Source organism: Folsomia candida, unplaced genomic scaffold, assembly GCF_002217175.1.
Source record: "Folsomia candida strain VU population unplaced genomic scaffold, ASM221717v1 Fcan01_Sc032, whole genome shotgun sequence".
In the NCBI taxonomy this organism is placed as follows: Eukaryota; Metazoa; Arthropoda; class Collembola; order Entomobryomorpha; family Isotomidae; genus Folsomia; species Folsomia candida.
The window spans coordinates 47,316-119,404 of record NW_019091224.1 but is presented as its reverse complement, the minus strand read 5'-3'; the positions used below and the strand labels follow the sequence as shown (position 1 = coordinate 119,404).

The 72,089-nt window shown below is 36.8% G+C and overlaps 4 protein-coding genes, 3 long non-coding RNA genes and 1 pseudogene across 9 annotated transcripts; 3 read left to right on the top strand and 5 right to left on the bottom strand.

Annotated features, from left to right (window-relative positions):
* Positions 1–8,290: 8,290 nt before the first annotated feature.
* Positions 8,291–10,998, bottom strand: LOC110860458 (DNA polymerase eta). The gene is made up of 4 exons (XM_035860403.1): positions 10,430–10,998; positions 9,355–9,863; positions 8,945–9,292; positions 8,291–8,855 (listed from the first exon to the last, which is right to left on the bottom strand). The coding sequence occupies exons 1-4, from the start codon at positions 10,681–10,683 to the stop codon at positions 8,650–8,652; spliced, it is 1,317 nt and encodes a 438-aa protein (XP_035716296.1). The 5' UTR covers positions 10,684–10,998; the 3' UTR covers positions 8,291–8,649.
* A 16,103-nt stretch (positions 10,999–27,101) lies between these two features.
* On the bottom strand, positions 27,102–28,044 carry LOC110860455. The gene is made up of 2 exons (XR_002548963.2): positions 27,918–28,044; positions 27,102–27,566 (listed from the first exon to the last, which is right to left on the bottom strand). It is a non-coding gene; the product is annotated as an uncharacterized LOC110860455 (long non-coding RNA).
* Positions 28,045–32,056: 4,012 nt separating this feature from the next.
* LOC110860387 lies at positions 32,057–39,348 on the top strand. Of its 2 annotated transcripts, XM_035860410.1 has the most exons (8): positions 32,057–32,256; positions 32,319–32,381; positions 34,606–35,189; positions 36,720–38,195; positions 38,252–38,405; positions 38,483–38,567; positions 38,633–38,785; positions 38,851–39,348. In XM_035860410.1, the coding sequence occupies exons 1-4, from the start codon at positions 32,227–32,229 to the stop codon at positions 37,339–37,341; spliced, it is 1,299 nt and encodes a 432-aa protein (XP_035716303.1). In that variant the 5' UTR covers positions 32,057–32,226; the 3' UTR covers positions 37,342–38,195; positions 38,252–38,405; positions 38,483–38,567; positions 38,633–38,785; positions 38,851–39,348. The 2 variants fall into 2 exon arrangements, with proteins under 2 accessions (XP_035716303.1, XP_021965111.1); XM_022109419.2 differs by having other exon boundaries at positions 38,252–38,567.
* LOC110860386 (putative nuclease HARBI1) lies at positions 37,751–38,565 on the top strand. The gene is made up of 2 exons (XM_022109418.1): positions 37,751–38,195; positions 38,252–38,565. Exons 1-2 carry the CDS (start codon positions 37,751–37,753, stop codon positions 38,563–38,565), a joined length of 759 nt encoding a protein of 252 aa, XP_021965110.1.
* A 683-nt stretch (positions 39,349–40,031) lies between the features above and the next one.
* On the bottom strand, positions 40,032–42,016 carry LOC118439211. 2 transcript variants are annotated; one of them, XR_004837286.1, is made up of 4 exons: positions 41,151–42,016; positions 40,779–41,094; positions 40,561–40,713; positions 40,032–40,495 (listed from the first exon to the last, which is right to left on the bottom strand). It is a non-coding gene; the product is annotated as an uncharacterized LOC118439211 (long non-coding RNA). The 2 variants fall into 2 exon arrangements; XR_004837285.1 differs by having other exon boundaries at positions 40,037–40,495; positions 40,779–42,016.
* A 4,379-nt stretch (positions 42,017–46,395) lies between these two features.
* LOC118439238 lies at positions 46,396–48,770 on the top strand. Its single transcript, XR_004837299.1, has 2 exons — positions 46,396–46,739; positions 48,306–48,770. It is a non-coding gene; the product is annotated as an uncharacterized LOC118439238 (long non-coding RNA).
* Positions 48,771–55,518: 6,748 nt separating this feature from the next.
* Positions 55,519–61,385, bottom strand: LOC110860385 (annotated as a pseudogene).
* Positions 61,386–64,031: 2,646 nt separating this feature from the next.
* LOC110860476 lies at positions 64,032–64,936 on the bottom strand. The gene is made up of 3 exons (XM_022109523.2): positions 64,832–64,936; positions 64,568–64,707; positions 64,032–64,474 (listed from the first exon to the last, which is right to left on the bottom strand). Exons 2-3 carry the CDS (start codon positions 64,665–64,667, stop codon positions 64,179–64,181), a joined length of 396 nt encoding a protein of 131 aa, XP_021965215.2. The 5' UTR covers positions 64,668–64,707; positions 64,832–64,936; the 3' UTR covers positions 64,032–64,178.
* Between the last annotated feature and the right edge of the window lie 7,153 nt (positions 64,937–72,089).

Here is a 72,089-nt window from a genome sequence, read left to right as displayed (position 1 = left end):
TAGCTACTAAAGTATTACGACCTAATGTATAGTAACGATTTTATAATGGCTTTCTGCATATTCGTGAAAACCACAGCTTACAAGTTCCACCCAAGTAACACAATCCTCTCCAAACTATTTTCTTTAATGAATGCAACCTTTGCAAACAAAAAACAACGCCGAACAGATTGAAAGTTGGAGGCATTTGGTCTACCGAAACAGGGTGCTCTTCATGAAGGGTTATAGGCTCCTTGACGTTTCCAAATGCTCGCTGTAGCGCCTGAACCTGCTTTTTTTTCTATTAGAACATTCCTGTCCCACAACTGGACAGGAAGGACCCTGTCGTGGGACAGGATAGCAGGAGCTATTTTGTTAAGCATTAGTCCACAACTTGCTAATAACCGCTTCGTCTAAACGGCGGCATTCCTTGGCAAAAGATTGGGAGAGAAGGCTTCCTCCACTGCACCATTCTAAATTGAGAGTCCAAAAGATTTATAAATACACGAAATACCAAATTATGTAACATGAAGGGGGAACTGATAAGACTATGCAGTTGCTTAGAAACAAACGTTATCGCAGAATGCTGTGTCAAATACATTTATTTAATTGCCTCGAACGTTCTAATAAAATTTCGTATCTACACTCGGCATGTATCTTGTATGAAACACGAAATGATCAATACTTGACCTTGTAAATGTTGGCAAATTGCCTTCGTCCATTAAGTATTTAGCTCGCAACCGGGAGATTTATGTACACAGCAACGATTGGTAATCAGTATTCTACCTGAACTTAGACTACAACAACTTCCTTACATACAGTTACAAGACGGGTTACAGTGCTACATAACTGGATCAAGAACAGGGCAAACATAAATTGGGAAATGGAAATGGATAGTTATATAACAATTCCACCATAAGGACCAACGTAGTTTGCCAATTAATTTATAAACTACATTCCCAACGACCCCTTACAGATGGATATTTTCTTAACCACTACGACGACAATATTTGATATTTTAATAAAACAATATATGTTATGCAGTCGTCATTATTTCCGGACACATCAATAGATATCAAGCCGTCAAATCAATTTAGATTCTTGGCAAAAGGTTATTACGTAAAATAAAAGGCAAAATAAAAGGTTAAAAGGAAATTACGAAATAATTCTACTTTCTACCCGATGTACTGACAATAAGTTACATGCCCTGTATGTTATCTCACAAATCGAGGAAAGTTGGTCCGGTATAAAATGGATGCACTGAAATGTTCTCAATTTCCACTATACTTCTGGATTTTGCTTTGGCATAAGTCTTGTAGTGGCTTATTTTTTTGCAAACTTTCTAAGCCATGCATTTTTATTTCAAAATGGATACAATGGATAGGATAATCTCATTTGTCACAGACCTCTTCGGGGATTGGATATCCTACACGAAGACGTTATATCTTGTCACCCATAAAGAAGCCCGATATTCATCAAGCTATATAGAGTAAGTTGGTCACAATTTTAACATGACGGAGAAAATTAAATATTTCCTAGGTACTAATTTATGCACAGATCTTGCCTCCAAAGCTACCGAATGGCTTTGACATGTTCACTTCTACCATTCCGATATGACGAAAATGCCAAAAGTATTTCTTTAAAACCTTTCCCCAAATGGGCTGCTAACCTCCACTTTGCCCTTCAAATCGTCATTTTAGTTCTTCACTTGGCAATGGGTTTCCATTGGAATAATACCATCGGAAAAGGGGTCGGTTTAGACAAGGCGGGAAGAAAGGAACTGACCTGGAAGAAGATTGTCCAGTTTTACTACTACACCTTGTCCGGATTTACTCTAGTAATTATCATCTTGTTCAGATTGCGAGCTGACAGGGTGAAGCCGCTGCTCACCATTCCGTTCCATATGGAAATAAAGTGGTGCCAGGGACGAGAAGGTTACGTGACCAATGTCCTCCTCGGCTTGACCGCATGCGTAACGGGGACCTGTCTCCTCTTACCGTTCATGTATTTGGCTGCGTCTCTCCTGCGTCCGTGTCTGCCATTCTTATCGGTATCCTTGGTGACGAAGAGCTGTCCGACTTGGGCTTCGCTAGGAGAGGTTAATTTAGGTGCTCAAATCTTCTTCGCGTTGGTTGAGTACTACTACTGGATATTTATACTTGGGTTAGCCCTTGGGATTGGATGGATTGCCCTAGTGTATCCTGGAATCGCGGCAAAACTCAGGATTGATGCGATTATGAGGTAATAATAAGCTTGAGTTAGCAGGTAATGATCCAGGGTTTCGATTTACCCGTCCAAAATACATTTATATAAGGACAAGTGAGAAAAGGCGGGAAAAATGGGAAAAGTGGTATTTAAAGTCTAAAATTTTGAAATATTGTGGTCCATGTATTTGTTTATGGAGAAAGCTAACGGAGTTCAACATTTTCAGAAGTTATCTTCATATTCGTCATATCCATGAAACTGTTATGATTTTTATATGCAATTCGACCACTTTTGGCAGCTTATTCCAATTTTCCGCAAAATTATGTAGCATGCGTTCATATAGATAATGGACAAAGTAATCAAAACTATTCAAAAGTGGTCGTATGACGCATCGTAATCTTCTGAATTTCTTGCAGATTTTGGATATGAGGTTATATTTTTAAAATGTTGAGTTCTTCCCATTTCCGACCTTTTTTATGTGAAATTTTGGCCAAAATGGGGAAAATGCAATTTTTCCCACTGCCCTGGTCAATTTGACCTTTACCAATCGCAACCCTGAATGATCCTACTTGTATTGTAAGTCAATAATGACATATTAAACTGAGATTATTTTATAAAATAGAGAACTGAAGATAGGAATTGAAAATGGGATCGTGGGATTTCGTGAAATTCAAGTCCTTCAAGGTTTGACTAACTCATTTTGGAAGTTTCCCCTGATGCAGATAATGCTCGGGGCATGGTTGGTTTGCGAGGTGATCGCGCTCTACAGCGTCGTTCGACTAGCAGGGACCCTTCCACTTCCAATATTTATCTATTTTAGTCTCATTAGCATCGATGGAGCAGCGCTAATTCACGTCCATTTTAAACTGTTAGCTGTTCCATGCATTGCCTCTATCGAGATGTTTGAATACAGGAAAAAGATGCCAAGAGGCGGCAGTCGATGGTTCCGGCGAGTGGTCAAATCATGCTCGCCGTACCAGCTAAAAATGGCGGATGGGCGTTTTTTTGATAAGAAGACGGCATTAGTTATCTGGCAGTTCGTGGTGGATCGAGTCGTCATGTGTTTGATCATGTAGATAGAATTATAAAAAAGGGCTTCTGTTAAACAGGAGGACTCTAAATTCAAAATATTGAGCGTATGCACATGTTTGAACAATAACATTAGTGTAAGCTTACTCTTAAAAGTCTCCACTCCTACCGTTTTGAAACTACTATTCGAAAAGCAGCGCAACTCCAAATTATGGTTCTCAACTGCCACACAAACTACAATTCAAACTCCCTCAAACTGATTTGTATCTCCAAAAAGTAAAATAATTATAAAATAAATAAAGATGAGTAATAGAAATATATATTTGTAAGGCCCATAATAAGTGTACAATTTAAAAATTGCGTCGCTGACGGGGTAAATCACAAAATCGTTCTTAGCCCATCAGAAATATGTATAGCTACATTCCAGCTACCGGACTACATTCCAGCTTGGAGACGTTTGTACTTAATATGACCAAGAGGTTGAAACAATCAGCTGGTGGAGAGTCAAGTCGGTATCATGCTTCAGAATGTTCCATTCCTATTGAGGATACCTCACGTACTATATATTATGTTAAGTAATTTGTGACCCAACACTGAGGGTGTGACCATATAAGGGTATACCTCAGGTGAATTAGCTAACTTTACGCTAAGGGAAGGAAGGGGGATGGAATTCCTTTCCCTTGGTGTAAAAATGAATGGACCGGAATCCGTTCCCTTCCAAGTTCGTTAATTCACCTGAGGTATTCCTTATGTATGCCTTATGTATTCCTTATGTATTATTCCTTATTCCTTCCGAAAGGAAGGCATGCGGATCTGTTCCTTCCATGCGTAGCCTAGATTTAATGTTTAAGGGAATTCCATTCCCTTCATGTGTAGGCTACCTAAACCAAATATGTGGCTGGACTCACATGAAGGAAATTTCAAATGATAGATTTGGTTTAGGCATGTTCTATGTTCCAATATCCAAACCATAAACGAAATTAATTCCTTCCGGTGCATGACCCGAGCAAGAAGCCAGCCAAACCCAACACTGGAGGTATGACCAAGTAAGGGTTACCTCAGGTGAATTAGCGAACTTTCCTTTGCTCCCTCCCCTTCCCCCAGCAGAACGATAACCACCTACCAGTGGGACACACCCATTCGCTCCCTCATGCGGTTGGATACGCACAACTAAATAAATTACTTTAAGTTCCCTTTCTATGATTAAGAATAATAAACAGCAAATCATGGATAACTAACTTGTCGACTTTCATATGTAAATCACTTTCTCCACTTTCACTTCCGTTGCACGAAAAATGCTTTCACTTTCGTTGTGAACAGACATTTCCAGCTTATAATATAGATTATTATTGAATATTCAGTATTCTAATGCATTTCTACCGTATGGGAATGTTTAATATCGTTTTCCTGTCTTACGCAAATATGCGTATATGTATGTTGTTTTTTATCTTTTTGTGAAGGATACTTATTACTAATTAATTCACTTAATATCCTGAAAAGTTGTTCAAGATATTAGAAAATTTTATCAAATATTTTTTCGACATAAATCATATTAAAAATAAATTTAATAGCGATGCACAAGTCGTCCAGTGTTTATTTATTTAAAACTGATCCGAATAACGTTAGGTTATCGTTATTATAGATTTAGTGGGTTCGATTACTTTAAAATATTTGGTATGAGCGAATCTGAAAGGAGGTCGCAAACCAAGACATCCTCGACCCGTAATTTTATTACATTATAGAATTTTATCTAGATACTTGTGGGAATTTAGCATTCAGACCCACCAGCAAAGTGTAGCAAAATTACCACTTTTCAGCCAGGCCGGGTAAGTTCCGACTACCCCTTGAGTTTAAAAATATTAACTTAAACAATTGACTTTGAATGATTTGATTTAAATGATTAAGCTCAAAACCTTCATCGATTTATTTAAGTAGGGAGTCATTCCATACTTTGCCAGCACAAGCTAAAAATTGTCATTGCATTTTAAATCCTGATCCGAAATGACCAGAGTATATTCTACCCAAATACTGAACGAGTTTTTTGGGCTACCTCAAATTTACTCTAGAATGATAGAAAGTTCCCCCATTTATGGAAAATGTCCAATAACTTTGGACCCTAAAAAGGCACGATTGGTTCTAGATTTGCGATTTCGGGCATATTCTACATTTTGGTGTAAAATTGTATTCATTTATGTGACGGTCTTAGCGCCGATGAATACGATTTTGGTTGGATACGTCATAAATTGGTTAAAGTACGCAGAAGTATCTGTCGCCGAGAATTTTCCCTTCTTCTTAATTTGTTCTTACATTTTTGCGTTAATACTCGAGTACGGGATGATTTTTATGTATCTCCCAATTGTATTTGGCTGGAAATCGTATCTCGCTCCTGAATTAGAGAATTCGCTGTATATGTTTAAAAAACTATTAGAGGGTAAGTTACATAAGATATAAACTTATATCATTATTAGAAATTTGCGAATTATGTGATTTTACTTCCTTAATGGAAAAGTAAGTAAAGTTATGTCGCATAACTTATGTGACGGCTGAATGTATATTGACTAGCCTATAAGCCCGTCTTAAAGACGGGTCTTATTTAAAATCAAAATCATAAAGCCAGTGCACAACTAATTTGTACTCCATAAACATTTTGAAACACAAGAAACACAAGGAGGTCATCATCATCTCATGGAACAAAATTACGCGGGTGCATTTACCCAGGAATTTAAAAAGCTGCACAACTTTGAACCAGTCTAACATCCCGGGCATATTCTGATCCCGCTCAACCAACTGCCCCCTCGCGCCTTGAGTGAGTACAATGACGCCGGGAGGGGCAAAGTGGCCTATGAGGAGGGCCATTCAAGACCCGAGAGCGATCAGTGACCCACATTCTGTTTCAATTTGGACGGAAACGCATTTCTCTAAATTGGTAATGTACCTGGACCCCGGCAGAATCGAGTTGGCCCCGTACAGGGAATTATTTGGGCTGCGGGGGAGAAATCAAGGGGATTATTTCATCGTGGATTTAACCGGGAGTGCAAGCAATCCCGCTAAGAAAATCGGATAACGCGGTGCTCTGCTCGTGCGTCGTTCTTTTAAAACGTTCTTCTCCCAAAAAACTTGAATTGGTTGCCATCGCGATGGAAAATTTAGTCGAGATGGGATAATCGAAAAATTCGAAAGATTTAAACATGCCTCCATTCCCCGCCGTCTTGAGGAAATTTCGTCTCGTCTTTCCTTCAGATGGAATGGCCTGGGAACTCTGCAAGCTGCACGGTGCCCTTAACGCTAACTATATTTCTGGGATGGGCCTTCACACCGTGTTGCATGCGTCACTAGCTACCCCAATGGCTCTCACGTTTGAATATTTGGCGGCAAAAAAGACGTCTCAAAATTCCGTGGTTAGACGGATTCTCCTGGTCCACTCGTACGTTTAGTGTGGCGTGGATTCTAACGCGTTCGACTTTAAGGAAAGCGTCGTCTATTCCGAAGGCTCGCCATACTATTATTGGCCGGTGGACACGTCAAACGGCGGGATTTATAATTTGGCGCGACTAATTTTCGACGGGTGGGGGCATCCTGACACGAAACATCCTATCTATAACGGATACAATAATTCAAGGAAGGAGGAAATCATTACTTATACGGAAAATGAAGATGTTTTCCCGCTTAGAAAATTTGTGAATAGATTCCTCCCGCCGATTGAGGACTTTGTGGAGAATGTGGTCACCCTTGTGGGGCAGGGTGAGACTGAAATGGCATACATTTCAGAGTTCCTTCTTAACCTGAGGGACAAATTACCCTTGGAATCCTGGGTGAGGACCGAACTGGAAAATTGTTTCGATCTAAATGGCAATTTCTAGTGTGGGGCAATGTATCAAATCACCGCGAAACTTTTGAACTTTTTTGTCTTCAACGCCTTCCTCCATTCGGTAGAGCACGTTCTCCTGGAAAGTAAGCAAATGAAAGACTTTCAGGGCATTATCAGGATCGGGGTAGATTTTGAAAATACGAAAACCAACCGCGAAGATATTTCCGATTGTTTAAGGAAAATTAACAGTGTTTCCGACAGCTGGAAAATGTACCTCATGGCCAACATGGTCTCGTACCCGCATCTCAGTTTGAACTTTGCCGGTTTTTTTGCCAAAGAAGGCGGATATTTTGGAAGTCAGGTGTTCTCCAAAAAATTCGCTCCAGATTGGCTAAAACTTGTGAAATGTTATGAAGAAGAGTTTGCCTCCGGGTTGGAACATATTTTTCAAGATAAGCGTGACACACGGGTTTGGGCGAATATGACCTTGTCCGACTTGGGGGTTAGTGTTCAAAGTAAGAAATAATAAAGTATTTAACACTCTACAATATACAAGAATAACTTAGAAAATAGCTTTAATTAATAGGTTAAGTTTGGTTCATTCGTGTACAAATGAGTTCCAAGACATGTCTGAAATAATGCATTTCAAATTTTGATAACTGGTCTATTTTATCCAGAAATTTATCTATCTCATCACTTACACTATTCGCTAAATCGTAGTTGATTATTAACAATATTATTGATTATGGATGCATAAATTGGTATAAATTTGCATGAATAAATATATTTACTTTTTATGATCACCTAATTTAAATAATTTTCATAGTCCAACGGTCTATTAAATCCACCGGGACAATTCACATATTGCAACTATACATATAGTTGGTCCACGTCATAAAACGTGGACCAACTCGCAAAATTTTGGACTAATTTTGACCAGTTGGAGAGTAAGAAATACATGTCTGAGTCAACTTCTATAAATCTCTTGCACCACGTTTTTAACATTTTTTCGTTCAAAACTCCATGCTAAACGTGCCCACTTTTCATGGAAATGCATTCCTGTGTGACACAGGCTGTGTCCTACATGAAAACATTCGGGTAATGATTCCAGAATTATTGAATTAAAGAAGACATTTACCTTGATATTTACAACTTGTATGGGTCTGCGTATACTTTATTTATTTCCGCAAATTTACATACCTATACATGTACATATGCACATCGCACATGAGCACATATTTAGCACAGAGCCCGACAATGCGAAGGAGTATATGAAAAATTGACATTTTTGCGTGCCACACTAAATTTATTGACGTTCCATTAGTACAGCATTGCAATTATCATAGTCTAAATTTTAATAAGGATTGTAATTTTACAAAACGGTAAAACTTTATATGATGAGTAACCTAAAATTCTATTATCTGGTGCAAATTAAATATATATAATTATTAAAATAGGTGTCAGTTTATGGATATGAAGGGTTTTGATTAATACTCCACGTTTTGATTTTCTACAATCCCAGTTGCTTTGAAATTCATCCAATCAATTATCAGAGCACAGTCATTTTGAAAATCTGGATTATTTGATATTGATTGGAACACTGCAAGGTCAAAGAGGCTTTTCTCACTCCGTTAAAATACCCCCTTCTGATCTGGAGCAAACGCCACGGCATTTAAGTCAATCGGAAAGCTCCTTGTACGACACCGGTCGTAACGGTATTGAATCTTAAGTTCAGTATGGTTTCTTTTGTTTGCTGTATTGTCGAGCTGCATCTTGGCCAGCATATTTTGGACACGATGGTTCAGTTCTGCTTTGAATTCTGATTCGGAACGAATATCTACAAAACATGGGCAAAACAAGTACCTCTATAAATAGCGTGACAGTAGTAAGATATTTAAAGTACTTATTAAATCTAATCATATTTACCTAGATTTCCTTTCCCACAGTTTAAACCTACATTCATAAGTTTGGGAGTTATGGGATCGTGACATATCCCAAATAGCAGTCTTCCTGCTTTCTCAGCTCTCTCGATGCCCACATAACTTTTCACATTGTTAAAATTTTTAATCCAACATTTCCACATTTTGTGTACACTTAAATTCCCAAAGAGGGTATGTAATTGCAGGCCAAGCATATTTCCAAAGCCGGAAACATCTCTGAATGGAATACGGTAAGAGATGCGATAAAATCCACGTCGAGTTAATGCCGTTATGGCGTTGGGTTTATGAATACTGCACGCTAATTTAGAGAGCACTTTATTTGAACCAACGCCACCTGTTTATGTGGTAAAAAATTGTATAACTATAACTGTCATAAGTTAATAAAATAAAACCAACCTGAACAAACGATCTTCGTCTCTTTGAGTATATGTTGGCATAACTTATCCACAATTTGGAGTCCATACGCCAACCTCACTTCCTCATAATATTTATGGTGACGAATCGAATAATAGTAAACATTTCGATTGGTAAGCCCATCTCCATTATACGTGGAGCGGCGTCCCTCCATGAAAATCCTGTGGGTCGCATCAATTTGAAGAGGATAATCATGGTCAATTAGTAGTGTGACGAGTTGGGTGAGGTCAATGAGGAATTCGTCACAGCCAGTTCGATGAATTGGAATGTCCACCTCGTCCAGATAAGTTGAATCTATCAGGTCTTCCCTGAATGAAAGAGCAGCCTCACGGATTTTGTCACTGATTGCATCCTTTTCGGTGGTGTCATGCTTTCCAAATTTTTTCTTTCCATAAATAACGTGAAGGTCGGGACAAATTTGTTTAGCCTGGTGGACTTTTAGATTTCTAGATATTCCGAGATCTTTAGCCTCGTGGGATCTTGATACGATTCTACACAAGAAATATTTGCATTTAATTAATTACTTTATAAAAAAACTTGTAAAAACATTACTAAAAATAATGTAATATTCGACAGTTCATATTAAAGCCCGTAATACGAAATTGTCAGGGCAACCATTCTGCATAACTTTCTCTTTTTCACTCGTGTATCATATTCGGTGTCATAACATACATATCTATATTATAAGCTGGAAATGTCTGTCTGCAACGGAATTGAAAGCATTTTTTGTGCGACGGAAGTGAAAATGGCGAAAGTGATTTGCACATTAACTGCCCTAGAAAGTCTATAAGTCACTTCAGGCTAATCAATTTTAACAGGTTTTGAACGCTGGACACGAATTTTATGTTAAATTTGAGCGTCGACGCCCCAGTTACCGTCTCGGCCCAGCAAAAAGTCACAGATGTCCTAACAGTTGTTTTATTTCACCCCACAGATTGATTCAGCTTATAAGGCAAAAGAAAATTTAACCTTGTAAAATTATTTTCACATTCAAATCAAGTACCGCCCAGTGGGAGATGGGCTTATCCGCTAGTATATATATATATATAGCAATTACCTTCCCGTCTCTAATGCCAAGACTGTAGGAAATCCTTTCGTGTGTTGGTATTGAGGATATTGCTGGTAGATTTGGACCTCAAAGCAGTCGGCGTCGACGGCGCCAACCACTCTGCACAAATTACTAGACAAATTATTTCGCCTCTTCACTAACAACTTTGTTTTTAGGACGGGATTAAATAAATTTATATAATCCTTTTTACGTGGTGGTTCCAAAAACTTGGAACTAGATAGAACAGGAATTGGGGATATCATCTTAAAATTGTTAATTATTATTAACACAAAATTTGGGCGAACAAATGTTCCTATATAATTTCGTTACAAAACTTATCTTATAATTCTTGCAGCAGCGAAATTATATAATTTTGAACCTCGAATTAATGGGGGATATGGATGCCAAGCACAATTTTGTGTTGTTGTATTATCACTTACTCAAATCCAAATTACCCAGTTTGCTTAATAAACTGGAAAAGGTTTTGTCCTTGCACAACAAATCCTGCGGTATTTGCTACTATACAGGTGCACGTTAAAAGATTGCACACGGAGTTTACATCTTGACTCTGGGTCAGCTCGAGTGGATTGGCCTGTTGTAAAATGCTGTGTAGGACAACGTATATAAAAGTGCATGCTGGTAAAATTCTCCTCCACTTTCTCACTCTTTAAGTAAGGCATAAGCACATATCTCTTAATGATATGATTGTGTAGAACCGTGCCATACTTTATAACTGAGTTTTATTACTTGTAATATTTATTTATTTTATAAGGGTCAATAAAATTTCAAGGGCATAATAACCCCTGTATGATAATAAAGGATACGTCTTCTAAAATGCATTTATAAATATGCCCTGGAAAGAATGTTGGACCGTCTGTCATCTCATTTTCAAAGTTGTCTATTTAATTTTTTTCACTCGTCACAGAATTTTACCACAACTATGTGAAGATTTTCGATGCATATAACAATTTGGTAATGTGATAAAGTATTTGCGTTTACCTTGACTTTAGACAACGCTCATTAAACTTTCAAATTAGGTAAATGAAAAACCCATGAAAAGAGTTTTAGTAAAATTGAACATGTTCGAACTGCATATATTAGGGAGTTGGGGTATCTTAATATAATTGATGTTTATATAAGATTTCCCTGCATTATGTACATATTTACAGTATGGTCAGTATGCACAATATTTGATTGAGTACCTTTCCAATATACACATCAAAAGTCGTGGAAAAGATAAGCATCCTACATACATATGTAATATCGCTATCTGAAGATGGATATATATGTATTGCAGGGTCCCAGTATAAATTTGATAAAATCTAAAAAGTCACAAGCTGTCGAACTTACAAATCAACAACTCTAAGATTTTTTGTGTTTTTATTTTTAAATAGTTTTATTGGGGCAAGCCATCGTTTGGATTATGGTATATATGCTCTTCCATGTTTTTCACGCACACAGTGATTTTTTGAAAAGTGCAGCTTTGAAGACTTCCTTGATAAGCGAATTAGTAAATTGATGCGCTAGAATGGCTTCCTATTAGGGGCTATCCATAAATCACGTAACGCGAGAGGGGTGCAGGGGGGTAAATTAGTTAAACACCCATAAACGCTTCAATAATTATGGAGAAAAAACCTATTATAACGACCTGTAGAATTCCATTTCGTCGTTTTTTATGCATATACTGAAGCTCTGGTCCGATCCTAGGCCTGTAAAAAGTCGTGCTGTGTTTACCGAATGGAGCGTGCAAGCGCTCTTAGCTACTTTTGCATGGTTTCATGTGAAATTTTAAACTTTGTCCTAGAGAAGCGAAATTTGGCATGTGCATGCACCAACATATGCTGCATTATAATATAACATCAATTCCCGTTCCGTTCGCTATGAATTTTTCAGGAAAAATCGAAAACCAAATGTCATCCCTATCATTCTACATGTTAAATCCAATTAAAGTGCGGTTTAAAAAAAATTATACCTCCGCACTGGGAAATATTTTAGAAATTCTGCTTTCGTAGATGCATTCCATATGAGCACGGGGAGTTTTTAAAAGGTCAAAAGAACTCCTCCCTCTTCACACTGCAAGGGGGTGTGGTCCGAAAAGTGGCGAGTTTTTTATCCGTTTTTTTTCACGTTTTTTGAACCACAAAATTCATCACACCTTATTAACTAAGTGTCACACTCAAACCACACCCACCACCCTCAGGGGGAGGAGGTGGAAATTTGGGGAAATTGAGATTCATGCATATTTCATCATGTATTACAATATTGTAATACATGAGCACATAATACATAATACAATATTGTAATACATTGTATTGTAATACATAGCTTGCACGCTCCATTCGGTAAACACAGCACGACTTTTTACAGGCCTAGGATCGGACCAGAGCTTCAGTAAGCTTTATTTAAAGAATTTTATTTTTTTAACATTACCAATGTCCGGATAGTAAATATGTCAATATTCTAAATACGCGACATGAAACAGACAGATTTTTCGTGAGGTCTTACTAGGAACACTAGGAAGGTGTGACCCCGGCTAACAATCCCACCACACGTATTCGATGCATTTTTCAATTGTTTTCCAACGATGTAACAAAATTTCCGTGTAAAAATTGGATTTGGTCACCCTGTGACCATTTTGGTGACGCGAGGAAGACAACTAGTTTGCTGCTGGTGGGGTGTGGTTGACGATGCGCTCTCTCTCACTATGTAAGCAAAAGCAAAATTAAAGTTATTTGAAAATTTTTTCAGCCATTTTTTTCTACAATATTCAACACTGTTAAACAATTTTCAGTTGTAAAATATTTTTAAAAAATTTCAGAATCTTAAATTTTCGGAAATTTAGAATTTTCAGAAATTTTTAATTTTAAGTAGTTTTCGACTTGAAAAAATTTGTAATTTTCTTCCTGCTTACACTGTGAGAGGGAGCGCACCGTCAACCTAACCCCACCACCAGCAAAATACTTAGCTGCCTTCCGCGCGAGACCAAAATGGTCAAAGCGTGACCAAGTGTCATTTTTACACGGAAATTTTGTTACATCGTGGGACTACAATTGAAAAATGCATCGAATGCGTGTGGTGGGATTGCTAAATAGGTCGGTGTCACACCTTCCTAGCATTCCTAGTTAGTATCCTGGTACTCGTATATAATTTGCAACAAATTAAATAAAGTTGACAAAAGGGTTAAATATCCAAAAGGAAAGTGGAATGTACATACATACATGTGCAACATTTTTCTATTTTTGCTCAACAAAATCAAAAGTCGTTTTGAATCAAACAGGACTCATCCAAATGCAACTGACCCCCCTCTAGAAGGAGTTTTCTAGAATTGTCCACCTCATTGCACAACCGACTAGCTTGTTGTATGTAGTATTCCACCAGATTTATCTCCTCTCCTGCTTCCCCTTCCTCGAGATTTTCCAACCTTTCCTGAGATCCATCATTCGCCCTGGTCTTCCCCTTAGGATTAGTTTCCATTTCATACGAGAATCCAACCAAATACTCCAAAGCCATCAGGGCATTACTTTTATCCCCTTTGGCTAACAATATCCTGTAGATTGTGTCCATCCTTGAAATCGCTTCGAATCGTTTCAAGTGGGCGAGTAATTTAAAGCAGATGCCTGTTGTAGTGAATATCCAGCCTGAATATGCACTCAAAATAAAATGCGACTCAAATCAATTCCGGGCGGTGTCACTATATGACTTAACCGGATTGGATATAAATCGACTCCGTGCGGATATAATTTCTTCACCCAGCGGAGTCATTTCTTCACGCAGCGGTAACAATATCTTCACCATCTGTGCAACGATTATTTCCGCGCTCGTTATGTTCGTTAACACTGGAGCACGGTTATGATTTTTTGTGGATTTTTGCTAAGAGTGTGGCACTCAATCCTCCTTAGCTTCTTCTTAGCGATAAACTATAATTTGTTACGAAAATATGTATGGTGGAATAACTTTATAGGTGAAAATCCTAATAGAGAACAATAATGAACTGTGAATTCAAGCTTGATTTCTACAAATGATACAAATTTTATGACTGTCTCATATCACTCCAGTAAAGAAATAAGACTCGGGCTTTTTTAGGGCCTAGAGTTAAGCCCGAGCCCGACTCATAAGTAAAGCCCGCCCAAGCCCAGCCCGATTGAAAAGCCCAACTTAAAGCCCGGCGCGCCCAAAGCCCGTTGATCCTGGGCGGTCCCGTGCTAGCCCGGAAAAAGCCCAGGCTCGGCTAACCTCTACCAATCATGCACACAATTTTGTCCTCATCTTCAGAAAGGACAACCAGTTTTGTATTAAATATAGTATAGAATATTGTGCATTGCATAAATTGTGCAAGCATTTTCACTCGAGTTAAATTTTAGTGGTGGGTGGGGCTAATGGTCAGAAACATGTTTTTCAAATATCACATTCTGTGCAAAACATGTGATCGATTTTAACCAAATTATTTCCTTCCGGATAAAACTACCCCCTCCATTTAAACTAAGAATGTGGGAGATAGAGTAACTTAATTTGATTACATGTTCCTTTTTCGTAAAGCGAATTAACAAATTTATTTTAACTTGCTATTTAAAAAAGGCATAACATCTATTTATTTTGTCGCTTTTAAACAAAACTCTACAATTTCGTCGAAACAATTTTTTTTCTGTTTATTGGGGACATAAAAAAAAACATATTTAAAAAATCCGTCTGTTTTGGCCGTTCACAGATCAAAAACAAAAACTTTCAGACAAAACAAACCAAAACTAATTTTAACTTAATGCAGACAAAATTAAGTATGCAGATTTAGCCAGGGTTTTACTTTACCCACCTTTTGAGCCTAATCCCCAGCCAAGTGGGTAAAATGGAAAAAATGGGGAAAATGGGTGGGCAGTGGGGTCTGAAAATAGGTCTGAAGGGTTATAATGATGCGGTAGCCTACCACCACTATTGCAATTAGTTCAATTTGTCCCGTTCTGTTCTGTTTTTACTGTTTAGTAATTAAGCCACTCGCTATTTTATTTTTCCTAGCAACCGTCTATTAACTCTTTGGTGTTTCAGAATATTCTGAAAAACTTGTTATTTAGCACGTCTATTTTTTTGATCTACCGCACGCAGATTTTTTAGATTTGTAGAATTTTTATTGTCTCCTAAGTCATAACATGGCAAAATACAGTGAAGAATTTTTTTCATTAGTTGTTTAGGAAATTACCAAACGGTTTACCATTTTTCCGAATAATGTAAGCGGCTAATGCGTGCACGAAAATATTTTAAAACATAGTTGACATGAGTCACTAAAAGTTTGGTGATAATACGAATTCAAGACATTAGGGTGGTAACACAAAGTATCAAACCCGTCATTATTCCGTAGCATTAATTACCTATGTAACGTGCACTTCACAATTTTTGGACATTCAAATATTTGTAGATTCGACAAATCTTTTACAATTTCTTTCAAAATTGGCCACAATGTAGTCAGATATGGGGACATGGGGACTTGTCAAAAATAATCTAATATAAGTATTGGATAATTCGTATTTTTACAGGAAAAGTAATAAACTAAGGGGTGTTATTAACTACCTGTATATGCACATATATATATGTCGTGGTATCAATTCAACGTGGCCTTAATAAAAAATAGCTACTCGGCCCCCTTGGCTTTGCCCCTCCAGGGTAAATTTGCCGGCTATAATGAATTCGCATATAGTAAAATTCTGGCTATAGTAAACGGAATCCAGCTATAATGAATTTATTTGAAAAAACGTGGCCTTCTCGAAACTTCACGTATACAATAGCAATATAATTATGCATTACGCCCACTTTATAATTTTAAATTAGCCTTATAAACTTTGAAACTTGCGAGTTTTATCAAACTAAGCTAATTGTAATGGTAATGGTAGTTTTCGCATTTGGATGCATGTTTATCATGTAGATTTTTATACATACTACGCAAACATGTATGTAATTTACATACTTCTTTAGCTACAATTTGTCCAAGATATACGCATATCGAAAGGTACTATCTATCCTTTTATTTAGGCGTGTCACCTCATTTGCATAAATCTCACTATGCCCATTTTCGGCGATACGGGCTTTCCATGTTGAATAAACTCTATGTCTCTCGCGAATGTGTTAAAATATGCAAATGAGGTGACCGGCAATAATAAATCCACAGTATATGGAGTGGCCCAACTATAGATATAACTTGTAGGCCCTTGGAAAATTGCAAAAAATAGACACTTAAAAATTATTTCGTGGTATTTAGTTGGGTTTTACTAATTTGTGCATATGCAGGTGCAACCGTTTCATGTTAGTGGAAATGGTAAAAGTGTCGCTGATGTTGTCCAAACGTCTGGACAGAGTGTCTTCCTCAAACGCGCATCCATGATTATACAGTTGTGTTTTTATCCATGTTACTTTATCCATGATGATGACACAAGTGTAGTGCCGAAAGCTTGTAAAATAAACAAATTTTCTTTACTCAACCATGTCGTTCAAGAATTCCTACGCAAAATATAATTAGAACTTCAATAGCTAGATAATCAATAATCTTAAAAAATTCAGAACAGAAAAACAAGAGTCGTTATATCCGTTTTATATTCGTCTTAAATAAAGAGTATATATCACTCATTCGTCTCAACTGTAAAATATAGTACCTACTACATTAAAACGACCACATTGCTTACAGATATGAGAGTTAACCTTTATAGATGTTTGCATTATTTAGATTAATTGAAGAAAAGCATAAACAAAAAACTGGATCAGACTGAAAACCCGTGTAGTCAATTTATTATACCATATTCAAGAAAATATTTTGCAGTTTCGTCGTTATTATAATTTTATATTGTCCAAATTCGTTGAAAACTAAGCAGTAAGACATTTTTCAGTAGTAAGATAAGATAAGAATTCCTATGGGACTATTGTGGAGATATCATTTCATCTAACAGCTCATATTGCATTTTTCTTAGTTTTGATGAGTTTTACTTAATTTCTAAATATACTATTAATTTCTGGGTTTGATACATAGCAGACAGAAAATTACTTGAATATTACTTACTATTAGTTGTGATTAGTTTTGTTTAATTGCTAACCATATTTTAAGCCAATTCTTGCAATACATTTGGGTTTTGTATATAGCAGATATATACAATTACTCGTGCACATAAATATTTCGTCCTTCATCTTAACAGCACATTTCGACCGTTCCGACGCATTACCAGCAATCACAATAATACTCTTTGTTGGCGTGATGGTTTTGTAAGTTTGAATCAAGTTCAACCCAGAGTTGATGATTCTTCGCAGACTTGAATTGACTTGCTAGCTTTGTTCGCCCTACTCTACATACGACCGTCGTCGTTCAGCTTAATGTTGAATTTGGAATCCCCGCTAAAATCTTTCCTGGTGTACTCCTTCGCCAATGAGGCTTGAGTCAGCTTCTCTAAATCTTCCACGGACAAAATTAGAAATTGTTGGACATTTGCACAGGATGTCGTTGTCCACGTTTCAGTTCTTCTATCCACTTTCTCACATGCGACTCATTCTTCATCTCATTCTCCCATTTTGACCTTGTCAATGTGTCCATAGCAATTCTTTGGTGTCGTTCGTTGCCTTCTCTAAATTCTTTGCAAAACCAGTTAATCAGCTGATATTTGTCAACAAAACTTTTTTCTTATCAGATAAGGCATTTCTTAACTAGTTCTGAATAAGAAAAAGAATTAATTGTTCGCCTTTCAACTTCTATACATAAAGACTCACGTCTTAAATTCCCGTACTTGATTTTTTGAGCAGAATGGTGGTAACTCCAGGAATGTGGAAGTCGTTAGACAATTGGCAAGCTAAGCAGGCAAAGCTCTGGAATTTTCCATTAGAGTGGGATCCAAAAGGGAGGAAACTAATTTACTATTACTTCTCTAGAAGACTGTATTTATGGGCGGGTGGAATTTCTTGCATGGCAGTAAACATCTTCATTTCTTTTGTTGTATTTCTAAGTCAGATATTTGCAGGGCCGTACCGTGAAATGGCCAGGCCTGGTATGAGCTTAAGTACCGGGCCCTTGCATAAGTTCAATATACATATGTATTCGATATGTAGTCGTTTTCGCACCATATTCTAGAACGCAATAATATTCTACGGGTATCAAGAGTGCACTATTTTGCCAGTTCTATGGAAAAATAGTGAAAATTTATTGCGTTTTTAACTCAGCCATATTTTTGAAAATATCGGTGGGACGGCGAAAATTCAATTATGAACACTTTAGTTGCAACTAAGGTGTTCATAATTTATTTATCGATAAATGCGCGAATATGACATACTTTTCGGCATACTTTCCCACCACCCTAAATAGAGCCCAATTAGGTCTAACGCTGACCTCATATGCAGGTCAAACCAAGCCGAGCGCATGGGCTCTAAGCGCACATGCGCTCCATCCTCTGAGTCAACGACCCTTGGGGACATGTTTTATATAGTATTCATTTAAATTTTATTTTTTATAGTTTTTTAAACTTTATTTTCTTATATTTATTTTCAAATTACCATAAAATATGCAAAATATTCCCGTACTTTTTTAGGTTTTAAGGTGCGTTTTTAATTAGGCACCGACTTAAATTTAGAAACATCCCGAAATTCATTCTCACAGTGCAATTGTTTTAGCGCCTTCGACAATTTTATATCTCTAACAACCAGTTTTTTAATTTCGTAATCATTTGGTTAGACGGGGATAACTTTTACCCGATTTTGATCTGACAAATTTTTACCTGTTTTTTTTACGGAAATAAGCTGACCATATTTTGGAATTTTTTAAAAATTACTAATTTTAAAATCAAGTTACAATTAGGGATGCACCGAGTACTCGGCCTGTATTTTTACTACTCGGACTCGGCCGAGTATTTTCTCAATTTTGTTGGTCATTTTAACAAATTATTGTGTCCATGAAACTGATTTCAAGAAGTTTTCCTGCATTTTTGGTTTTACAAAACAAACTTCGTAACATTTTTGCGTATTTTAAGTCGAAATTCATCAGCGACGACGAAATTAAGGATTTTTATAAACTGCACTAGCAATGGATATCACCAAACGTATTCTCACCGATAATAAGTATCTTCAAAATTAGCTAGAATACGCTGGGAAGTGTCCATTGTTATGAGATGTTGCCCGATTGTTATGTATTACTCGGTACTCGGTGCTCGGCCGAATACTCCTTTCAGGAATTTCCGAGTACTCGGGACTCGGCCGAGTCTTATTTTTCACCACTCGGTGCATCCCTAGTTACAATTGGGAAAGTTACAACGCATTGAAAACCTCGGATTTTCGCTGAAAAGATACATATTTAATAATTTCGTCACATGCAAAAAACGCACATTCAAAAAATCGCAAAAATACGTATCAGCTTATCTTTCTGTGAGCAAATAGTATTTGCCAAATACATAATTTAAAATTAGTTCGCTAGTTCATAGCTTGAAACATGCTTTTCGCTTAGTTGAAAAGTTCAAAAACCCTTTTCTATTAAGTACCTTTCTATCTATCATAAACGTTTGGAAAACTGCCAACTACATACATTTGGAATTAGTGAAAATGCAGGTCCGGAAACTCAATTCCATGTAATTCTTAGAAGACGTATTTTTGATTTCTTGACAAATTCGAAAACGTACAGTATTATGAAAATCCTACGTTCTGGCTGAAAATAGTTTTAAAATTTCATCCAGCTGTAAGAATAAAAGACATACAATTGTAAACATTTGGACCTGAAACAGGCACACTATATATGTTCACAAGCAGTCTGGTTCAAGTGCCGGGGGATTGGAACTTAGTACCTGGGAAACGTCACCCAAAAGTTCCGATTCCCTGGACTTTTTAGTTATGCAAGTTACAGGGAAACGGAACCCACTTGTCGCAGGATTTAGCGGGTTTCGATTCCCCGGTACCCTATTAGACAAAAGAGTACCATTCCCCGGAACCCAAGATTTTTCTTCGATTTTTCATAAATTGGATATATTTCAGGAAAAAAATTTATTGTCTCAAATTAACCTCCCACAAATGAGGAAAATTGGATAAAAAAATTAGAATTTTTTATAGTCGCGCAGGTTCCTAAAATCACAAATTTCTGACAAATTTGAGGAGCGGCAGGCTCAAAAAGGTACGGGGAATCGTCACCCAACAATTATTTTCTGGGAAAAATACGATTATTTTGAGGGAAAAATAATTGTAACACGATAATAACGCAATAATTGTAACAATAAGTGTAAAATAATCGTATTTTTCCCAGAAAATAATTGTTGGGTGACGATTCCCCGTACCTTTTTGCCGCTCCTCAAATTTGTCAGAAATTTGTGATTTTAGGAACCTGCGCGACTATAAAAAATTCTAATTTCTTTATCCAATTTTCCTCATTTGTGGGAGGTTAATTTGAGACAATAAATTTTTTTCCTGAAATATATCCAATTTATGAAAAATCGAAGAAAAATCTTGGGTTCCGGGGAATGGTAACTTTTGTCTAATAGGGTACCGGGGAATCGAAACCCGCTAAATCCTGCGACAAGTGGGTTCCGTTTCCCTGTAACTTGCATAACTAAAAAGTCCAGGGAATCGGAACTTTTGGGTGACGTTTCCCAGGTACTAAGTTCCAATCCCCCGGCACTTGAACCAGACTGACATGTGTGCCCCTGGGTTAAATTAAATTTGCCCTTAGCAAGGCGTATTTGAAGTTGTCAAAAGTTGTCAAAAAGTATCTTTTTAAAAGTGCCTTTTTCCTGTCGCATATTTCGGTTACAAGAAATTAAGAATGTACCAACTCTTTACGTACACAGAATTTCCCACAATCCAACAAAAAAAGTACAGTAGCAATATACAAAAATGTTGAAAAAATTTGGTGTCAGCTAATTTACATATGACGGAATTGTAAGTAAAAATGCGAAGGCATGAAGTGATCGTCTCCGATTTTGACCTTGCAAATTTTAAATTGCTAATGCAGAGAAATAATTCGACCCATACCTTTAGGTTTTCTTTAATGAGCCTAATTTCGCTTTTAAATGAATTTTTAAATGCAGTATCGGTTAAAATCAGAATCTTGCATATTAACTAAAATTCGAAAGTCAAACTATTAAATGAAAAAATTACACAGAATGTTTGCTCTAAATCCATACAAAAGTGTAAGCCAATGAAATTCATATAAAAATAATTACACAAGAAAAACAAATGAGATCTACCAGCTCAACGTTAGATGTAAAAAAATTTATTTGCGTGGAATAATTTTTTTGTAAAATCTTTAATACTAGAAACAGTCCATTATATCTAGTGTAAAGCTAGCGACCCGGCCCGGGCCCTTGCGGGCCCCGGGCCTGGTATTTGCTACCACCATATACCACTGTTGTTACGGTACTGGATATTTGGATATATTGATTTACCCTTCCGTTCGGCCCTCCTATTAATCATGATTATTCTCTGGTTATTGTTTACATTTCTGACTGCACTAGTGTTACCGACTGTTGGACAGGATCCAATTTCAGCGTATAATGAGTTGATTCGTCTAAGTGAAAATCTAGGTAAGTACAGAACTCATGTTAGCATAGGACGAAATCTTATTTTGCATTTCGAATTACTTACAATGCGATAGTGTGAGGTGCAACTCTCGATTTGCTTGAAATTTTAAAATTGGGTAGTCACTGTCAATACAACCAACGTTTCTTGAGGCAGTTTGTTCGATGGTTTCGATTTTTCGAAATATTTGAGGGCAAAGTTGGAAAAATGGGCGATTTTCCCTTATAAAACGCATTGGAATGCTTCCTCCGCTTGGTAAAAATCACCCATTACTTAACTTTGACCTCAAATATTTCGACAAATCCAAAGCATCGCACAAACTGCCTGAGGACACGTTACTTCCATAGACTTGGACTATTCAATTTTAAAAGGTCATCCAAATCGGAAAGTTGCACTTCACACCATCGCATTGTTAGCAAACTTGCGAAGATTAAGAAAAATTGAAAAAATGAAGGGATTCGCAAAATCTTACTAGCCAAATTTCGCAAAGCTGTACAAGCAGTTCAGCAATCCTATTTTAACAGTATTTGCAAACTTTATGAGCTTGGGAAATGATCTTACGAAATAGGAACTTGCCCAATTGCTGGGTAAATTTGCGCCCTTAAAAATCCCATGGTTTTCCACCTAAAGTTTTGCGAACTATCGGAAATTTCGAAAAGCTTCGCAAGTGATGTTTCTATGCTCAATTTTTCGAGGTGAATTCCCATCAATGTTTCATTTCCTGTTTTCTTTTCTAGACATAATTCTCAACTTGTCGAAAAAAATATCTGCCAAACGGCCCATAGATCTGATTGGATTATGCCTCAACATTATCGTCCAGTACTGCTCAGTATTTCCCTTATTCCTGGTCACATTCCTCTTTCACCTTGGCACCGACCCAATTACACTATTCTATTCAAATATATGTGCCAAATTTGTGACAACTCCAAATTTTTTTATGTACATAACTTCGCGCGTAATTAGTTGTATATTATTTAGTGTGGCCATATTGGAAGCTTCTAGATTCATGTCGAGTGCAATTGTTATCAACACAGTTGGCGGGTATTTAATTGTTGATTGCATTTTGAACCTGGATAAAATTTTTACACGAAGAAAAAGTGATCGATATGATGGAATTTTGCTTCAGTATGAAATTTTGCAAATAATTTTGCAAGCTACGTACGAAGTTACGTCGTCAGCAATAATACTTTGCATGACGAGTGCCTTTGTGTGTGGAATCTGTTGTAATTTTGTAACCCTTAAATTGTACGATAAGTTGCCAATGACGATTTATTTGACTTTACTGACTACATCAGTTTTTCTTCAGTTGACGACTAAACTAATGTTAACCTTAATTATAGACGTGTATGAAAAGGGTAAAGTATTAAGGGGTAAATGGCTACTGGAGTTAGGGAAGGTGAACAATATAAAGTATTTTAAGAGAAAATTGGCCAGTGAGAGGGCGGTCGCCTTGTACGGGGGGTTAGTAGGGTTTAACGTGTATAAATTGGATAAAGGTGTGAAGCCAACGTATTATTTTGAAATTGCTAGTTACACGATTACCTTGTGCTTGTCGGTGCCATTGGTGGATTGAGTTTGACTAAGGGATGACAGTTAGTATGCACTAATTAATGTGTATATATATAAAAATAATTAGATATGAGTGGAATACAGAATTGTTACTATGTTAAAAAGATTTTCGGCAGTGGGATACGAACCCGCGACCTCCCGTTTTCATGACGGATGCTCTAACCATTGCACTATACGGATACTAGGATAATGTGACAAATTCTTTCATCGAATTGTTCGATGATCCTAGTCAACAGGATTTTTGGACTATCAAATAAACTAGGGCTGAAATTCTGAAATGGCAAGTTTAAAATAAGTACGAAATTTCAAGTTTTGAAAGTGGGAACAAAACACTTAAGGAGCTAGAAACGGGGCGTAAATCAGGTGTGAACAAGCTGGCACAAAAAAACGAGATTTTGTTTTGTCGAAATTTATATAATTATGTCCACCCTGAATTTATTTTTCAAATTTCATCACTCAATTTATTTACTACAGGGTGTTAATAAAGTCCGATCCCATTTTTCCTGTAAAAAAGTGAAGGCTAGTATAAAAAAAAACTACCCGTGATACTTACAAAAAATGTTCGACATATTTACCTTAGTATTTGGTCTTGTTACCATTTACTTTAACCATGCCCTCAACTCTTTGTTTAAGGCTCTGTGCTAATTTTTCCAATGTGTCTGTGGGAATCGAATTCCATACATCTTGAACTTTTTTTACTAGCTCTTCCCTCGTCCGGGGTTGTGGTTCTTTGCATACATTTTCCTTAAGTATGGACCACAGGTTCTCCAGGGGATTCAAATCTGGGCTGTTTCCGGGCCACACCCCCTTGCTCCAGACCGTTGAAACTTGCGTCTTGATGAGACTCAAACTCGCTTTTGCTGTATGGGCTGTAGCACCATCCTGCATGAAAACTATTTTTCTTTCATTCGGAAATATTTCCTTGTTCCCCATGCTATCGAAATAGATAGGTAATATTTTTTCCATATAATGCTTTGCATTGACTGATTGGCCTTTTGGTATGATATGTAGAGGGGTCACGCAACGTGCACAAAATCCACCCGCTACCATAACTTTAAGCCCGAATTTTGGGATCGCTCTTGATGGTACATCCGATTTGTTTTCTGTCCTGTAACGAACATTTTGTTGGTTCAATTTTGGATATAGTTCAATAATAGATTCGTCAGTCCAAAGGATGTGACTGCGCAATTCTTCACCAAGTCTTTTTTCACTCAAATGGGCACTTTTCTGAAGGAGTTCTTCAAATTTCAGACGGTCATCGATATATTTTTGTGACATGAGAGGTTTTTTTGGTTAGTTTGTAAGCTGTGTGACCCCACTTCGTAGTTTTCACAAATTTTTGCACTGTCACACAGTTAATTTGCTTCTTCCTCTCTTTATAGCGTTTTGAGTCATTTAACTCCCTTGCTCAATTACGTAATGAACTACCGGTTTTCTTGCAAAGTCTGTTTTTAATCATTCTTTTTGTGGTAGGTGACACCTTTCTGGGTCGCCCTGGTCGCTTTTTGTCGTGGACAAAATTTTTATTCTTCCATTTCCAAACAGTTCTGCGGCTGCAGCCCAATTTTTGCACAATTTCTGTAGGTTTAAGCCCCTGCTGATGCAATGTTTGTATCTCAACTCTAAGATGCTCATGACTTACACGTTTAGTTGTTCCTCCCATGGTAAAAATTTGAAATAAATAACTTCACTGGTTCAAAAGTTCCAGCTGAATTTGTAACAACCACGCTCCAAAAAATGCATGGGATCGGACTTTATTAACACCCTTTACATAACACACTGGTCCGGATTACATGATTTACTTGCCAAAACCTATAACTCGCGAACATCTCAATTTTTTCGAATTCTGCTTCCGGCAATTAATTCATGAGGGTCGAAGGGGTCTGAGCTATGCAATTTTCACTCAAAGCCACGCCCTTCGGGGGGTGTGGTCAAAGGTAACTAATTGTTTTATCGCGTTAACCCATCAAGTGGGGTGTCATTTTAAAGCTCTCATCAATGTCTATACAATTCAGGATAATATCAGTATAGTTGGGGCACACCCACCGTCTGGGGGTGTGGTCAACATACAAATTTGAAATTTTTGTTTCGACAAATCCGAGTATATATTTTCATTAAATGACAATATTCTGTAGTTTTGGGAAGTATTTCTTCCCTCTGAACTCATTAACACAGAAAATGGGACAAAAATCAAAAAATTTGTCGTGCCTCCAAATGGGGCCGCAGCTTCATGGGACTCCTCCCTTCGTAATAATTTTTTTAGAGGGGTGTATTTTACAATTTTCCCTTCCTCAGGGAATGAGGAAGATGTGCTAAAGTAATTGTGTTGTTTGGAACACTGGGAAATTTCCTACCAGCCTATGATTGCAGGACTCCAAATATCCTGCTTATGCCAATTTGCATTTGCATAAATTCAAATTTCTCTCTGTATATAATTCGGGCAGCCGGTGGCAGCAGTTTTTGTAGATGAGATATAGGGGATTAAGAGCACATTTAAAGTTCTTTGAAATACCACAGGACTAGACAGGATTTTCAACTTGAAGTTTTTCCTATTTAGCCCAATGTTATAAGACAAGTTTGACCATACGCCTCTCCATAACCAATTGAACAAATTAAATGAAACTTTCCATAATTGTTCCTCTATGTCAAAGGTACTAAGGAGGGTAGTTTGTTTTCGAATCGGTGAGTTGAGGTTTTGGCCAAGGAAATCATCATTCCGTACAAGTGTGGCATAAGTATCAATCACGCACACAATTCCTACACATATTTCACGTCGGAAAAGCTGAGTACAAAGGAGTCGGACAATGAAATCACTAACCTTAAAAGATATCGTAACCTAAATCTAAGAAAAATGAAGAAAATATATACCCAGAATTGATTTTGTAGCCAAAAAATGTTAACTCAACTTCAATGACTTTATGAAATGATTTCATGCGCGAAATATTTCGCCCAGTTATCAATTTCTAATTTTGATTGAAAAACCATCACATGCTGAGTCCATGGAGTATAGATTCCCAAAGTTTGGATTTGACGTCTGATTCATATAAACTATATGTATTAAACGATATACAAATATAATAGGTTAGGTCAAACATAAATTGCATGCATATAAATAATAAACAAAGACGATTTGAACGATGCTTTGGACATTAAAGTTATAAAATTGTGATTATAATCATAAGCGGGCGGAGTACAACCAAACTAAGGGTACCGTTTCACTCACAAAAATCACCTTTACAAGCTGTGAAAATCTTAACAAATTATACGTTACTAATCGTACTGAAGAAAACAGCTTGCTAGGTGAAAAGTGTTAATGGCGACCATTTTATACTGTATCACTACTTATGACTCACCCCATAAGAGTTGATTTGTAAGATTTTGACAAATTTTACACCAATTTTTTACATTCTTGAAACGAATAAGCTTATGCATCAAAACCACAAATTATTTATGCACAAATATGGCAAACTTTATTCTGCCATAGATAAAATTCACCCACAAATCCAGCATCATAAGCTAAAGGCGGGCTGCAAATGCTTATAGAGTCTATAATGTAGACTTTTGCATGATGCGGCACCAAAAATAAAAACCAAGATGACAATTTTTATTAAAGAGCTAATTTGGACCGTAAACGAGGCAACTTGTTTAATTATCGTCATAGTCAAATTTTCAAAAAAAATCCAAGTAATTATACAGATTTGGTTAATATATATACATATGTTTTTATGGAATTATGTACATATTTCAGATCTCACTTTTGAGCCGTATTTATTCGTAACATCTGGGAAATGGGCATCCTCCACCAGCCCAGGGGAAGCAAATCATATGGTTTCCGCCATTTCGGCAATAAACGTTCGGAATTTGTCCGCCGAACGGGCAGTGGCAGTGACCGTTAAGTTCACCCCCACACTGACACTGGCAACCTCGATGCGGGTAGTGCCGGGCACACATGCCCTCGGTCGGAGCAAACATCCAAGTCAGGGTGACCAAGAGGACACCGACCAGTGACCATGGTTTCATCATTTTACCGTTACTGGTCAATAGTTGGAGGCAAGTGGTGAAAATTACCCTGTAAAAATCGTACAAAAGTAGATATGTTGCGAAACCAATTGGAAATTCATTACCCTGACTTATCAATCTCAACAAATTTTAAAAGATTTTTTTTGGGGTGAGCATTTATTTTAAATTTTTGTTGTACCAGAAATCCGTGTGTTGAATTTCTTAAAACGCATTTATACCTCAGATTTTTACCCTTTTTGAAGGAGGAAATCTCAGAAAAATTCGACCACGTAGAAAAATTTGGCTTAATATGCTCACGACAGTTCACGTAATCTTTAATTTTCTGACTGCAAATTTGTCGTTCAGAATTTTGAAATAAGTGTTCATGGTCGATACATGATTAAAAATTTGTTGGACTTACCAAGCTTCGATTTGCGTTGTGATGTATTTAGTTATTGATAATTTTATCTTTTCTTCCGTGGTATGAATAAATTTCGAGTTGGTTTTGAGATTGCTTTTATACCGAGAGATTTATCTCCTCGATATCATCGAGTTTAAGTTTGGTATGTAGGACGGATTTCCGTCCACCGCAAAACAAATTAATACCCGGAAACTGTGGGTGTGGTTTTTGCAAAGTGCAATACTCAGGAAACGATTCGTCAATTTTGAGGTTATCATGGTTTGCTCAGAATTAGGAGACGAATTTTACAACAAGATTTTTTAATGAACAACGCACGAATATATTCCAAATAATTAGTTTCATCATAAATTTTATCGTCAATTACATATAATTTTTAAAACTATTGAGGCGACGTTTTCTCGACAAGGCTTTGCTCATTTTGGCCGTTATGGCTTGAAACTAAGCCAGTGCTTGACTTCAAAAATACAACCAGAGATTGGGGCATAATTACGTACACTCTAAACAAAGTTTTAATGAATCATTACTGCGCGGAGTGCATGTATGACTCTACCGCGATAGTAATGATTTGGTATTAAAACAATACTATATGGTACAAAAAGTAACACAAATTAGTGTTAAAATTATTACCAAATCAGTGTTATTTTATTACTAAATCTATACCAACATGATGTAAATTTTTAATTCCGTCACAGTAGAGTCATACATATATCTACTCCGCTGTTTTTTATTACCAAGTTGCTAAGAATGTATTTATACATTGTTGGAAACGTGGTTGCTCATAATAATTTTTTTTGTACGGAAAATTTCTATCGGTTTTATTCTACAGAACGGTACATTTGTGAATAATTTGGACCTGCATATTTTTATGCGAAAACCTATCTGCATAAAACTTCTTTGGGGAAAGAGGGGCATCTTTTTTTCAGAAAGTCATTCAAATTTTTATTCAAGCAATATGAGGTAATATTTTTTATATATTTCATGCATTTTCTTGCAGTTTTTTGCACCTCGCATTTCTTGCGGTTTATAGTTTGGAGTGAAAGAAATGTAGCAAATCTTCAGAAACGAAGATTGCCCAGTATTTGACAAAAATTCTGCCTGACGGCAAATTAATTAATCTCAAACCTACCGCAAGGAAAGCAATGCAAACGTGGTAAATATTTATGCAGAATATTCAACCACAATTGAAGTTGGTCAACAGGCAGATAAATATTTGTGTTAATTTCGGTGCAAGCAAGTGCACTCGTTATTGATGGAGTCATCACTTAAATATTTACATATTAATTAATATTAATATATTAACATATTCATATTTACATATTAGCATAGTTAGATATAGTTATATGTATCTATATCAAACCATTAATGCAGGGTTCGCTACTTTTAAAGTTACCACAGTTTTTTTCAAGTCTATTACATATTATCAAACATGCGAAAACATGATTGAAATTTGCAAGGGGTTAAACATATAAAATAAATAATTACGTTGAAATTATCAATTTTATCATTTAATTTCATAACAATAAATAATTGTCATATGCACTTCCATCTCACCTTCCACCCAAATAAAAGACTTATTTTCCCCAAGGGTTGCTTCTCCCAGCATTGGCTAAAAAATTCTATTCTTTCCGGGGCAACCCTACCTAGTTGTTATCTCATACAGTGTTTTAAATTTTACCACTTCGGTTGATTTTTACCATCACAGTGGTAAAAAGTGATAAAAAGTGGTAAAATGATAAAAAGTGGTATAAACTGTTATCAAGTGGTAAAAACTCAAGATTGGTTAATTTACAGTGAGGGAAATCCAAACTAAATGATACTCGTAATAGTACGTAAATATCCGATAGTTTAACATAATATTCCTTATCTTGATCATCATTAAATAAATTATTTGTGTTAAATTATTGTGAACTTTTGTATAGAACAATTTGTTTCACAATACCCCAATACGGTTTTTACCACTTAATACCGCTTTATACCACTTTGCCAGTTTTTAGCTCGGTGGTAAATACCGGTAAATACCAGTATTTACCAGTGACATTTACCATTTGGTAAATACCACTTTAAACACTGATCTCATATCATCCAAGGGCAGGCACGTACTAGTACATTATCAATTACTTCTTTGCCCCTCGGTATAAATAAATGTCATGTTGCATACGCTCTTAGCAACTTGGTAATATATGCACTCCGAGCAGTAGTGATTCATTAAAATTTTGTTTAGAGTGTATTTATTTCCAACTCGGCTCAATGTCACCTTACTGCTTGAGACACAACCCACAAATTACGTGACTTTGACTCCGACAATGACTCAACCTTGGACATGATTTAACTAATTAAATTAAGATAATAGAACTGCTTTTACAAACACAAAATATAATTGATTCCAGAAGGATTTGAATGCAAAATTGAATTATAATGTTCAACAATGATACGTTTTGTTCCCTCGTTCTCATTTATGTTATGGAAATTTATTATTATCTATTCTTTGATCGGGTCTGATATAAAACGTGGTAGGCAGGCGATCATTCCAGTATCTTGTAATTTCAGAAGTTGTGTTAAATTTTGGAAAAAATTGCATCCAGCGTTTCTCGTCCTTGTTGCAATTTTCTTCTCAATGGACAAAGCACTTAAGCACCACGTGCAAGGACAAGTGTTGGCAATACTTGCAATGCGAGAACAGCTCGTACAACTATGTCGACCAACCAGGCGCTGTGTCATTGTGTACTAACAAAGGACACTCAAGACCTGTCGTTCGTGTCTAGGGTACCCACTATGTTTTTTAGAATCTATTAGGACCCTAAATGAAGGATCCATTCACATTTCAGTGCAACACTCATATTTGGCGCCGTGGCGTAGCGCCAGATTCGCCAAATTTGTAGGTTTTTATTTTTAAAACCGCCATAACTTTTGAAATCATGGGCGGGTTTCCAAAAGAATTTCCAAAAATCATGCGAAATAGTTCAACTTTCGTATGCAATCAAGTTTTTCAAAATATTGATTGTTTCAACTTTTGTCAAAATTTTGAGATTTTTTTTACACGTGGAAATCTTAAAAATGTCTTAAAAACAAAAATTCTACATCATTATTTCTTTCTTCAAATTGTTTACCTTTGTGATCATTTTAAAATCATTTTAGTGCAAAATTTTGAAAATCCCACAGAAACTGCAAAAGTTATGGAGGTTTGAAAATGGTCGAAAACGAAGATTTTTAAGTTTGGCGCCACGCCACGTCGCTAAATATGAGTTTTACACGGAAATGTGAATGGATCCTTCATTTAGGGTCCTAATTGATTCTAAAAAACATAGTGGGTACCCGGGACACGAACGACAGGTCGTGAGTGTCCCTTGTAAGCTGATTGGTTGCACGTGTATTTCCATCACAGGGTAATTGATAATTTACTAACAGAGGGGGCGCAGACTATGCTAAACCCAGCTTAGTTTTTGCTACCTCAATGTGAAGGAGTGACAATTTAGAAAAAACATTTAGATACATACATTCGTAAAAAAGCATGGTTTAGTATCCGCAGAATTATGCATATTTCCCGTCCCCAGCCCAGCGATTGAGTAAATCCACCCAACCAAATCCTTAATACCAACTTTGACTTGATAAATTGTAAATTGTACTCTGGTTTGAGAATACATAGTTACCTACTTTAGAATTAAGAGTGACTTTATTTTTCAAAAGGGTAACATTACTTTTCACGAATTAAATATTTCAAATGGAAAAATTCCAAGTTAACAAGGCAACTTTTATTCCATAGATTGTATTCCAACAACCCACCAATAGATATAGGGGAACACCACTGGAAAGAAAGTTGTACAAAATTTCTACAAAATTTGGCCAACGCTGTGTAAAAAAAAGGATGACGCAACCGTGGCTTAAATTTTACTCAACCGAGTAATCTTTTGCTTTGGTGAAAATGCACATTTCGCACGTAAAATCACCCATAGCCAATTTTTTATCGCAACAGTTTGCACATGGCTGAGACTGATTTCAGTTAACCTACCTGCACATGTATGGATGGAATCTGTGTGGAAACGAAGCACTGTTTAATAAACAATGTTTATTTATAGCACACACACACACATGCCAACTGTGGGACATGAAGATGAGAAATACTTCTCAGAAGCAAAGCAAAAACAGATTCGTTCGTAGTCAGAATTTGTTCGTACCCACATATTTTTTTTCTTTGCTACTTGAACTTGACAAGAGCTCTTGTTTACCAAAATTTACCAAATTAATTCAATTCGGATATTAATTTAATATTAAAAATCGCTAAAGCCTTATTTTTTAAATTTAAACGGGAGACATGTTCACCTCGAAGAGGGACGAATGTCAAGTAAGGGATGTTTTTATACTATTTATAATACTAAATTACTTATGTACATTCTTTTTTTGAAGGTGGGAGAAGATTTTATTCCTTGTCGTGATGACGGCCCATTTTCCTCTGGTTTTGTGGAAGATGTATGTAAAACTAGTTTCTATCAGTGTTTCTTTTGTGCGCATGAAATTATTTTTATGAATGCGCGATGCATAAAAATGCATAAAATGCATGAAATGCATAAAAATGCATGAAATTCATTTTATGCAGGGAATTTCATATTTTCAAGAAATTTTCTATTTTCTTGTCATGTCAAATGAGGGAGAGATTCGGTTATTTCAAACCTTTCTGATTTGCAACCTTATTACACCATTTTCTAAATATTAAATTGTGCAGATATTTTATTGCAAGGCAAAATTTTTTGATACTCAAATATGAAGATGATGATGTAAATACCCTAAAATTTTACAACGACTTGTTAGTCAACCAATTATTTAGAAAAATTGCAACATTACAACATTATTTGCCCTTAAGTGATTTTTGTGCATTTTTGTGCATTTTCATGCACTTTCTCAGATTTTTAGTGGGTGTTATTTAAAAACATTTTCGTACACTAATTTCGTGCAGGTGTTACTTAACAGCCGAAACACTGGTTTCTAAGCTCCAGTAGAAAATAACTCGAAAACTGATTGAAAGAAAACTTGTCTCTCTTAAGTGTCTCAATCAGGGCTGCAACGGGTATATGTATGGTGACGTGAGGGTTAATGAGATTTAACGATATATCAGCAATCAGGTCGAGTACACATTCTCTGCAGAGATTTATCAGCATCTTTTGCTTATCCAACATACATAATTTGAGTACAAATTCCAATTTTTCTTCAAAATCTCATTTTTTTCAAAATTACACATTGTGTAAAAAGAGGTAAAATTCTTTCAAAATTTCAATTTTTTAAATTACCTTTTTCCAAATTTCAAATCATTTTCAAAATTTTGTAGTTTTTTTTCAAAATCTTGAATAATTTCGATAATTAAAATTTTTGATATCAGACATACGTATATGTAAAACATTATTGCGCATTAAGTATGTGAAACATTAAAAAAAATTGAGGTTGTCCAAATTATTTGAAATCAGAAAATTCTTTTAAATCTCTTCAGAGAATTTGTATTCGATCTGAACCTCCAATATGGCCGTTACCGTCACCTCGTCACAAATATCGTCACAACTTGACGAAAATTAAAAGTGAATTTTACACGGAAATTCCTTCAGCTTGTTACTTAAGTCGTATATTGGGAATATTTTTGGTTCAGGTGGGAACCCTGGACTCGACCGGCACCGTTCTCTTGGGCCTTACAAGGCGACGGTGTGAAGTGGAAGTCTCTTATTTGGCTGAAACTTCAAAATTGAGTGGTCCAAGTCAATACAACCAACATTTCTTGAGGCAGTTTGTGCGATGGTTGGGATTTGGCCAAATATTTGAGGTCAAAGTTGAAAAAATACGATTTTTCCCTTTGAAATGAATGGAAGTGAAGTTTGCTTCCTCCTCTTGTTTAAAATCACCTATTTTTCCAACTTTGACCTCAAAAATTTTCGCACAAACTCCCTCAATAAATGTTGGTTGTATTGACTTGGACCACTCAATTTTTAGGTTTCAGCCAAATCTGAAAGTTGCACTTCACACTATCGAATTGTTAGTGAGAACTAATTAGTTATATTTGTTGTGCATGACGTCGTCTGCTGGATGTCGCTAAAACCCGTGCCATAATTCTCACTATTTCTCATTACGTCTCACCGACAAGGGAACCTCAACTACTGTCCCATCTCGATTTTCTTCGGAATAGCCTTAATCCACAGATAATTTGGTCGTGAAACTATAACTTTGTAATAGAACATATTGTGTAAAATTGCCTTAAAAATGAAGTATTTGGCGAGGACTGCACCAAAACCTGCCATTTGCCCAATGCTTTTAACATAGCCACTAGCCTTTCGAATTTTTAAATTTTTCATTATCTTTTTATAGAAACTTAAAAATTGTCACACATATCCATACGAATAAGGAAAAAGCCACTTTGTTGAACAATTTAAAATTACAGTAAACACCGCAATTTTTTGAACCTTGCAAAAATAAATATCGCAAACAATTTCTAAAAATCCTTAAAAATAGACTAACATTAGTTATTTGAACTTCTCTTCATGAAGAGCTCCGGACTTCCATTTCAGAACGTAGAAATTAGCGGCGAACAAGTATTTATCTAGAGATTATTACTTTTCGGTGATAAATTGTTACCAGAGTAACATAGTACCTCCGGCGGTAGCATTCACATCCAAAAATTACTGAGAGTGTCAAACTTCTATTTTCGTGTTCACAGGTAATTCCTCATGTCTGCAAATTCCTCGGGATCCAAGACATCAAACACTGCCGACTAGTCTGCAAATCCTGGAATTACGGTGCTACTTCCGTTCTAAAGAACAAGACAATAATCATAATTCCACTTTACCCTAAAAAAAGCGATTCAGCCCATACCGAAGACGAGACCAAGGACAAGCTGACATTCTCCCACACCAATGTCTGTCTAGTAATGGGAGGTCACCAATCCATGGATCCCAAAATCTTTGACGAGGTCACAAATCTAAAATCAATTGTTGTCCGTTCCTCTACTAAAAAACCGTTGCAGAAGGACTTGTTTCACAAAATTATACTGAATTCGGCCTCCACTCTGAAAACTTTCATCTTTGGAGGTGGAGAGAGCTTAGAGTTCCCCTCATTTCGTGGCGTCGTTCTCCCGAAATTAACACATCTCGCCATATATCACTTTTGGGATGAGGGATCGCAAGATATCGAAAGAATTGGTCACGCCATCACGGAAGCGTTCCCAGCTTTACAACATGTCAAAATAGCCTACCGCTACATGCCTGGATTGTCAGAGATGAAATTCCTCCCAAAGTTTCCCACGTACGTAAGCACGGTAAAAATTTTGGATTTCTACGTGATTTGGCCAGGGATATTCACTTGAAATTTACGTGAGTCTGAAATTCAAGTGATCACCTAAATTCCATAAAAAACGGCCAAATCGCAGCGAAAATCACTTGAAAATCCGAAATTTCTACTTTTCCTAGTGCCATGAAATTATTGAAAGCACACTTTCAATAATTTTTGGATATGCGAATGCTACTGGCGGAACTACTAAATTTGTGACTCCGCACTGGAAATAATTCATCACCTAAGGGAATAAATACTAGCAGGCTAAGTGATATGCATACATCACGAAGGAAGTGAGATTAACTGAGATTTAATGATCAATGTGGTTATTCACATCAACCTCGCAAGCGTCGTAAACGTCGCTTCGCAACATATCTTCGCAAGTTTGCGAAGAGTTGCGATGCGACAACCTATGAAATTGCTTTATTTTTTTGCGAAACATGCGACGCAATGTAGAATCTATTTACGCCGTAAACTATTTTTCGTCGTCAAGCAAAATTTTTTTTTCTCCTCTAATTTTCAGATTATTTGTGAAATATATTTTGATTCAAAACAAGTCGTTCACGACACCCATTCCGCAAACACAGCAAAGTTGCGATGATGTTTTTTCCTAAGCGACGTTTTTTAGTGACGTGAATACCCACAATGTTAATCATCTCAGTTGTGCGTGGGGGAGAAATAATGTGACATTTTTGTTCTGGATTAAATCGGTCGTTAGGTGGCGCTAGGTCATGCCTCACAAATCTTACTATTTCCCATCATAGACATCTCACGTACAATGCGATGGTGTGAAGTGCGAGTCTCCGATATGGCTGAAATTTTAAAATTAAGTCAAGGTCCAAGTAGATACAATCAACCTTTCTTAACGCAGTTCGTTCGATGGTTGGGATTTGTCAAAATATTTGAGGTCAAAGTTGAAAAACGACCGATTTTTACCAAGCAGAGGAAGTAAATTCCACGTCCATGGTTCTTAAGGGGAAAAATCGCCCAATTTTCAACTTTGACCTCAAATATTTTGACAAATCCCAACCAGCGCACAAACTGCGTCAAGAAAGGTTGATTGTATTTACTTGGACCTTGACTTAATTTTAAAATTTCAGCCAAATCGGAGACTAGCACTTCACACCATCGCATTGTGAGATGAGATGAGTTCTGCCACCATGGGCTAAATCCTTCCCAGTCGCTAATGTCCCGGGTCAGGAAATAAAATTATCACCGAAACTGTTACCTCGCTTGGCAAATCATTCCACCAATTATTACCGTGGAGTCACATGTGATACAACCACCTGTAACATTTACACATATCCAAAAATTATTATCCCAAATTACTTCAATCATTGGTACAGAAATTATTCCTAAATTGTACCCTTCGTTCATCCTGAGCCACCATTTTAAACAAATTTGAAACGATTCTTGTTATAAAGTTGTAGAAAATGGCATAATACAAAAAACAGCGGTGTCCAGTAAAAAAAAAACTTAGTAATATTCTTAATTGATTTTCAGATCAGTAAATTCCCTGGAATTACATGAACTTTTGGACATCAATCGGATGAATTGTCTGCTGGAGTTTATGAATCCTTTAAAGACACTTAAATTTAGTTCGACTTCGTTTCAAGATCTTGTGGACGATTTGCCCTTGCTTTTCTACAAATTTTTGAAAAAACAATCCCCCACATTGGAAAAACTTTGTTTACAAGTATCTGTAAACAGGATAGATAAACTAAAGCTGGACTGGATTTTTCCTGCATTTCCGGTCATGCAAAACTTGACGATTTGTAACAGTGATATGTTTGCAATCCTTAAATTTGAAATTACGCCGGGAACTTTTGCACAGATTGATTACAAAATTTGTCTCCCAGTCTTGCAAATTTTGCGAGTTTGTAGGACTTACAGCATTCCCAACATGGCCCAGGATTTGTCCTGTATGGCGGGATTTCTTCCGTTGAAAGGCGATAACGCAGGTCCGGTCGTGGTGGAGTCAGTGAAAGTAGTTGACCTCTACATTTTGGACAATACCTTGACAACCGACTGCAATTCAGCGAAGGCTGACCTTAGCAACCAATTGTTGAAAATATTTCCAAACGCGATGGGTTCAATCAAAGATATGTGGGAATTAGTGGTTTGATAAATTTATCAATATTTGCAAATAAGAGTTACCTACATATTTAATTGATTAATTGTGCTAAATAAGTAAATATGCAAATATTAATTATTGTGTCTGCCATGCCACCATGCTTATGGCCCTATTAATAATGCTTCCTTAGGGTGAGGAAAGGTCGAGCGGCTCCTTAATTTATATAAACAATGAAAACTTAGGCCCTCCTCAACCTCAACCTCACCTTGACCTCAGTTGACCCTCAACCTCAGCCTCACCTCAGCTCTTCCATATAATTAATGAAAACTTTAGGTTGACCTCAACCTCAAAACATGAGTTTTCCTCGAAATTTTCAAGGTAGCTCACCTAGCTTCCTTAACGTCAACTTTGGTGTAAATTTATCGTTGTTTTTGCAATTAAAACACTATTTTTGGCTGAAATGCCATGTTCACGGTTAGCAAATTTTGATTATCGTCGGGAACGACAAATCCGGGTCGCAAAAATTCCTTTGACCAGACTACGCGACAGGCAAAATCCTCTCGAGTGGTTTAATGCTGTAGAGTTCAAGATACGTTATCATATGTACAAGGAGACTGCAATTTTTATTACTGATCTTATCAGTCAGGACTTATCTTACCGAGTGCCTAGAGGTGTGTATATTCCACCCGTAATTCAGTTCTTGACCGTTCTCCGATTTTACGCCACGGGTAATTTCCAAACGGATAACGCCGACTTGCACCAAATGTCACAGCCAACAATATCCAATCTGGTGAAACGGGTTTCAAAAGCAATTGCCAAACTTCGTGGTCGCCTTATCCATTTTCCAAGCTTCCAAGAGGCCGATAAAGTGCAACAGGAGTTCTATAAAATTGCTGGATTTCCGGGTAAGCCTATATATTGCATATAAAAATTAATCATAAAACGCACATTCTTATGACAGGAGTAATTGGGAGTATCGATTGCACACACATACACATTATATCTCCTGGTGGCGATGACGCTGAGCTGTTTCGGAACCGGAAGGGTCGATTTTCAGTAAATGTACAAGCCACGTGCGACGCCTCGTTGTGTTTCACTAATGTCGTCGCTCGATGGTACGGCAGTGCCCATGATTCTAGGATTTTTGAAAATTCCCTGCTATTTGATGACTTGCAAAATGGCCGATCCCCAGGTCTGTTGGTGGGCGACGGAGGATATCCACTCCTCCCTTTCCTCCTGACCCCATTTGAACCGCCAAGGACCCCGTCGGAATAGCGGTATTTTATCTTGCATTAAATAATATTAACTCATATATTATCACTTATATTTAACAAATATGTAGATATAACTATGCGCAAATTCGAACACGCAACACCATAGAAAGGGCCTTTGGAATTGTGAAACGCCGCTTTCCTTGCTTAAAAAAGTTGCGCATCAAACTTAACACCAGCTTAATTGTTATCGTAGCGGTCTCGATTCTGCACAATATTTGCAGGTATTTATATTGATATAAACTTTATTCTGGAGAACAACAAATTTAACAGGTTTTATCTTTCATAGAAAACGACTTGACATTTATGATAACGATCGGACGGAAGATATCGATGAAGACGTCGAGCTGATTGGCGAAGAGGCATCACACGTCGCAGGAAGGAATTCCGGTTCTGGGCGACTTTTTAGATCTGCATTTGTGGAAAAACATTTTTAGTTATGCGCACTCATTTAAACCATGTTAATTATTTATTTTTGGGCACCTACGAGTATTGTGGTCCCTCCATCGATTTCAAGTTTTGAAATTAATAATTTAACGTCTAGCTCATGTTTCTCTGTGATATGTCGAATTTCCAGTTTAGCCTTTTCCACTCGTAACTGTTCCGCTTCATGTGCCAATACCAACGTCTTAAGTCGCAATTTGTGCTCCTCGTACTCCCAATCAATGAGAGCAGATCTAGCGTCACGGTTTCGACATCTTTCTAGTAATAAGAGAAATTATATTCTTTAGTTTTATGTAATTCATAAAAATGTGCAATGTTATATGCAATACAAATGTAACTTTTACTTTTTGGCTGTACGATCTCTAACTCATGTTCTTCGACATTTTCGGCTTCCAGTCCAAGCTCCTTACGCTGCTCTGTTATCCATTTGTCGCAGTCAAAGTCGTTTTCCAAGGGTTTCATCTGGGAAGGTATTATAGATGAGACTTTTTCGCTAAAGTCTGGAACGGGAGGAGGTGGTGATCCACCACCAGTTTTGCGCTTTTGATGCTGATTTTCTGCAATCTGGTGACGATAATAGTGCAAAATATGAATAATAATCCTAATGATATTAGTGGTAATAATGGTAGTAATTTTAGCAATGACAAAAACTTACATCCTTTTTGGCTCGAAACTTCAGATTGTCCTACTTTTTTTGTAACTGATCTTTCGTGCGTTTATTAACTTCCGCCGAAGAGTTAAATTCAATAGTTAGCTCATCCCATATTCATATTTTGCACTATTATCGTCACCAGATTGCAGAAAATCAGCATCAAAAGCGCAAAACTGGTGGTGGATCACCACCTCCTCCCGTTCCAGACTTTAGCGAAAAAGTCTCATCTATAATACCTTCCCAGATGAAACCCTTGGAAAACGACTTTGACTGCGACAAATGGATAACAGAGCAGCGTAAGGAGCTTGGACTGGAAGCCGAAAATGTCGAAGAACATGAGTTAAAACACTAAAGTAGTATAAAACTAAAACTAACACTAAACTAAAACTTATAAAACTAAAGAATATAATTTCTCTTATTACTAGAAAGATGTCGAAACCGTGACGCTAGATCTGCTCTCATTGATTGGGAGTACGAGGAGCACAAATTGCGACTTAAGACGTTGGTATTGGCACATGAAGCGGAACAGTTACGAGTGGAAAAGGCTAAACTGGAAATTCGACATATCACAGAGAAACATGAGCTAGACGTTAAATTATTAATTTCAAAACTTGAAATCGATGGAGGGACCACAATACTCGTAGGTGCCCAAAAATAAATAATTAACATGGTTTAAATGAGTGCGCATAACTAAAAATGTTTTTCCACAAATGCAGATCTAAAAAGTCGCCCAGAACCGGAATTCCTTCCTGCGACGTGTGATGCCTCTTCGCCAATCAGCTCGACGTCTTCATCGATATCTTCCGTCCGATCGTTATCATAAATGTCAAGTCGTTTTCTATGAAAGATAAAACCTGTTAAATTTGTTGTTCTCCAGAATAAAGTTTATATCAATATAAATACCTGCAAATATTGTGCAGAATCGAGACCGCTACGATAACAATTAAGCTGGTGTTAAGTTTGATGCGCAACTTTTTTAAGCAAGGAAAGCGGCGTTTCACAATTCCAAAGGCCCTTTCTATGGTGTTGCGTGTTCGAATTTGCGCATAGTTATATCTACATATTTGTTAAATATAAGTGATAATATATGAGTTAATATTATTTAATGCAAGATAAAATACCGCTATTCCGACGGGGTCCTTGGCGGTTCAAATGGGGTCAGGAGGAAAGGGAGGAGTGGATATCCTCCGTCGCCCACCAACAGACCTGGGGATCGGCCATTTTGCAAGTCATCAAATAGCAGGGAATTTTCAAAAATCCTAGAATCATGGGCACTGCCGTACCATCGAGCGACGACATTAGTGAAACACAACGAGGCGTCGCACGTGGCTTGTACATTTACTGAAAATCGACCCTTCCGGTTCCGAAACAGCTCAGCGTCATCGCCACCAGGAGATATAATGTGTATGTGTGTGCAATCGATACTCCCAATTACTCCTGTCATAAGAATGTGCGTTTTATGATTAATTTTTATATGCAATATATAGGCTTACCCGGAAATCCAGCAATTTTATAGAACTCCCGTTGCACTTTATCGGCCTCTTGGAAGCTTGGAAAATGGATAAGGCGACCACGAAGTTTGGCAATTGCTTTTGAAACCCGTTTCACCAGATTGGATATTGTTGGCTGTGACATTTGGTGCAAGTCGGCGTTATCCGTTTGGAAATTACCCGTGGCGTAAAATCGGAGAACGGTCAAGAACTGAATTACGGGTGGAATATACACACCTCTAGGCACTCGGTAAGATAAGTCCTGACTGATAAGATCAGTAATAAAAATTGCAGTCTCCTTGTACATATGATAACGTATCTTGAACTCTACAGCATTAAACCACTCGAGAGGATTTTGCCTGTCGCGTAGTCTGGTCAAAGGAATTTTTGCGACCCGGATTTGTCGTTCCCGACGATAATCAAAATTTGCTAACCGTGAACATGGCATTTCAGCCAAAAATAGTGTTTTAATTGCAAAAACAACGATAAATTTACACCAAAGTTGACGTTAAGGAAGCTAGGTGAGCTACCTTGAAAATTTCGAGGAAAACTCATGTTTTGAGGTTGAGGTCAACCTAAAGTTTTCATTAATTATATGGAAGAGCTGAGGTGAGGCTGAGGTTGAGGGTCAACTGAGGTCAAGGTGAGGTTGAGGTTGAGGAGGGCCTAAGTTTTCATTGTTTATATAAATTAAGGAGCCGCTCGACCTTTCCTCACCCTAAGGAAGCATTATTAATAGGGCCATAATATTCATTCATTTATTCATACATAGATAAATTTTAAGAAATTATTCACTCAAAAAATAATTATTCAATATTGAACATTCATCAAACCCTTATATTCTCAATGTGCAACATTTTCGTACATATTTTAGCATAGTGTGAAAATAAAATAATGCAAAAAAGTGAATATTATTCACGCTTCATTCGTGTGAACTGAATCAATCTTGACGCATTTATTCTCTCGAAAATTTAAAAAAAATGACAAAAAGTTCATTATTCACTCATTATTTTCTTGAATATTCACTAACTCAGGAGTAGGGTGTCAGAGGTTGTTAGTCCCCGATTGTGATGTCCTTTGGATATGTTGTAGAACTATATGTATGAGTGTGCAAAAATTTAAGGAGGGTTAGACTCCATGAGCTCATTTAACACCAAATCTCATTTAACGCCACACCCTCTCAAAGGCGCCAAAACCACGATAATTACCGCACTAAATCATCCCAAAAATCGAGTATTGCTGAGATTTGGATGAAATTTACATTTTTGTCATCCAAGATAGTTGCTCCACGAATATTTCTTTGGAAACTTTAAATACGACTTTTGACCCAATGTTGTTGTTAGTTTTGCCTGATTCATCATAAACTGAATTTTTGGATGAAAGGGAAATGAGGTAATTCTGATATGCACTTTTGCAAAAGATTTAAAAATAGTTAAATTATTTCCAATTTTGCTGTTGAGGCTTTGACCATTTTTTTTAGATTTCCCTTTGAATCGCATTGCAATACACTATATGGAAAGGTCATAAGAATGTGCAATGCTTCCGCTCTATTTCCAGTTATACATTTATCTATAGCGGATTTTAGAACATGGGCTACGGGAATTCTACAATAAAAGTATATTGGTTACTGGCATTAATTTTATATGTGCCAATTATTTTTGGCAGTCGTATCACAGCTTTAATTTCATATTACGACTTCATGCTAGTTTTCACACTGTTCTTGCTGAATCTAGGTATTTTATGGATCCTTTTTTGCTTTTTAAATTGAATCCATTATGCAATTAGTTTTCATAATAAAAAAAACACCTGGCTGGCGGCCTATATAGCTTACATGCGAATAAATCTGTCTGATTGTTTATCATGCCAGTCAAAAACAAATTTCTTGAAACGCAATCCTCATTCCTTGTTTATTTGCTGTTATGGTAATTAATTACTCCCCATCATAATATCTGTCGCATCGCAAGTATGTTCGGTGTCTGATCGATATAAAAACAGGAATCGTCTCACAACTCAACATCAACCAACCACCTTTTTCCCGAGAACAACTCTAATACATTTTTACTACAGACGTAATCCTAATGAAGAATATGGGCCTACTTCTCACCTCTTTTGTCATCATCATCACCATAACGGTGACAATAAATGTGGGCGACGCAAGTGCACAAAAATCATTTATTTTTTCTATTTAGTATCTAAGTATAATCCTTTTTCTAAATCCCTTTTCAAGGCTGCCCCTCAATTTGGCGGGGGGTCCCTACTTGGGTTACGTAGAGGGGTGCATATTGTCATTCCTGGCGATATGTTGCCAAGAAGGACATTGCGAAGGACAACTCTGCTTTTGTTCGACGTGTGAACATGATAAGGCCTAACAATGGAGGTCTCCCGACGTATGCTCACAGATTTGGACCAAACTAGTGTCAATAGATCACAAATATGATTAGGATGAAATTTGCAAATGGCACTATCTCCCAATGCGCAGGTTTTGCGGAGATATTTGCATCCAAAGCGGGAAAAATGCACAGCAAATTTGGAAAATGAAAAATTTGCAGGCCGATGGGGTGCATTTTCTCCTCTTTTTATCCAAATATCTCCGCTAAACTTGAGCATTGGCAGATAGTTCCATTAGCAAATTTCATTCCAATTATATTTGTGATCGATTGACGCTAGTTTGGTCCAAATCTGTGAGCATACGTTGGGAGACCTCCATTGTAAGTGTTCGTATCAAGAAGAAAATGATCATCTATATTTTTCTTGAGAATTCTTTTTCTCCAAGATGTTAGACTTTTTCTTAAGGAATCGCTAAATTGATAAATATACATATTTGTGTACTATTTTTGTCTCTAATGAAAATTAATAAGTCGACTTGAAGTAGTCAAAGTCAAAAACTATGTATGTTGCTAAAATTACTTTTTCGTCGTGACACGTATTTATATACGCATGATTACAATTAATTATTTGAACTTTTCGTGATGGAAAAAAATTATGTAAAAATGAAAATATATTTGTCATACTGCTTTACTATTTTGATGCTATCCCTTATAAACATGTGCACGTAAGTAATTCTACGGCATTGCAATGAGTTGTTTAATGCAACGTATATAATCAAGTTTCTGAAAAATTTTCATTTCTTTTGACGACTACATGAACCGGGACCTTAACCCCACTGGAACTTGAATCCTTACCTGACCTCGCCACTATCAGATCTGAAGGTGAGGATACCAGTGCCCTCAATAAGCGTGAGGGGAGGAATAGTTGTTCCGCAAAATCTGAAAATAATATTTTTTAATGCTCGTTTTTATTTTTAGCATATATTCAAATATTTGCAAGACCAAATTTTGCATCATTCCAGAAAACTTGTTAGTCACCTTCACATAATTGTTATCGAACCAATTTAAACCGAGTCGTACGAGCAGTTTCATTCGTACTCGAGGTCCACAAACGTGAATCTTAAAGTAGGACTTCCCGGAATGGAGGGGTCGATAATGAACATGGCATTCTCGCACCGTCGATAGGGTATGAATAATTTAAGCATAATTTTGCTAAAGGTCAGTTCAGCATACCCGGTCAGTATTGGGCCGATGTATGAACAGGATGAGAAATACGTCAAAGAAAATCCTCTCGTCGGACCGTGACCTTAAGTTAAGGTCACGACGACCTAATCGCTACGAACTGTATAATTCTGACCAATGGTTGAGCTAAAAAATATACTTAGTTTCGGCCTTTTCCAATTCCAACCTTAACATGAGAAGCATAGAGTTGAGACGCAAAAAGCGTGAAATCGCACATCCCCCTTACGTGGAGAACGCCATTTTCTTATTGGACAACAAACGGAGAAGGCGCTTTTGTTATTTAACACAAAATGACAATGGCTCTTTTCTTAGTTGACAGCGAATGGCAATAGCTCTTTTCCATTATTCAACGACGATATTAAAACTTGGCTTGTTCATAGCTGTCGAGTTGTGGAATGAATTCCGATTTTGTATCGGTCTGACGCCGACCGTACATATGCACACTGGTCCGGAATGATGATTTCCTTGGCCAAAACCTCTAATCACCGATTCGAAAACAAACTACCCTCCTTAGTACCTTTAACATAGAGGAACAATTATGGAAAGTTTCATTCAATTTGTTCGATTGGGTATGGAGAGGCGTTTGGACAAATTTGCCTTATAACATTGGGTTAAATAGGAAAAAATTCAAGTTGAAAATCCTGTCTAGTCCTGTGGTATTTCGAGGAACCGAAAGCGTATTGTTAATCCCACATATCTCATCTACAAAACCTGCTGCTACCAGCTGCTACCATTGCGAATAGTCACAGAAATTTAAATTAATAAACAGGCAAATTGGCATGAGCAAAATATTTGGAGTCCCGTAATCATAGGCTAGTAAAAAAATTTTCCAGTGTTCCAAACAACACAATTATTTCAGAACATCTTACTCATTGTCCTAGGAAGGGACAATTGTAAAATACACCCCTCTAAAAAATTTATTACGCTGGGGGACATCCAATGAAGCTGGGGCCCCATTTGGAGGCACGACAAATTTTTTGATTTTTGTCCCATTTTCTGTGTTAATGAGTTCAGAGGGATGAAATACTTCACAAAACTACAGAATGTTATCATTTGATGAAAATGTATACTCAGATTTGTCGAAGCAAAAATTTCAAATTTGCAAGTTAACCACACCCCCAGACGGTGGGTGTGCCCCCACTGTACTGATATTATCCAGAATTGTATAGACATTGATGAGAGCTTTAATTTGACATCCCACATGATGGGGTAACGTGATAAAACAATTAGTTACCTTTGACCACACCCCCCGATGGGTGTGGCTTTTAGTTAAAATTGCGTAACTTAGACGCCTTAGACCCTCATACCTTAATTCCCGAAAGCAGAATTCGAAAAAATTGAGTTGTTCGAGAGTTATAGATTTTGGCCAATAAATCATTTAATCCGGACCAGTGTGATATGTACGTGCGATTCATCACACGTCATGATAATTTTTAAATTTATAACAAAACCAATGACTGTTGTGCTAAAATTGTTTTTATTCATTTCGATGAAAAATCGTTACAAATAGATCAACAAGTAAGCTCGCCTTTCCCATAAATGCACTACACTTCAATTGATATCAAACAAATTGGCAACAAATATTATGCTGCCGTTCAATCGAATTCATTAAACTTAACAATAACAAGACACCTGCCAATATATCGCCTACGTGCATATATCTCTAGCTTTAACAATTTGCCAGTTCAGTTAAGTAAAAAAAACAACAATTTTTAACCTCTATTATAGTTTCCTCCAGTTAAATTTTTAAGTATTTGCTAATTATCCTAATTAGATACACACCTTCATCACCATACACTTGTATTTAATTTTGTCTCTGATGCAGCCCACTTACTATCGGCGACAGATCGATATAAAATCAAAAATAGTCCCAAAACTAGCCAAAAACAATCCAATAGAACCAACACACCTCTAAAAAAAACATTTAAATACTTCAGGCTTTCCCATCGTGCTGAACATGGGCCGGCTGCTCGCCTCCTTTTTCATAATCCCCACGATAATGGGGGCAATCAATCTGGGCGACGTAAGTACACAAAACTAAGGTTGCCGCGGGTAACGGGCCGGGTACCCGTTACCCGCATACCCGCACGATATTGCGGGTACCCGTTTGTCTGCGGGTAGTTACTACTACCCGCACGGGTAACGGGTATTTTGATTTTACATAATTAAATAGCTCGCCTTGCGCAGCGAGAGTGAGCAGTTGATTTATATAAGAGTTATATATCTACTTTGACAATTTATTTCGCATCATTAATGCAGAATTTAATCATGGTTGATAGTGAGCGTCATTTTTCAGGAATTCTGCGACAGTTTGAGTGCAAAACTAACAATGAACTGGTGCGAATTGCAACACTCACAATTGTCAAATTGTGAGATTTGAAATTTTGAATTTCAGGAAGCTTATTTCAGGAATTTGAGGAAGCTTATTTCAGGAATTTGAGGAAGCTTATTGTGGGATAGTAAGAATTTATCAAAAATTTTCAAGTCAAATTTGAAAAGGGAGCGATTTTTAACAAGTGGGGAAAAATCCACTTCCTCCCCAATAAAAATCGTTAATTCTTCAATTTTGGTCCCAAATATTTTGACAAATTGTCCTGCATTCAGTTGAACGACACAATTCCAAAATTTAAACAAAATCGGAATGTTGCATTTCACACCATTCCATTATAAATGGGTTATCTTTAATGGACCATAATTAAATACTGAAACTAACCATACTAACTCATTCATTGACCAATACTGGCTTTACTCATAAAGAAGAACCAGATCGTCCATAAGTATTTAATTTGACCATAAAAAATCATCAAATTTAAACAGCATTACCGCTGACAAATACGCTTCAACTATGTACAATTTTAAAATTTTTAATCAGTAATTAAGGCTTTTGATGTTTTTGATGGTCTTCCATCCTTACGTTTCTCTTCAATGGGTAAGCGCTTAGCTTCAGGGGGTTTGCAATGATTTGTCAAAGAAGACAGCTAGTGACCGACTTATTAGTTTGTAGAAAATTATTTAGCTGCCGTTTTGAAAGGCAGCCTGTCGTTCGTGTCCAGGGTCCCCACTATGTTTTTTGAATCTACCAGGACCCCAAATGTAGGATCCATTCTTATTTCCGTGTAAAACTTATATTTCGCGCCGTGCTTTGGCGCCAAACTTAAAAATCTTCGTTTTCGACCATTTTCAAACCTCCATAACTTTTGCAGTTTCTGTGGGATTTTCAAAATTTTGGACTTAAAATGATCACAAAGATCAAGATTTGAAGAAAAAAAATAAAAAAATGTAAAATTTTAAATAAAGCTAGTTATATCGTTGATAATTATATCCAGCAATTTGTTGTAGCACTCTCTCGAGGTTCTTATTAACCTAGAATAGTAACTAATTAATTAAATCTGTGTTATTTTGGTAGTTGGTTAATGTTTAACTGAATTCTCAAAACGGGTAACGGGTGACGGGTACCCGCACGGGTACGGGTAGTTGGGCTGCGGGTAGCAGGCCGGGTAACGGGTAGCATTTACGCTACCCGCGGCAACCCTACACAAAACCAATTAATTTTATTTATATGACAGATAATCTTAATTTTTCTACTTAGGCCGCACCTCAATTAGGAACTTGTAATTGGGAATCGACGTGCCCTTTGTCATGCCAGATGAAAGGTTGCAAATACGGATCGTGCTTTGGAGAAATCTGTAGATGCTCGTATTGTGAAAATAATACATCCGAACAACTGTCAGCATGATGCAGATGATTATCCAAATTTTTTAAAATATTTTTCATCCTAAAATACCGTAAAAACTCAAATAGGCTCAAATAGTGACCTTGCTCAAATAGTAGCCTTATGCTCAACCATGTTGTATCCGGGTCGCAGCTTTCAATTTTTTTTAATAGTAGCTCCCGGCTACTATTTGAGTTTTTACGGTAAAATAAGTCCCTGTTCGTAACAAGGAATAGCTAAATTTATACATCTGTACTCTGGAATCTGGAAATTGATAATGAGTAATTCTTAGAATATGTAACTTTCATTTTATTTATTTTGATAAAGTGCTCTTGCCCCTTACACTACAATTATTAATGCACATAGATCCTTCTTTCATCTAATTTCAAATGTACTCATTCTGAGTACTCAAACATTGTCAAATACATTTATATCTGCAAATATCATAATTTCTTAGAGCAATAGCACAAAACAAAAGACTTCAATCAAAAAAATCATGATGCAAATGCCACACCCCATCCCTAATATCACCATTGCTGATACAATCTTAGAATCCGTTCCAAGTCCTTTATCCTTTAAATTTTCTTGCATTTTATCGTTATCATAATCCTGAAATAATTTGGCTCTCTTAAACCTCCCATATAAACCCTCCCAATATCTGTATATGCCCGACGACATGAATATTTGCTGTCTTCTTATCAGATTTTCAGCTCGCCTCGAGTCACCTAAACTAAGCCACATCCATCCCTTCGGGTTAGTTCGAAGGACATCTTTCCCCTTAGCAAATCTTGCCCCAGACTTTTTTCCTTTATGGATTGCGTATGATAGAATTGCATTAATTCGATCACACGTATCAGCATACGCCACCTTCTTACAGTTCCACTTGGTCAAGTTGCCAAAGAAATGTTCAGGGTGATTGTACGCCAGCGGGAAAATGCGGGTATATCCAGTGTCCCTGTCCGCTTGCAAAGTTTGCATTGAAAAGTTTGCAATTCCGGCAGCCTTTGAGGATCGCAGGGTATGTAAAATGTACACAAGGTAAGGAACAACATAGCTGATGCCGGGATTTTCATAGAAATAAAACTCCTCTTCTTCAATGGGAAAATAAAATGTGAAATTCGTCAAGTCTGGGAACGACTTGAATCTACTCATTGGAAATATTGGGGTTATTACTTCCGTCGTAAATACAGCTTTCCACCCGGTCGTTAATATCAAACTGGACCAAATCCAGAGTGACAAAATCGCTACGTTAGCCCGAGACAGGGAACTCATCTGGATCGATTTTTCCACAAGGACACCCATCAGATCGATAAAAATTATCCAAAAAGCGTGAAATGATCGTCTCAGGTTTCCAACGATACTAGCAATGACGATAAGAAATGTTACAGTCAATCCCCAACAAGCTCCATCTAACGGTGAAATATATATCTTATAACTCAAGAGGGGCTGAATACCGTCACAAGTAACAAAATTGAATTCGATGGCTCCCACCAGGATTATAAACATATTACCATCTGCTTCCCTGAAATTTGTGATTGCACCTAATCGAGGAATATGATAGGATTGTCGGGCACTACAATCTGTATTAATGGAAGACAGGTTTAACCAAATTGCACCCTCTAATAAAATATAGTCGAGTAGTTGCGGAAGGGTGAAGATTTTTAAGGCATTTTTTGCCCGGGTAAAATACGACGAGTCAAATTTATCCATTTGATATTCTTTCCTTAAATACTCTTCTACCGTCTTAGAAGTCCATGACTTTTCTACTCTACCAAAAATTGAGTAACTTTTAGGTACAAAGAGACGACCTAAAAGTTCCGATTTTGCGTTAACGGAAACTGAGTTTTGCTCCATTATGACTAAACGAGCAAGAATTTTATGCCAACTGGTTTTTGTTGTCGTTCTCAACACTAATTTATGGTGTGTGGGACAGTGGATGCAAAAATAATGAATGGATGCACCATACGAAGGAATATTTCGAATTGCAAAAATCTTAAGGACTGCGTAAGCCTGAGTTCTGTCGAGGAACTTGGTAATTTGAGAAAACTTATGTCGAGGTACGACAACAATCAAAAATTTATATGATGTCGGAATTCGCGAAAACATCAAAGAAATGATAGCTAATTTACTAATTGCGGCTTTGTAACTGACATCGATAAATTTTGCCAGGTCAAAGTTGAAAACGTATGAGCATAAGGGGACTCTGGTGTATGGTGGAATACCAAATTTTAAACGGACAGGAAGTATCACTTCGGAGTAATTATTGTATGCTTCGTTATAGTCACTTGCAGAGAGAAGTAGGACTGGCTGCCTGAATAGAATAGTTGCCGACAAGTCTAAGTTTCTTAGTGGAAATGAATTTGGTTCACATATGAAGGTCGGGATGCAAATACTGAAAAATTGTAATAAATCAATCGCCGTTTCCATGGTGACCGGAGAATTTAATTTTGTGTTACACAGGTCTTACAAGTTGCGATAGACAGTTCAAAAATTCCCGGGGATTTGAGGCTTCCAATTTGTATAAATAGACAGCCAGCAAACAAAAAAGTACAAAAGAGTACAAAAGAGTACAAAAAATAACCGAATAATATTAACAAACTCGAATTTTGTGAAGAATGCTTCATGAACAACGTTTTAAAGATATCAGTAAAATAAATATTGGGGCCATATTTAGGTATTCCTTTGTTCTGCGAAGCTTCGAAATCTAAGCAAACAAAATTTATGGATGGATGTACGTAAATATCGAATAATATCTAACAAGGGACACTCATGACCTGTCGTTCGTGTCCAGGGTACCCACCACGTTTTTGAGAATCCACTAGGATCCTAGATGAAGGTTCCATTCATATTTCCGTGTAAAACTCATATTTGGCGCCGTTGTGTGGCGCCAAACTTAAAAATCAGCGTTTTCGGCCAATTTCAAACCTCTCTAACTTTTGCGGTTTTTGGGGGATTTTCAAAATTTTGGGCTCAAAATGATCGCAAAGGTCAAAATTTGAAGAAATTCATAAATAATGAATTTTTTTTTATTTTTTGGGCATTTTAAAGATTTTTTCGCCGAAATTCCATGTGTAAGAAAATCTCAAAATTTTGACAAAAATTGAAACAAACAATATTTTGAAAAACTTGATAGTATACGAAAGTCTTGTTCAGGATTTTTGGAAATTTTTTTGAATATCCGCCCAAAATTTCAAAAGTTATGGCGGTTTTAAAAATAAAAACCTATAAATTTGGCGAATTTGACGCCACCCCGACTGGAACATAACATTGATATAATATTATGCTAGTATTACGGTTGTTAAATTTGTGTTAATGTTGTATTTTGGTTAGAAAATCATGTTAAATCTTGGTTGGATTAATATTTAGGATTTAAATAATTTCCTAATATTGTATAAATATTTATGCAATAATAATCTGAATGTGCCGTGAAAACTGAATGTTTTGGGAATATTTTCGTTATATTGTATCATTAACTGGATATGAGGTTTCATATCTATTTCCCCAATGTTACAAGAATGTTATCGCATCATTTTTACGAAAAGTGGCGGTTGGGATTTTCTTTGTGCACTTCACTCACATTTCATTATTTATTTCATTACGATTGGGAACTTTGTAACTTTTTATAAGCTTACTAATAATTAAAATAATATATATGTATTCAGTCGTGGAGTTTCCTGATGAGGAGGCAGTTGAAGTTGTGCTCTCTGCCTGGGTAAATCCAGAGGGGACGTTATGTCGGTATCCGGATAAGACGGGTATAGGTGGTGTTACAAAATTAGTGAAAAATGGAGCACCAGTTCAAAATAATTGGCCCACATTTCGATGCCGGATTCTTAAAAGTTATGGTATGTCCTCAAATTAATTGGTTTTAATTAGTATTTTTAATTGCTGGCTTCATATTTATCCTTGTTTTTCACAGATGGATACTTAAACGCACGGGAGGCGGCTAATTTGGCGCAAGACACGTCAGCGCTCGAGTCTGACTCGACGAACCACCCACCGCTGAAAAGAAAGAAGAATCGCAAGTCCAAAAAGGTGTTAGAAGAAAGCGATTCGGAAGGCGAACACGCATCTCCGAATAAATTGCTAAAAAGTGCCGTTGTCGAGCCACTTTCGTGTCCATTACAGATAAGTAAGCTTATGAATACATTCTCATTTATTTTTAAATTAAAACACACTTTTATAATAAAGAGACCAAATGGATCAAGTGTAAAAGTAATAGAAAAAATTTCACATTTTAGCCTTCCCCACACCATTGGGCGAAACAGAGTCAGCAGATGTCCATGGTCTCCATTCCAGTCTGGGTTATCAAGGACCTAGCCCTAATCTATCAATTGGATTGGAAGAGTCTTCACAATTAGTGAATACAATTTACACAACCAGTGTACAGAATCTGGAAGTGGAATATGCGACAAAAGAAGATTTTACGAGTAAGAGTTTTAATATATATTAATCATTATTTAGTGTAGAATATATTATAAATTAATTTGAATTAAATTAATCGGTAAATTTGCATATTTTGTTTTTCCAGAGTTTCAAAAAGTAATTGTTCGGCAATTAGTGCAGGTTCAGCAGAATCAAAATGATATGAGTAGGAGTTTACTTTTGCTAAAAACAAGCGAGAGAAGAGAAGTGGAGGATTTTTCCACTCTACCACCCCATCCAGCTGGAACTGTCAGCGAACTCAAAGCAATTGAAGTCTTTTTAAAGGAAAAGGAAAATCTGAAGTTATTTGTGAGTAAAAAGGCCTTGACTTTACTAGCTTATCTGCATAAAAACGTTTAGATTGTTAAACTCATTGTTTTGTTTAGGCTTCCTCCCTGTCCTTAATTGGAGCCTCAACTACTGAATTACTCATTACGAGAATTCTTGAAAGATTTATGACATTGGAACTGGGTGCCAAATTTAGCAGAACTGGACTAGGGAAAAGCAAACTAGAATTTAATGCTTACACCAAACTCAATCTCGCAATAATTGGTAGGTTTGCATCAAATAATCGTAATCGGATGGTGCTAATTTGATATATGTAATTATTTTGTAGAATCTGTACGAGGTAACGACGGTTTTGAAAGAACAACGGAGGACGTTATAAACAAACTCATCGCTCGCTGGCTCCGGTTTGCTCCATTCAAAAAAACTGCCCGAAAGTGATTACAATGTCTTCTACTAGGAGTAAACGTCGCAAAATGTACAATTCGGTTCAAAAAATTCTTAGCGAAATTAATAATAATGGCGTAAATACGAGTAGTAGTATTAATGTAGAACCACAGACTAATAATATTGTAGAAGAATACGTAGAGCTAGATATATTTGAAGAATCAACGATCGAGTTTAATTTTGAGGATTATATTGATGAGGTAATTGAATCTGAATATAGCTCGGACTCAGAGGTGTCAGAAGAAAATAGTGTTGATTTAGATTTTAAGGATAAATTAGCAGTCTGGGCTGTTAAGCAGAACATTACTGGCCTAGCAGTAGACAATTTATTATCAATCCTATCTGAAAGTTTTACTGGTCTATGTCTGCCAAAAAGTCACAAAACTTTGCTTAAAACTCCCCGTCGTTTAGATTTAGATGTAATTTCAATTCCTGGAGGTTCGTATTATCACTTTGGGTTAAAAAAAACCGCAACTCAACTTCAAAAATAAGAATCGCACCGCACCGCAACCGCAACGCAACTTCAATTTAAAAAAAGCTGCCGCACCGCAACCGCAACGCAACTCGATACGATGCGATTTTTTTCGCACTTCAAAGTGCGGCGCAGCCGAAACTAGCAAGTGTGCAATTATGGATGGTTTTTAATCTTTTCTCTGCGACCTCACAGACAGTAAGGATTTCTGAATGAAGCTGCTCCTCATATTATGAGGAGGAGCTTCGATTCTTCAACTTATTGACAATTTCGGAATAATCAATAATTTTCGATCGATGGCGCGATTTTTGAACATCTGAAATTAATCTCCGTAACTCGTAATTTAAAAATTTTTTCGCCAAAATCGTGGGTTTTTAGCCCGAGTCAGGGCTTATGGAACCGGTCTGTCTGTCTGTCTGTCTGTCTGATTCACGATAACTCTCGTTAAACTTAACCTATCGACTTGAAATTTGGTACACATGTAGTATAGGGCAAATGAGGAGCTAAGTTCGAAGATGGGCGAAATCGGTCAAGTGGTTGACCGGTGAGGGTCATGTGGGTTGGTGGGGTATTATGCACCAAAATTTCAAAATTGTCGTAGAAAGCTGAAATTTGGTAAAGTAGTTGTTAATGGCTCCTAATGAAAGAATATGAAGTCAAATTTGAAAAAGTTTTAACCGGAGTCACCCTAGCGGGTGACCCATACCGATTTTTCAAAATCGTCCAATTGAGCCGAAATTTGGCATAGATGTTGCTAATGGCCTCTAATGCAAAAATGTGAAGTGAAATTGGGAAAGTTGTTATGCATAGGGACCCTATCGCATGACCCATACTGATTTTCAGAAGTTGTCTTAAAAAGATGAAATTCGGTACATTGGTACTCAAAGGCTTCTTAAGAACGAATATAAGGTTAAAAGCGAGCATGGTGTCTCCAGAGAGACCCTTCCGGGTGACCCATGCCGGTTTTTGAAAGATATTAGTTGCAGCTGAAATTTGGCACAGCGGCTAAAAATTACTTCTATGGAGCAACTACAACTTTGTAACTTCTAAATTTGAAAGAAGCGACCCCAACTGGTCCGTGTAGGCAAGGTGAAGGATTTGCAAATAACTTTACACATTTAGTGCTAAGTAATACAACATTGCACCAGCCCCACCACGGGGGTGGTAATAGTTGCTCGGAGAAGTCGGACACGGTAACAATCGGATCCTATCCCTGACTCGGGCTATATGAAGGCTGCACTGTAGGTTTTAAATACGTAACTGTAAGAATTACGTCCATGGGTTTTTTATAATAATTTCACCAAAATCGAAATCGATGCAAAAATTTGAATTGCGGTTTTTAAAATTAAGAAAAAAAGGCACTTTGCACTTTTTAAAATTAAGACACAAAGTCACATTTGCACTATTTAGAATTAAGCCGATGATGTTAATATGTATTCCACGCTAAATAAAGATTTCCAGTTTTGAAGTTATCATAGAATAACAACAATCATTTCATTTACGTATTCGCATTTAAATTCATGGTCTTTTTTACAAGTAAAATAATTTTATTACATTTTTGTTAGTAAGTAGGTATGAAATCCGGGCACAAATCTGTCACTATAAATCTTAAAGCCTTGATACAACTTTAATCATTTCGGGTGAATAAGATTTCTTCATATTAATAGTTTCCCCTACTTGATCCTCCCTTGTCTTCCGTTGACCAGGAAGTGCATCATCCAAAGCCAGAAGTTCGTCTTGAGTAAATATGTGATCCAGGAATTTTCGGACCATCATCATAACCACCAGCTAAAGAAAACATGAGTCAAATTATGAACTTTTTTACTAAGGGATATTTGTAGAAGTTTTACCATAAGTGGAAATCCAATCGCTGTTGTCTTAATGCTTTTGATGGTCCACAAAATAGCTAAACAGAGGACTTGGATGATGGTAAAAAGATGAACTTTTCTGAGAGGAACCTCCCTCAAGAAGGGATGATCTGGTTGATATTTTAGTGGCATTAGGAGGAGGAGGAAAATAGGTCCATTCTCATCAACGCGGAGAAGCCCATGTAAAGAAATACGCCGTATAGGACTGGCATCGGGACATTTTTTAGAAGGGGAATTAGGAGCACGGACAGTCCCACGGTTGTGAAGACGAGAAGATTGGAGACGCGTTGTTCTCGAACCCCCAGATACTTCGGCTTTTCTCCAGGCGCGGCAGTTTCAGACTCCATTTTTAGGGATCCAATATTCGTCAGACTTTCCACTGTTGCCGCGACAAACCAAGGAAGTCCGAATAGTGAACCGATAACGATTAATAGAGCAAGGACGAAGAGATCCAAATGATAGCCGCACCCTTTCTATAAATAGATTATTAAGTATGTAAGAAATCTAATCCAAGATCTAATCTAATCTAAGAGATCCTGAAAATATAGACCGACCTGTAGCTTATGATCTTTCCTGTTCACGATAACTGCGGTGATTTGCTGGTCTATAAAATAAATGGGGAAAATGGACAAATTATTACGTTTTCGTTGTATCCAATGAAAATATTGCACACCCATAAAGATCAGAATTGTAGCAAGTAGGGCCGGGATTGATGCGGCAAAAATGCTCCATAATGGATTTTTTCAAATGGAGGAATCCACCATCCTCTAGTGTCCGATGTAGGGGCGAACTTTTCAGGAATTTCAAGTTTTGGGGTGGGAATCCCTGCCAAATAATCGACCACCGATAGACAAGCAATGGCGAGAATTACGGCAAAGTCGGAGACAAGATATCGGCACCATGTCGGTAGAAATGGGCTGATTCTAAACTCCTTCAACATATATGTGACAAAGAACGTGCCGAAAAAGAGTAGCAGCGACATCTAGATTAATGAGGAATTGCTATTGTTAATTTAATGATGTAATAATCACGAATATTTTGTATGTAATCACAAACCAAAAATACGGTTGTGCCTGTTTCTGACTCCAATTGGGTAACGACTTCGTGTAATGTCTGGTTCATATAAACAATTGGTAAAAAGTATTTGCAAATATCAGGGCTGTTTAATTACCTATGAAAGTAATTAATTCTTAATTACTCAACATGAAAATAAAGTAATTAAGTATCAATTACAAGACTTATTTTTGCAGTAATTGAATTTAATTACTAATTACAAGTACTTCACCAAAGAGTAATTTATTTTTAAGTACCAATTACTAATTGAAAATCAATTACTAATTACTTCCTAATTAGTAATTTATTTTAATTGCAAATTACTTCCCATAAAATAAATACTATCCCCTAATTACTAATAACTTTTTGAGCCATAAAAATTCCTCGGCAAATTGAACTCAACTTTAGCATTTTAATATCGAATGCTTGAAAATTTAAACTTCAAATTGTGTACTTTTTACAGTCAGTCGTTTGCCGTTTTGCCCGGAGGACTTTTCCCAAGTAGAAATGGGGGAAATTCACGTAAACGTGAAATATCTGTGACTTGGCCGCATTGTCACATGGAATTAACGTGACATAGACGATAAGTGTGAACTTCACGTGAAATTCACGCAAATTTAAAATTTACCTGAAATCCACGTGAATTCCATGTGACAAATGCGGCCAAGTCACAGATATTTCACGTGAATTTTACGTGAATTTCCCCAATTTCTACTTGGGTTGTGATTATGTAAAGAAATTGATATACAAATTTCTCAACAGTGCATAAATTTCTAGTGATAATTTTAGTTTTACAGGTAATGAGAAACGAGATTGTTTGAGCACGTTTCCAATTTGTAGTCCATGGAACAATTGCGATGAATAATTGCTTTGCAGGTTGCAATATGCAAGCAATGCAATATGTAGCTGGGTGGGACCACTGTCCTCAACAAAAGGATCCTAAACTTCATCCGGTGAACGAGACTTACCTCAAATTTATCTCAAATTTACCGCAAACTATGCTCGATTAAGTAATTGAGAATTCAATTAGTAATTACTACTTGGTCAAGTAATTAAATACTTCCTATGTTAAGTACTATTAATCCTTCAAGTACTTAAGCATCAGATACTTTTAGAAAATTTCGGAGTATTTGAAATCAAGTATCAATTACTAATTACTTCAATTTCAGTAATTAAGGGAGTCCTTAAGTACAAAAGTAACAACAGCCCTGGCAAATATGCAATTTTTCCAGTAATAATTCTGCTTACTTGTGATCCTGGGATTTCTGAAAATTCATCGAAAGTCAGGTTGACAATGCCCAATGTGATGTGGTTCTCTTTAATATGAACCACATTCTTGACAGCCTAAAGAAAAAATCATAATTGACTTGACCCTAAACCCTATGCATGATTAATAACAAATTCATCACCAGATGTACCTCAAACATAAAAATTAAGGCAATCAATGTCGCAAAGTTGTCCTCAGTAAATCGTGTAATGTATTGAACCAATGAGCTAGCATCCAAGGCGACAAGCACCATCAATATTGCGGAAATCCATAAACCAACCCACAACCGAAATTCGAGATAGTTCAAGTCATTCGACCTATTACATGTATGTGTTTCAAATTTGCACATCATGTGATTTATTTGCAAGTTTCACTTACTCGGCAAAACTGACCAGAATTTTCTCAAATACCAATACCGGACCGGTCGACCCTAGTATGAGGAGTGGTTGCCCAGCAAATAGGGCAAATCCAATGCCACAGACGCACCCACTGACAATTGTCTCCATTGTGCCCATCGACTTATGCGTTGCTTCGCCCATTAATCCTCCAAAGGTTATCATGGGAGTCTTGTTTTTAAAATTTTAACAAATTACTTAAAGCCGTTTGGAGATATATTTTGATAATTGCTCGATGTTATTTAAATGGTTGGTAACATATGTAGATTTGACAAAAAATTTGCTTATGATGTGAGTGAAAGCTACAATTTTCTAAAATGTTAATTGTTTGCTCAAATTTTCAAAATTTCTTTACGGTCAATTAAAATCCAATGAATAATTATTATTAATTTTCAATTTAATTGTTAACCCCACCTACGGAATAATTTTGTCTCTAAAAGAAATTTCATGAAAATCTCGAAAATTTCGAAAATTTAAGTTTTCTTACTTATTTGCGAATATATTGTAATGAAATTGTACATTTTTTTTAGACCGCTCCCGTAATGTGAATCTACTCAGCTACATACATGCATAGCTTGTGCTACAATCCTTCTCTTGTAAATTAATACATGTGAACTTGTCCATTCAATTAAACTGTGAGCAATTAAATAAAATTGTGCAAACTTATTTAACTTTTCACTTAGAATCCAAACAAATTTCCGAATCTAAATCAAGAAAAAACTTACTAGGCAGGCGAAATAGAGGAACATCCAAGTTGATAAAACCTGTAGAGAAATTGCGTCCCGAAAATCGGAAGGATACCTAAAAAAAATTGAAGTTTAGTCTTTATAATTATTGAGTTAGAAATACTTCCAAATAGTAATTTATTTACCATCCAATTTTCCGCTGAAGATCTTTGTACAATCCTCGAAACAGTTTTCCTGACCTGGCCAGTGAGTCGTCTTGTTCTACTTGTTCACCCCCCGCATTTCCGCCATGGCCGTTGGTTTCATGCTCGTGAGGTTCTAACCTTATCGACGCATCCCAAATGGCCGGAGGAAGGATTGATGTCGTATTTAAAAACTGGTCAATCCCAGCTACCAACTCATCCCTAGACTCGGCACTGTATGCCAAATCTTTAAATCCTGGATCTGTCAGTAAAGTTCCCATTGCTCGTCCAATCTCCAAGTAATTTATGCCCTGGAAGATTGTCAAGTTTCCGGAGAAATTGTGTATTTTTCTAGAATATGAAAATCATGGAGACGTATAATTAATAAAAATGGGGAAACCTACCAAGTTGTCATCTTTTTCTTGTGGTTGATACACGACGGAAAGGATACTTCCACGCCGGGCTTGATCAGGGCGGAGGGAAGCTGAATTATCAAAAATGGTTTTTGCGAGGTTAAAATAACCTATTTTGCTAAATAGACAAATGCTTCCACAGGAAATATGTATGAAAGAGTGAAAATTAATTTTCAAGCAAGAAATTTTATGTTGTTGGTAACGATGCGAAATCGTGATGAATACTGTGGAATTATTATAGCCGGTCACCTCATATGCATATTTTGACGCATTCGCGAGAGACATAGAGTTAATTCAACACGGAAAGCCCGTATCAACTAAAATGGGCATAGTGAGATTTATGCAAATGAGGTGACACGCCTAAATGCGAGGATAATACCCTCATTGTTCAAGCTGGAGTTACCTTTTCGCGGCTTTGGGTTTGTTTTCCCTTTAAAAATTCGAGGAATTAGGGATGACGATTCCGTAGTTTCGTAAAGGTGAGCATGCGGTTTGAGCAGGGTTGAGAGGACTTTTGAGGACTCGGGTTCCCCAAGGGCTCTCTGGGATAGCCACTTGTCCACTAGAAGTTGACATGCTTCCTTCTCACTGCCACACACGAGGTTGAAATGAACTTGGCAATTGTTCTCCAAAATCCCGCGCAATTCGTTCAAGGCGCTGAGGTGAATGGCGGACACGTACGGTTTGCTCCATCGCTGACCACCTTCTTCAATGTCTTCTTCATACTTTACCCATCTATGCGAGAGGACGAAAGTAAGCTTTTTTTAAATAAATTAACCTTTTATAATGGACGGATTTATAGGATTTTACCCATCCATATATTCGGGTAAAATCGATGTACAGATTTACGTACAGTTTTGCGAATGGGGAAGAAATATAATTGGAAATTGATGTCATAAAATTTTAAAAGTTTAAAAAATAATTTAAAAAAATTTCAGAGAAAAATTACTTCATGATTTTTGATACTTTTAAATTTGGGATATTGTCAATTATAATTTTAAAATTTTAATGTCACAATTTTGTTATCGAATTTTATTAAGTAGCTGGCTTCTCTTAAAGACTGCATTTGTGTACAAATAAATCAGAAATATCGTCACTCCTGATTCCCGATTTTCTTCCAAATTTATAAAAATTCCAAGCTTAAGGGGTTAATGCAATGAGTAAGAAGGAGCTATTTCTTTACTTTTTTACCGGAAATTTTATTCCTGTCACAGACTCACCTTGCCGCTTCTCGCCACTCCTCCCTTCCTCCATCTCGGCAGAACTGCGCCATTTCGATGAACAGTGGATGCTCCCCCGAGGGGGGGAGGTCCTGATCAAAACTTGGCGAGTTTTTCATCGCTCTGCCAAAACCAGTGGAAAAATGAGACAATTTTTGGGACAAAGAATGATCCAAAGAATGCTCCTGGCCAGTGAATGATCCAGGATCCTGTTGCAGTTCATGGTTTTATGAGATTACTAATTTATCAAGGTTTTATACCTCTTGTCATTAATTGTGACTCGATTAAACGATGATATGCTTACATAAATAAATATTCTCATTCTAGAATTATCTTTATTCTTGTCCACTTTGGTAAACTAGTTTGGTGAAGATTTTTGCATCAAGTGATGAAACACCTGCAAATGGTAAAATTGGATAAAAATAGACAGGACAAAAAATTTGCAACTTAACGAACATGCAAGATGAAGATGATTATTGTATGCATTAAAGGATTACAGATATGTTAAAATAAGAGGCGTATGTATATATACATATGCACATACATACATATGTACGTATTTGGTAATCTCATTCTTGATAAAAATACCTGTCACTAATTTCTCTCACGGTTTTTGGGATTTTTATACCTTACATACATCAATGTGTATAAATGGATAAATCATTCAATCATTCTGTATAAAGATTTATGAGTAGTTCTTGTCTGGACATGTTATGTGTTTGAAAATACGAGTGTGTCATGCACACTTGTGAAGAAGGGTGTTACGGTTGTGTAAAAAGTTTTACAACAAAATATGGCCCGTCATCCCCACTTCTGTAACAATTACTATTGTATGAGTCTCCATTATGTACACTCTTAGCAACCTGGTAATAAAAAACAAGCGGAGTAGATATATGACTCTACCTTGACGGAAATAAAAACTTACACCATGTTGGTATAGATTTAGTAATAAAATAACACTTTTTGGTAATAATTTTAATACTAATTTGTGTTATTTTTCTACCATATAGTATTGTTTTAATACTAAATCATTACTATCGCGGTAGAGTCATATATGCACTCCGCGCAGTAATGATTCATTAAAATTTTGTTTAGAGTGTATGCACACAATTGTATCCACTTATATGTTTATACCTTTTACATTTGAATGGGTGGAATTGCGATTTTTTCACGTATCTTCAAATCTGATGAATAGTGATGCAAAAGAATTAAAAAATGATAAATGTATGTATTAATTGTGCAGCGCTATTTTTGTGCTTTAAATCTTTGTAAAGATAATAAACAGTCTTGTCGTGGGGGAATCATGGGTGAGATATTTGTTAAAGAAATAGTGATTATTTTATTTAATGTGCATGAGCAAAGTTGGAATTTAATGAGTAAAATATATGCTACAGATCAGTCGTATTTTGTTTGTAGGTGACAAACATGATTTCTGTGAACAAATTGTGTAATAAAACTTTTGGGACAAACCTGAGTATTTACATAATCGTGTTATATCTCCATGATAATTGTAGCATTAAGAAGGATTTTAGTAGAAAGGGGAGTAACTAATATTTACACATACATATTTGCTCATTGCTGAAAGTTCTGTGAAAAAGGAGGATGTCGAGTTGTGGATGGATTTGCATGCACTGGATTTGTAAGCAGGTGGTGGATGAGATAGTTTTGGGTGTACTCACGTTGTCCAGGTAAGGTCAGAGTTATACATAGATGAGGATTTTATGGTAATGTTATTTATCGAAATAAAAAACAAGTGGAAGAGTTAATGCAGATTTTGTATTTGCAAATTTTTCGAAGATATATAGAAACGTGTAACTACACACTTTCTCCAGAAATTATGTATTTATACGTTTGACGTAGTTTATATTTTGGAAATATTTTGGAGGTAAATGGGCATTTATTTGGCTGTACTTAAATATGCCGTTTGCAAATTTTTAATAAATATAGAAGCACATGAAATGTTTGGTTTTGTCGTTTTAGTGATACGTAAGGTGTGGTTCATAAGTCGTGGGACGATAATTCCCAAACTCCCCACGGGAGGGAAAAGCAATATTTTTTTGTCGGATATGTTTTCACTTATAAAGTAACTTATCTAGTTGCCAAGTTTTTTCACAAAAAGACAACATATAGGAGGGGGCGAAACTTGGAGTAAAAAAGCTACAACTTTTAGAAGAACGAGTTGTGCACTTTTACAGAAATGTCGTTGTTCTCGACAAGAATAACGAGCCCAACCACAATTTCTAAAAGTAAGGAATGTCAAAGCTATCTATTTATCGTATAATAGGAACGTTTGATACAACAAAATCACCCAAGTTAAAAAAAATTTCAAATATCTGAAATTATATATTTCGCGCAAGGGTCCAAGGTTTCCAAAATGGGCGGAATTTTCAAAATCGGTCTAGAACCGACCATATACAGTGAATTTTCAAACTCTACATGCTATTGCTTATGGCGAGGTCGGCCATTGTTGGAGCGCGAAAAAAAATACAATCAGATGGTATGTGTAGGTACTAACTAATACGGAAAATGCAAGTATTTGCAAAATTCCGCAAATTGCAAACCTTGGGTCAGTAAGTAAATATAGATCTAAAATAATTTTATAAAGAATTTTGTGACATCTGAATTTGTTACCATGACGGAGGTAATGATGGACACCACGGCGGGGGAGTTATATATGGATCCGGCTCGGTGTTGAAGTAACACCGAATTCGGACTATTTGCAGTGTACGAATTATTTTTATTCGATTTATCCCAACAGGTATTAATATTCATCTGATGAAGAGAAAAACTATTATTTTAACCTCACCCACCCGTCAATTTCCAAGATGAGTGATGAAGACTACGTTTTATAGTTTATCAATAATCTAACACATAATTATTAGGCACTATATCATTATTAAATTTCGGTAAATATTTATTAATTCATAAAAGTCAAATGGATTCGGTTAGATTCATGTAATTATAGGTCAAAAATTAATAATGGAAGTATTTAGTGAATCATATTTCTCCACAACCAGCCCCAAAAATCCAGCGACTTTTAAAGTCCAGCGACGTAATTCTTGTATTGGCCCAAGTTTCCCCCTCCATTGTCCAGACTGACGGTGCAGATCCCGCTAAAAGTGTTCTCATCGCTCTTGAGCGCCTGGCCAAGTCCGTTTCTGATCTCGACCGGCCCAATTCCTTGGCAGGTGAGGTACTCACAGCAGGGCACGTAGGTGAAGGACGACGGGTTGTCCGCCCTGTCCCGCTGCATGATACAATTCCGCCCAATGTGGGCACATTGCCCTGTATTAACCGATGTCCCGAGAGACATTCGAGCAGTGCGATGAGTACCTAGGAAATATGAAATATTTCTTATAATTCTTGTCCCAAATTCGGAATTCGTGTATGTATCAGTAAGATATTACAAAATTTATAGTTAATTACCTTTAACCGGAAATTGGATGAATGTAAAGGTTGCACCCTGACCAAGACCACACATCGATGCCACAATCAAATATAAAAATATAGCTGGTTTGACTTCCATTGCAGAATACGCAGCGGCCGGTTTCTAATTAATTTTAAATCTGCGCAAAACAATGGAATTATTAGAAATTGTTATTAGAAACTGTCTAGGACGAAGTGTTTTGGACGGGAATAAAGGAAAACTTTAGAAAGGGAGGAGAATTAATTGAAACTAAATTATTTTACCTTTATGTGGAAATCTTCCCCGAACTTTTGTACGGCTTGGGAGGGTCTTGTAGGCTTGAAGTAGAAGCGAGCAAGGGACTGATGTTGCCGTTGGTGAGGCATTTTATACTCTGGTTGGATTATTTGGAACCATTCGAGCTTTTCTAAGAAATAAATTTGGGACGGATTTGAACCGGCGAGTTGGGAAATGGATTAGAAGAAGGGTGCTTTTTTTAATTTAGGAGGTTAGAGGGTTCCTTCTTTCTGAGAACCAAGAGAAAGTTAAGTCGACGTGAAGTCAGGTACTCAATACGATATTTTTATCTTTGTACCTTTTTGATTATGTACTAATTCCACGGAAAACGGTTTAATATGGGTTGAAAATTTTGGATTTTGAAATTCATAATTATGTCAATATAGTAATGGTCATAATTTTCCTCTGCTCCTCTGAGTTTCTCTGCCCTTGTTCACCGCATTTTTTAGTTTTCAAGATAAATTCGTTCATTTTTCGGAGTCGAAATTAGACAGCACTTTTCGCAATACTGTCTCAACATTTTTGCTCTCACTTATTATTTTTATATGCAAAATGGAGTTTGAATTTCTTCCGGATGGTTCAATCTTATATGGATGGGGAGTACATATTACACTTGCATTTCATTAAATTTGTAAAAAGCAACTTGTTCCTGTGCATACAAATCATACAACTTTTTGTGTAAGATATTCTCCAGTGCATTAAAATCACGGTTACCTGACAACGCTAGTCTATTCAGTTGCGACAAAAGGTGGAATTTTCATCTCGTCCAGAGGATCGCAGTGACATAATTAGAAATTAAAAAACCACACCCCCTGTGGGTGTGGCCATCGACCCCCGCCGAATCTTGCCAAACCATGGCATGCGACACATCATTTTTTTCATCTCGCCAAGGCGAATGCGGAGGCATCAATCGATTTTAAAAAAACACCCCCTTTGGGTGTGGTTGTCGACTCCAGCCGAATCTTGACACACTGCGGCAGGCGACATATCATTTTTTTCAGCTCGATGAGAGGATCTCGAGTGAAATACAGAAACTCAGACACTGCAACCCCTGCGGGTGTGGTTATCAGCGACTCTTCGACTTTATGGAAATCACGTGATAAATCATTTTGTTCCGCTGGATGAGTAGATCTCGACGGAAATATAGAATTTCATAAACCACACCCAACGTGGGTGTGGTCATTTTCGACTTTTCGAATTAGATTAAACCATGTCACGTGATGTATAATTTTTCTCATCGATGACTTCCACCCGCAATAATGCTCAAAACTGAGAATCGATGAAGATGGAGTTAACGCACTGATATTAAATGGGCAACACGTGTGAAGGGAAAATCAGCACAGACACGTAAATAAGTCCTGTAAGTTATTTTTTGACATGAGTAGTTCAAAATTGGTCCAGGCAGAGTTGGGGAAAACAGTCCTATGCATGTCTTCAATTTTTACTTCACCCGTATTTTATGTTGTTTAAATTTTGATATTAGAAACAATATTTAATTATTTGGTACGTTGAGTTTAGATACTTGGAGATAAATAAGTCTGAGTTCTGGCTTGAGATCGGAGAGTATTTTGGAAACACTAGAATTCAGCAGATATACTCTCTTCTTGATTGATATGGTCAAATTGCCAAGGCGCATGCAAATATGATAACTAAAAATAATGATTCCAGAACTCAAGCCTGCTATAAAACATGGTGCAGGAATTTGAGAACAAATTGCTTGTGGAATTAAGCTGGTCAACACTTGATGAAGTAAGGAACATCTGGATAGCCAAACCTCTTTGGCGTTTTATTAAAAACAGGCTGCGTGAGATAATCTTCAAATTCTAGAAGAATTATATTAATCATTTTATATTTCGACTGCGTATTATTTAATATATATTCGTGGGAATCTTGAATACTTTGATATGCATCATAGTGTTCTAAATTTTAATAATTAACTTTAGATCCCGGCATCCAGATGAGAAAAATGCAAAAGCATACGACCTGGGTATGATTGTATCAAAACGTCGCCGTTAACCACACCCACTGGGTGTGTGGTTTATGAACCTACATACTTCAGATGAGATTCACTCATCCAGCTGAGCAAAATGATATTTCACATGATCTGGTTAATTTAATTCGAAAAGTCGAAAACGACCACAGCCACAGGGGGTGTGATTTTTAAAATTCGAATTATGCCTCAGATTTCGACATTGGAGCTGAGAAAAATGTCAAGATTCGGCTGGAGTCGACAACCACACCCAAAGGGGGTGTGTTTTTTTTTAAATTCGATTGATGCCTCCGCATTCGCCTTGGCGAGATGAAAAAATGATGTGTCGCATGCCATGGTTTGGCAAGATTCGGCGGAGGTCGATGGCCACACCCACAGGGGGTGTGGTTTTTTAATTTCTAATGATGTCACTGCAATCCCCTTGGCGAGCTGAGAAAAATGATATGTCGCATGCCGTGCTTGGATAGGGTCTTGAAAAAAGCGCTGATGGCCACGCCCCCCGTCGCCATGGGGTCACCTACAATATCAAATCGCTAAAAAGAAGGACGTGGGTACGATAGTGCGCGGTGGCGACGTCAGAAACCATGTCGGGAAGGAATTTTTTGTGGCTTTAATTCTTGATACTTTACTTTGGACCACTCCCACAATGACTCCGAAGCAAGGGGTGTGACCAACTGGTCGCCAATACGACGCCCTGACTATTTCAGGCATTTCCGCCAAGAATTTACGTCGGGGACCTTCGAATACGGTCGTAGAAATTTTAAATTCAATAAAGAAATGCTACTTGTTTTTTGACCTTGTGACCTTGATAACGGGTGGGTGGGGACGAATTTCAAAAATCTGAAATTATATATTTCGCGCAAGGGTCCAGGGTTTCCAAAACGTGCGGAATTTTGAAAATCGGTCAAGAACTGACCTTACGGTGAATTTTCAAACTCTACATGTTATTGCTTATGGCGAGGTCGGCCAATTTGCCTTTCAGAATTATTAACATTGGCCGATGTTCTACACTTTCTGGATCGACCATAATACCTACTTAGAACCATACGGTATTACATATCAATACCATTTTGGTAGAGTCATATATTAATACTGGTTGGCATTGATTTAATACTGGATTTCTGGATTTCAATCTAATTTTTTGAAAGTTATATCGAAAATTGACTTAATACCTAATGATTGAGCTTAACACCTAAAGCCCGTTCCCTCCGAATTGTTTTATCGGCTCGGATAGCTTCCAAGGTTCCTGCATCATCCAATTCAGATCTCTTTCCCGCCACGATGTCCCACATCACTGACAAAATTGCAGGTTCGAAAACGTGTTCGAAGGTAAATTTCGGCTGTGACGTTGCCTTTGACAACACAGCTGTTAATTGTAAAATGTAGGGTTGGTCTATCCGATCCGAGAATATCCGATCCGTCGGATCGGATCGGATAATCGTCGGATCGGATCGTAAATAAAAATATCCGAGAGCTTTCGGATCGGATCGTAAATAAAAATATCCGAGAGCTTTCGGATCGGATCGGATAAGGCTATTTATCCGATCGGATCAATCCGACGGATACTTCGGATATCGGATAATCTGTATTTAATATAATTCGGCACTCTATTGGTGACTTGCGAAATTATTCTCCCTTGAAATGCGTAAATTCAAATGTTGTTACAACTGACAACTGTTTAGCATAATTAATTAGTGTAATCTATTGCAATTTCTTACTATTTTTAAACAAAGTATCTCACACATCAAGATTTTATGTAATACGCATTCTAGTTTTAACATCAGGTAATTAGATAATGCTAATTAATTGCTTTACGTATCAATTGACGCAAAGTTATTAATTACTTATTACAATTACATTACCATAAAGTACTTAGAGCGCATTATCAGTTAAAATACTGATTAATTTTGCCTTGAGTATTGTTCCATACAGTTAATGAAGTAATTAATTACAAAAACAATTGTTACTAATTACCAGCTAATAATTATTATGTGCTTTTGTAATTAATTACTACAGTACTTAGCTAAATAAGTTAATTATTCAGCAAAAAAAATTAATCTTTAGCGGATTTGATTGTCTTTTAAAAATGTACGGATCATTATCCGATCCGATCGGATATCCGTCGGATTGCTCGGATTCGGATCGGATCGGCCCTAATATCCGATCGGATTATCCGACATGATGAAATATCCGATCCGATGGACTGTCTATCCGATCCGATCCGTCGGATAACCAACCCTAGTAAAATGTAGTATGTATGAAAATGTTTTATGTGAGTATAATTGCCCCGTCATGTGGTGGTGGTTGCCATGGTGACGTCGAGAGGGGGAAAGTAGTACGAGTCGTTCTTTGTCGTTTACTATCCATCTATCATGTCATGTCAGTAAATTCTGATACCAAGATCAACTTAATTTTCGACTTGATAATTTCATTCAACATATGTAAATTGGACTTAAAAGCGACCCCAGCATTCAGAACAGACCGAGACTGGGCTGTCGTACTGATAAGGGGTGCCGCGGGCACCACCAAATCGCCTAGTTTATTAGAATATTATATTCTTAAATTTCTTTATTAACAATAAAGTTTTAATTAAAACAATTTAAACAAGAATTTCCATATCCCATATCTTATTTTATTTTTGTGTTTATGACAATATCGATTAGAAGAGTATTCAAATGCGGAAAGTTATTGCATTGCTGACGGCAATATTTCTATGAAAATGTGGTCATACCTGTCTACACACCTAATAATAAATTAACCGTGTGTGTCGTAAGTTCCTCGTAATATTTTATTCTTATGGATCTCTCTAACTTAATTAGTGTAAAATTTCCCACCCCACCTCGAATTTGAAGGATTCGCAATGATTTGATACTTTTACGAAAAATCTTCCCTTCCAGTTGACCATCAACGATGCAGTTTGTCCACGTACTTAACAAGTTTTCCGATCTCTCCTGAACATATAGCGCAATGTTGAACGAAACGTGGATAAAGATCACGGTGACGAAAAAGATACCCGGAAAGAACTCATGCACAGGGAAGTGGGATCGCATCTTGATCGAGATGTATGCCATCAAGGGCGCCAAAAATAGCCCGATCGTCATTGCCGCTACGACGCAGAATTCGGCAAAGAATTTCAGCTCGCCATAAATTAGGCGAAGTGTGGCGTAAATGATGAGGGAAGATTTAACCTCTTTTCGTTTTTTAACGCATACCGCCAATTCCTCCAAAATGGCGCCCAGTGTGGTCATAAAGGATAAACAGAGAAAGAATATGAGCGGATATTGACGCAGACATTCAAATACTGATGCCGTAATTATATTACTGCGCACAATTTGAGAAGGCCAATATAGTAGTGGTGGTAGGTGCGAAATATGGATTATGTAACCAATTGCGTCCAGATTTAGGAAAAGATTACATGGAACGAGGATGAAGAAGTTGAAATAAAATTGGTATAGGACGATAGTCATGATTTGCCATAGGTTGTAGAATCGTATCCCCTGAGATGTTGGGTTATCGCCTGCAAAGAGTTACAATAGTCTTCTGATTTTTGGGCGATTATTTGTGATTTCAATTTGTACTGTGGCTTTTGTTATTTATTGTGAACTTACTGGGTAATTTGACTACTGTGATTTATTGTGATTTTTACAGTCGCTGTCTTCCAGCGAATATGTTAACCAAGTAATACCGCTATATTGCGATTCTTAAAATCACAATTAACCACAGAAACTGGGTTTCGTAAATCCCAAATTTTCAAAATGCCGGTGGTTTTAGCCAGGTTTCAACCACTGACCAGCACTAACGAGTACATGTCGGTTTTTACCTGTTGATGCTATGGCATAAACTGGTTGATACGAGTTTAAACCGGTATTTACCAATTTATGTGAGTTAGTTTATGCCACTGGTTAATACCTTCCGAAACCTTGCACACAAAACACAAAAATCACAGATATCACAAAAATCTAAAACTCTATGATTTTGTACACAGAACTTACCCTTCGTTTGTCCAAGCTTCTTTTTAAGACAGAATAGGGCTTCCCAACCGTTCACAAAACTCCGACCGTACGCCGCCAATGCCAAACTTGTTGCCGTCATTGTCGCCAGAGCCACAGTCAGTAGCTGCAACAGCACGACCGTGCTGTTGCAGCAACGTGCAACGGTACGGGATATGCTTCCTTGTTGAGCAGAATATTTAACAAAACCGCGAAGGCAGACAAACCCCACAACCCAACCATTACGATCGAGTTGTAATACCAGAGCGAGGTAAGTTTCAGATTCTTCTGGTAGATCCATTTTTGAGTAGAAACATCCCACTGGATGACAGGATTAACGATAATTTGCATTAATTTGGCGTAAGTGTCGAAAGCCTTTCGCATTCTTCGAAGATCAGAATTCATAGCGAATTTTATTCTGTGTTCGAGGTAAAAGGTCGACTGAAGATAGAGAAGGCGGAAACTTTCGCAAGTAGTTTTTAATCGTTTAGTACGTAGAATTAATCGATACGCTCTAAATATGTTTAAAAAGTAATTTTCTAAATTGGCTATTTATGGTTGGGCCGAAATAATTTTTATTATAAAACTCGGATATTAAATTCTGGAATGATATGAGCTTGGATAAAACAATTTATTACGATTCAAGCAATACAATCGAAGTATTACCCTCAAATAAATAGTATTGAGATATTAGAAATAAAGTCGGTAATAAATAAATTAACGAATGATTAATCAAGTTTATGATTGGATTTATGAAGGTTATTAATCAGCTTTACCGACGACTGAATGAGGGTGATATTCATGTCACCATCCTGCTTCATGGTTTCTGCAGCTTTTAAGATGTAATTAAGACCTTCAGAAATTTGAAAATTTTAAATAAATTCAAAAGAAAGAGAGTTGAATCCAAATTCAAAAATGGTCTAAGATTTCGAGCAAGTTGAGATTTATTTATTTAAAACCACTTCTTAAAATGTTTGCAAGTATATTTTTTCTCGACAATTTTAAAAATTATCTCTTGTAATATTGTTCATCTACATACCGTCGACTTAATTCTAAGTGACTTCTGTGCTTAATTTTAAAAAATCCAAGCAAATATTAAATTGGTACATGTCGGACTTTTTAAAATTAAATGATATTATTAAATGTTTGATTTTTAATGTTCCATCATAACAATTATACTTGGTTCTAATAACATTGCCTCAATCTGCTTGACAGCAAGGCTGGGCTCAAGCTTAGGAAGATGATAAGGACTTTTTATGAGTTTCT

Bases quoted from the DNA above. Each gene is read 5' to 3' on its own strand.
- LOC110860458 (XM_035860403.1), bottom strand. From the start codon at position 10,683: ATGATATCCCCAATTCCTGTTCTATCTAGTTCCAAGTTTTTGGAACCA. The intron at 9,864-10,429 runs GTAATTGCTATA...TTTCTTGTGTAG, and splicing joins TTGGCATTAGAGACGGGAAG to AATCGTATCAAGATCCCACG. The intron at 8,856-8,944 runs GTAAATATGATT...CATGTTTTGTAG, and splicing joins CTGTGGGAAAGGAAATCTAG to ATATTCGTTCCGAATCAGAA.
- LOC110860387 (XM_035860410.1), top strand. From the start codon at position 32,227: ATGTTCACCTCGAAGAGGGACGAATGTCAA. The intron at 32,257-32,318 runs GTAAGGGATGTT...CTTTTTTTGAAG, and splicing joins CGAAGAGGGACGAATGTCAA to GTGGGAGAAGATTTTATTCC. The intron at 32,382-34,605 runs GTATGTAAAACT...TCGTGTTCACAG, and splicing joins CCTCTGGTTTTGTGGAAGAT to GTAATTCCTCATGTCTGCAA.
- LOC110860386 (XM_022109418.1), top strand. From the start codon at position 37,751: ATGCCATGTTCACGGTTAGCAAATTTTGATTATCGTCGGGAACGACAA. The intron at 38,196-38,251 runs GTAAGCCTATAT...TTCTTATGACAG, and splicing joins TAAAATTGCTGGATTTCCGG to GAGTAATTGGGAGTATCGAT.
- LOC110860476 (XM_022109523.2), bottom strand. From the start codon at position 64,667: ATGGAAGTCAAACCAGCTATATTTTTATATTTGATTGTGGCATCGATG. The intron at 64,475-64,567 runs GTAATTAACTAT...CATATTTCCTAG, and splicing joins CATCCAATTTCCGGTTAAAG to GTACTCATCGCACTGCTCGA.